This window comes from Oryctolagus cuniculus, chromosome 7 (genome assembly GCF_051225735.1).
Source record: "Oryctolagus cuniculus isolate XC-2025 breed Fujian yellow rabbit chromosome 7, ASM5122573v1, whole genome shotgun sequence".
NCBI lineage: Eukaryota > Metazoa > Chordata > Mammalia > Lagomorpha > Leporidae > Oryctolagus > Oryctolagus cuniculus.
The window spans coordinates 149524856-149594192 of record NC_142873.1 but is presented as its reverse complement, the minus strand read 5'-3'; the positions used below and the strand labels follow the sequence as shown (position 1 = coordinate 149594192).

Sequence of the window (69337 nt, the reverse complement as noted above, 5' to 3'; positions counted from 1 at the left end):
GGGCCTCCCTCTCTGTCTCCCTTCACACTGCGCTGCCCACCTGTCTGTGGTCCAGAAAATACATCTCCACATTGCGTTGCTTGAATTCTTTAACAGGAAATTGTAGGAGTGGGACTGTTTATCCTAGCAGACATGACATTGGAGATCCTGGGTTAGATTCTCAGTTCTGGATCCTCACTAGCCCCTGGCCAGGCAGGAGACCCCGGTTGCAGGAGCGATGGCGCAAATGATAGGGTTCCTGCCACCCATGGGGGAGAGCGGGCTTGGGTTCCTTGATGCTGGCTACAGCCACAGCCCAGCCTCGGTCATGTAGGCGTTTGCAGACACAGCAGTGGATGGGATTTGTGCTTGCTCTCTCTTGCTCTCTCTCTCTCTCTCTCTCTCTCTCTCTGCCTGTACCTCTCAAATTAAAAAGTGTGTTTGTGGAGGTTTAGTGAAGCAGTTAGATATCTCTTGAGGGCCCGGCATTGTGGCACAGCAGGTTAAGCTGCAGCCTGCGGCACCAGCGTCCCACATGGGCACTAGTTCAAGTCCCAGCTGCCTGACTTCTGAACCAGCTCCCTGCTAATGCACCTGGGAAAGCAGCAGAAGATAGTCCAGTTCCCTGGGCCCCTGCCACCCACATAGGAGACCAGATGTGGCTCCAGGCTTCTGGCTTCAGCTCGGTGCAGCCCTGGTATCAGCTCTTTGCATAGTGAACCAGATAATGGAAGGTCTCTCCTCCCCATGTCTATCAAATAAACAAATATTTTTTGAAACATACAGACCCCTGAGTTTCATATTGCAGTGCACGTGGGTCTCAGTAGGCTCCCAGTTCCAGCTCCCTGCTGATGCGCACTCTGGGAGCAGTGGGTGATGGTTCAAGCCCTTGGGTCCACACGGGAGCCCCAGATTAAGGTGCAGTCTTCAGGTCTCAACCTGTTACAGCCTCAGCTGTTGCAGGCATTTGGGGAGTGAACCAGCGTAGGGGAGACCTTTTTGTCTGTTTCTGTCTCCCTGCCTTTCAAATAAATAAACACATTTTAAAAGGGTGTTAAACTTCATACAATTCTCTGGACCATCCTTCCTATTCTCCCTCATCTGTGTTTGTAGGAAATGTCCACACGTCACTGGGACTCACTCTTGGCTGATCCATCTTCCACCACGAACTACACACACGCATCTATTACATTGGTGGACACCTGAGTGGCTTCTAGGTCCTCACTGTTGAAGATCGAGGATGGCGTCTCTGAGGGCACAGGTGCAAGAGCTGCTCACAGGTACAGACGGGGAAGTGCGACTGGGACACCAGCTGTGAGTTCAACACCAGGAACCACCTCTGTGTTGAAGTCAACTCTCTCAACCCCGCCTGGACTACTAAGCTCCAATCTCTCATTATAATAAGACAAACCCAGGCCTCAGGACTTTGTATTTGCCATCCCTTCTACCTGTAGTGTGTTTCATGTGGACTTCCTTTGGCTGGCATTTTTTAAAGATTTTATTTATTTATTTGTCAGATTTACAAACAGTAAGAGAGGGAGAGAGAAAGGTCTTCCTTCATTTGGTTCACACCCCAAATGGCCACCATGGTTGGCGCTGTGCCAATCCAAAGTCAGGAGCCAGGTGCTTCTTCCTGGTCTCCCATGTGGGTGCAGGGCCCAAACACTTGGGCCACCCTCCACTGCCCTCCGGGGCCACAGCAGAGAGCTGGACTGGAAGAGGAACAGCTGGGGCTAGAACCCGGCACCCATATGGGATGCTGGCACCACAGGAGGAGGATTAACCAAGTGAGCCATGGCGCTGGCCCTGGCTGGCATTTTTTAAAAATTTAGTTTCAGGCCAGGGTTGTGGCAAGGCAGATTAAGCCACCGACTGACATCCCAGCATCCAATATTTGAGTGCCAGTACCAGACTGAATGATCAGTTTCCAATCCAGCCGCCTGCTAATGTGCTTGGGAATGCAGTAGAAGATGTCCCAAGTGCTTGGGTACCTGGCCAGGAGACCTGGATGGAATTCCTGGACAAGCCCTGGCCGATGAAGCCATTTTTGGAATGAGCCATCATGGAAGCAGAGAGCTGGGCCTGAAACCAGTACCCATATGGGATGCCGCATTGCTGGCTGCAACTTAAACCACTGCATCACAACAAATAAATCTTTTGAACACTTTTAATTTCAATTTATTGGAAAATCAGAGAGAGAAGGCACTCTTTGATTGACTGGTTCATTCCCCAAATGGCAGCTACAGCTGGGACTCAGCCAGACCAAAAGCCCAAGCCAGGAACTCAGTAGAGTCTGTGGGTAGCAGGGACCCAAGTCCTCCAGCCGTCCTCTGCTGGCTGCTAAGGTGTGCGTTAGCAGGAAGCTGGATCAGGAGCAGAGTTGGGGCCCACACCCAGGCACTCCCGTTTGGAGCAGGGTTGTTGCAAGTGGCACCTTTACTATGCCAAACACCTGCCCCTCCCATAGCTGGCTTTGCCTCTCCTTTAGGACTCAACCAAATCCTGAACCCCCAGCCCCAAGGGCACTTTCCCTTGCCTCCCCTCTGAATGACCACCCACTCCCACCCGGGCTCCCACGCTTCCTCTGCTCCACAGCCCCGCCCTCGGGGTGCCCACAGCCTTTGCAGATCAGGGTTGATCTGAGGTTGTCTCCCCGCGGCACTCGGCCTGCAGAAGGAGGAGGACGGTGCTGTGTCAGCCACAACACTGGAGCAGGGCCTGCTCTGCATACAGCAGGTGCTCAACCAGATCTCGTCCTTGAGGTGGACATGAATACCGACCCCGGGATAGAGTTGGAAAACTGAGCTGCAGAGAAGAGAAGCCAGGTGCCAAGGTCTCAGAGCTGGGAGGTGGCACGGGCAGAGTCGGAATCCAGGTTGAGGGGTTCCAGCACCCGTGTTCCTTCCTGGAGGAGGTGGCTTGTTCTGACGCCAACTTTCCATCCTGGTCCTGTTATCAATCAGCCACCTGGTGTCACCTGTGGAGCCACCTGGTTCAGAAAACCCTGGGTCTTTCCATTGGTTCTCACTCCTCCATCTGCAGGGGGTGGGGGGCTGTGACCTTGGACATGGGAGAGACCTGGTGTCCCACCACCTGTGCTGGGAAGGGGCCCAGTCCAGCCCCCTGCCTGCTTGCACTATATTAGAACGTGGGCTCTGTCGCTCGTCCTCTCTCCCCACACTCACGATGCTCCAGCTGCTGAGCGCCCTCCTGCTGGTGGCCCTTGGTAAGAACCCAGCCCGGTCTGTGCCCTGCGCTGCCTGGGCCAGGAGCCCTGAGATCTGCTCCCCACCCTGGTCCCGGGGTCCCAGGCCCTGCTTCCATAGGAGGGGTCTCAGCACGTACCCAGCGTATGACAGTGGGGGCTTTAGCTTGGTGCTGGGGAGGAGGGGGAGGGGAAGCAGGGGATGGAGCAGCTCAGGAGGACTGGGAGCAGCACCCAAGGGGGTGGTGGGCATCCTTGGTGGGGGCAGTGATCAAACCTAAGTGGAGAAGAGCCTGGCTCTGTGCTCAGACTGCGAGGGATGGCATTCCCACTCCTCTGATGAATGCTCCAATTCTCCATCCATCACTCTCCCCCACCCAGCGCCATGGCCTGTGCCCAGCCTTATCTCTCTGCCTTGTTGCAATGCAGCTCAAGGCCACCTCCTCTGAGCAGCCTCCCCAGACTGACAGTCATGGGAACAGATCACATTTATGGAATCCTTACTAAACGCCAGGCAGAATTCTTAGACATTTCTCTTATACGACATCATGCAATGTTCCTCCCAGCTCCATGAGATCAGTACTATTATTGGCCCCATTTTACTGACCAGCAAAATGACCTAAAAACATTAAAGCAGCTCATCCCAGAGCAAGGGACCATGCTGTGTTCTGAACCCAGGAAGTTCTATTTCAAAGCCTCCACTCTGTTAAAAAAATTTATTACTCATGTATTTTATTGCAGAAGTAGAGAGAGACAGACCAACAATGATTCCCCTTCCTCTGGTTCACTCTCCAAATTCCTAAGTGAAACCAGTAGGCAGTAGCCAGTGGGTGGCAGGGACCCGAGTCCTTGGGCTGTCACCGCTGCCTGCTGGGTGCCCATGAGCAGGGAGTTGGAACTGGCAACGGAGCCAAAACAGAAACCCAGGCCATGGGTGTTCCGTGGAGTTCATTACACAGCACCAGGCCAGCCTCCACTCTCACAGCAGCCATCACCTTGGTGAGGCTCGTGGTCACCAGGCTCTGTTAGAGTCACACCCCGTCCTCCTGTCGACGGAGGTGTGTTTTCATCTCCATCCTGGGGCTCCTGGGGCTCTGGAAGCCCCTGCTCTAGTCCCCGTGCTCGCTGTTCCCAGTGGCTGCTGAGGTCAGAGAGGCACAGTGACTGGCATGGGTCACACAGCCTGTCAGTGGCACAGCCTATTCCCTTGGGGTCCATCTGGCTCAGTGATTGATGCCTGTCCTCTCCTCTCCTCTCCAGCCTCAGCCTCTGGCCAACCTTCCTTCCGCCTGTCCATCCGGGTTGTCAATGGCACCGAGGTAGATCCCCATAGCTGGCCCTGGCAGGTAAGAACAACACGAGCTGCACGGACCCCCGCCCTGGGCTCTGGACGCCGAGTCTGACTGCAAGGCCTCCAGTCCTGACCCCAGGGCTCCCTCTCCAGCCCCCACTTCAGCGTCCCAAGGCCGGGAACCCTGGAACAGTCTGCGTCATGTACAGGTCTTCAGGTCCTACCTACAGCCCTCACTGGGCTAAGAATGAAACTCAATCTGGGGCCAGGGAAGGCTTACTTGAGGGGTGGTGCAGCCTGCAGGGCTGAGGTGCAGAACAGGGAGGGGTCTGAGAGGCCAGAGGGTCTTGGGAGCTCTTGGGGGACAGAAGGATTGGGGAGGCCCTAGAGGACAGAGAACATTGGAGTCTCCAGGAGTTCACAGGGCCTGAGGTGGGGGACTGCAGAGCCACAGTGACCCCAGTGGAGAAGTGACAGGGCCACCAGGAGCAGTGGTGCAGGTCGCACACTGCACATTGAAGAGCCAGCTCCTGTTTCCTGTGTCAATGGCGCCCTCTTGATTGTGCAGTGCACAACCTACACAGCTCACTCGCTGTGAGTCTGGCCCTCTCAGCGTGTTTCTTTCTGGGTCTGCAGGCCATGGTGCTGTATGAGGAGGACGGGAACCTGTACTTCATCTGTGGCGGGACCCTCATCGACCCTGACTGGGTTATGACTGCCGGCCACTGCTTCCCGTGAGTTCCCCTTCTGCCCCCTGCCCTGCCCTGGTCCTCGTCCCTGTGGGAGACCCAGGCAGCCTGCGCCACTTGCTGGCTATGGGAAGTGGGCGTCAGGCACACACTGACCTCCCCTCCCCTGGCAGCTACACCGGGACCTACTGGGTGCTGCTGGGCGCGCATGACATAACTAACCTAGGGGACAAGGAGCAGATCATCCCCGGGGAGGAGATCATCGTGCACCCAGACTATGATGACAACGACGCGTCCAAGGGGTGAGTGAGCTCCCAGCCGGGGCCTGGGCTCCTGTGCTCGTCCCTCCCTGACACCCAGCTGCATCTAGGGGACTCCAGGAACAGCGGAGAGGGTGCGCAGCCCGGGCCCAGCCCCAACACTGAGCAGAGCCTCGGAGACCCTCAGCACAAACCTCCTTCCATGCAGAGGGGGACACCAGGGCCAGGGAGAGGCAGGAAGGCCCCCACCGCTGCTGGGCTCCATGGCTCTGCAGCCCAGAACCCTCAGGCACCACCCCAAGTCCAAGGTTTCCTGTGGTCAGCAGAGGTCCATCCGGCACAGCTGGGTTCCTGGCCCTGGGGATGAAGGAGGAGCACTGGGTGGAGAGTCAGGCCCCGGCAGTCACTCTCTGAGTGGCCTGGGTGTCACGGCTCTGCCTGGGCCTCAGTTTCCCCTTGGTCAGAGGCTGACCTGCAGCAGGGCTTCCTGGTGGTGGTGACGGGCGGGGAGGCCCTGCTCAGCCTCACCTGTGTGCTCACCTGTGTGTCTGGGAGGCTCCGCTTTTTCTGTGAGAGGAGCACAGGAGGGGGCGGAACCCTGGGAACCACAGTGCAGGAGGGAGGGGCCACCGTGATGGAGACCCCGGCCCGTCCTGGCGGGGCTCTCGGGGCCAAGGGAGACCAGGGAGACCCAGGCGAAATGTCCCGAGTGACAGCAGCAGAGCCGTGGTGCCCAAGGTGTGGTCTGAGGGGCAGCGGCACCAGCATCCGCTGGGACCCTGATAGAATGTCAGACCTCAGGCCTCAGACAGACCCTGGACTCAGAAAGCCTCGGGCGGGCCCCGAAATTTGTGTGGTTTTAAAATTTTTTTACTAATTTATTTACTGAAAAGCGAAAGTGGGGGGCGAGAGGGGAAGAGGGAAAAGAAAGAGAGAGATCTTCCATCTATCTACTGGTTCCTTCCCAAATGTCTGCTACAGCTGTGGCTGGGTTAAGCAAACACAGGAGGCTGGAACTCTATTCGTCTCTCCCACGTGGTCGCTGAAATCCAAGCACCTGACCACCACCTGCTAAGCCAGGGTGCACGTGGGCAGGAGGCTGGAATGGAGCCGAGCCTGGATGGGAACCCAGGCACTGTGTGTGGGTGCAGCCGCTTAAGCCCTGTGCCGAGTGCCCGCCCCACACTGTGCTCATGGCCCCCCAGGGTGTCCTGATGCACCTGCAGTGTGAGGGACACAGGTGGACACAGGACAACTATGAAGGGCAAGGGCTGGCGGGGGCCAGGAGGCCTGGGCTGGGAAGTCTACTCTGCCTTGAGATTGGATCTGGGGACAAAGGAGCCTCAGGACCCCAGAGGTGAACCCCTGGAGCAAATGCCAAGGAGGGACTTGGTCCAACTGGAGCGCCAGGCTGTGTGTGACTCCTCCCTCCCACAGCAATGACATCGCTCTCATCAAGCTGTCACGCAGCGCCGAGGTGACAGAGGAAGTCCAGCCCGCCTGCCTTGCCCCCCGTGACTACATCCTGCCCCCCGGGACGGAATGCTACATCACCGGCTGGGGCACCACCTCCAGTACGTGCTGACCGGGACAGGGGCAGAAAGACAGGGTCTGGGTCAAGGCCAGGGCTGTATAGGTGCCCAAATAATGCAGGGCCCTGGAATTGGTGGGAGGACAGTGCCCTTCTGGTCAGGAGAGCAGTGTGCTTCATATGTCCCACCTCTGGGAAAGTAACACTGCCCCCAGCCCCCACTCATTGCTCTCTGTCCCCACAGCTGGAGGGTCAGTCTCAAATGTTCTACTGGAGGGGCTGCTGCCCGTGGTGGACTACGAAAACTGCTCCCAGCCGGACTGGTGGGGCTCCACTGTGAAGGAGATCCATGTGTGTGCCGGCGGTGGCAACGTCGCTGGCTGCAACGTGAGTCAGCCCACACCTGTCCCAGCCCTGGGGCCCCTCTACTATCTCTGTGGAGGTTGGGGGGGAGTCTTATTCCCTGCCTCCAGGCAGGCTCCTGCCCAGGAAGGACATTGGGGAAGTCTGTGCCCCACAGACAGCCCTGACCCTGGCCCCGGCCCCTGGCTCACCTGACCTGGGGCAGCCACCGTCCCTCATGGTGCTCAGGCGGCCCTGGCAGCACAGCAGGGGGCACTGGCCCAGGACCTCCCAAGTCACCCACGCTGTGTTCTGAAGGGACCCTGAGCCCCTGTGTCAGAGGCGCGCGTGAGCATCACGTCCATGAGTGACTGTGCCACTGGCAGTGGGAGCCGGCGTCTCCCGGGGCTTCCTCTCTGCAGTTGTGGGGCTGAGGTCAGCTCTGTCCCAGCTCATCCCAGCAGCTCCTGTGGGACAGACCCTGCTCCCGGCTCAGAGGAGCCCCTGAGGCTCAGAGGTCAACACTGAGGGTGTGGTTTGCAGTCCCCAAGTTCAGGATCCCTTCCTGACCCTCAGACACAGCTCAGCCCCGCCCCCTCTGACTGCTGCAGGGTGACTCTGGGGGACCCCTCGTCTGCCGCATAGGAAAAGGCGTTTGGAAAGTCTATGGCGTGGCCAGCTTTGTCTCCGCTAAAGGCTGTGACACCCCCCAGAAGCCCACGGTGTTCACCCGAGTGTCGGCCTTCATTCCCTGGATTATTGAGGTGAGGATGGGGCAGCAGGGAGGTCTGCAGGGTGGGGGCTGTCCTGAGAGGGGCTGGGGCACAGGGAGGAGGGGCAGATCCTGGAAGGAGCTGTCGGGGTCCTGGGAGGGCAGTGGGGGAGGGGCCTTGGGGACATGGCAGAGGGCAGGGGGATGACCTCTGCTCTGTGTGGCCCCAGGAATCCGCAGGCTCTGGGTGGAGTTTGCACCTCCTGACTCAGGAGGACTTCTCAGGGCTGTGCTCTGGTCAGGTCCTTACTTGTCACAGAGCAAAGAGGGCCACGGCGCCCCCTGCTGGGGGAGAAGGGAAGTGAGCCATAATGGTGAAGGCTGGGAGAGCCAGGGGAAGCTGAGCCCCTTAGTGTCATCTGAGGACAGCTGGTCAGAGAGGGTCAGTGTTGTCCATGGTGACTGCAGTGAGCACCGTATAGACTGGGTAGATGAGCACCAGGACTGGGCTGGGGCCTTGGTTATGGTTGAATCAGGACCCTACAGGGTGAGTGCTGGGATCACCACTCCCATTAGAGAGGGCAAGTCACTCCCCCAGGGCCATATGGAGAGTGAGTGGGGGCTGGGAGCTGTTCCAGTTCCACTGACTCCAGAACCTGTCACCCTCACTCCACTGTTCTGTCCCCTCCCTGTCTTTTTTCAGACCGTTTGTAGCAGCCTCAAGTGCCTGTGCTGACCCCACGTCCTGTGTAAAGAATAAAGAGCTCTCTCAAGTCCCGAGTGGATCTGTGTCCATCAGTGACTTTCCCCTTCCAGGTCCTAAACCTGAGAGCTGATTTGCAGACGAGGCCAGAGCCCCCTCTCCTGGGAGGACCAGGACTGCAGGAGAGATTTTGGAATCCCGGTGGGAGAACAACCCTCTTGTTTGTCCTGGGCTGAGGGTTCTCTCAGTGTGGAAACTGAGGCAGTTCCAGGAAATTGGGACAAGTAGGTCACCCCAGGACAGAGCCCCCAGAGAGCAGTGGCTTCTCCATGCAGACCTAACACAGTGACCCCTGCGGGAGACTGAGCCTGCGCCCTCATGCCTTGTGGTACACTGGAAGGACCAGAGGTTTTCTGCTTCCATTGACTGGGAGGAGAATGAGGCTGTGGTCATTCACTCATTCAGTATCATTCATTCCTTACTTCAGAGGCGGGTTCTGAGAGGGAGGGGCATGTGGATGTTTCTCTAAAGTTGTTGATTATTAAACAGAAGCAAGCAGTCAGGGGCATTCAGTGAACACTGACTGGCTGCCTGGCAATGACAGGCTCAGGGCTGGGTGTCCACGGGGGAGTGGGACCATCCTAGTGAGAGCGCTGGCTGCAGGGCGAGGAGGCACCCACACAGGCACAGGGACGCGGCCCGACAAGCAGTCCTGGAGGTCAGAGCGCCCTCTGCTGAGCAGGCGGAAGAAACACACACGGCCCAGTCCCTGCAGCTCCTGTTCCTCCTGAGCTCCCAGAATGAAGAATGAAGCTCCCCAGCAAGGACACGGTCAGTCCCTGTCAGTGTGAGCGTGTTCCCTTCCTCTAACGGGTACACTCTTGCATCCAGTGTTTGGTGAAGCAGGTTACGCCACGGCTTGCAGCACTGAGCTCCCAAATAGGCACCAGTTTGCATCCTGGCTACTCCGCGTCAGATCCATTTCCCTTTTAATGGGCCTGGGAAACAGGGGTAAATGGCACAGGTCCACGGCCCTGTCAGCCATGTGAGAGACCAGTGTGGAGTGCGAGTCTCCTGGCTTCTGCGCTGGACAGCCCTGGCTGTTGTGGTCTTATGGGGAGGCACTAATGGATGGAATATCTTCTCTCTCTCTCTCTCTGTCTCTCTCTCTCTCTCTCTCCCCCCCCCTCTCCCCTCCTCTGTCACTGTTTTGCAAATCAATAAATTAATCTTTGACAAGAACAACTGTCTATCCCTCTGTAGCTGTATCTATATCTATCTATATGTGTTTATATACTATTTTCAGAGGAGCTGGTGTTTGATCTGGTGAGTAATACACCCGTGTCCTACACTGTAGTTAGTGCCTGGGTTCCGCATCCTGGGGAGAACGTGTGGGGCTTCTGGAACCACAAGACACTGGTCTTTCCGACCGAGGCAGACACACAGGACTGGTGACCAGTAACCTGCAAGCGTGGCCAACCAGAGCAGGGCTGTGTAGGCTCAGGGTCCCCTTCCTCCTGAGGGTCGGAGAAGGGCCGTTGGAGGATTTTCCAAAACAGCTTCAGGATGAAGGGCACGGAGCTGTGGTGGGCAGGGGCGGGCCCTGCAGGGGACCTGGGTGCAGCCTCAGGGGAGGGCGGGGAACTGCTGTGACCCCTTCTCACCACACATGGGCAGCAGAGAGTCAGGAAACCTTGGCCAAAAACTGCCAAGGATTTGACACACATAAGTTTTCCTTTTAAAAATTCTTCAAGGGGCCAGCATTGTGGCATAACAGGTAAAGCTGCTGCCTGCGATGCCTGCATCCTGTATGGGCGCCGGTTCAAGTCCTGGCTGCTCCACTTCCGATCCAGCTCCCTGGAAGCTAGATAGGAAGCAGCAGAAGATGGCCCAGGTCCTTAGTACCTTGCACACACGTGGGAGAACTGGATGAAGCTCCTGGCCCCTAGCTTCCATGTGGCCTGGACCTAGCCATTGTGGCCATTTGGAAGTGAAGCAGCAGATAAAAGATTTCTCACTTTCTTTTTCCTCCCTCTTTCTGTAAGTCTCTCTCTCAAATAAATAAAATAATTTCAATAAAAAAATCTTCAAGTCTCATGAATTCAAATCTTTTAAATAACATCTAGTTAATAACTTAGTTTTCTGGGAAGGGCATTTGGGCACAGTGACTTAAGCCACCTGCTGTGGATCAAGTATCCATTGTTCAAGGTCTCCACTCAGCAGCTGCAGACTCACTAGGAAAACCAATCCGGATCTTGTTCTCTGGTTGAAAACACTACCAGGGCTCCCTGTGGGCCTGGGCGCCTGCCCTTCAGGGTTCTCTGCCCCGTCTCTGCCCCACCTCCACAGAAGCCCCAGCCCTAGGAGTGCCCCTCACTGTGTTGTGCTTGGGCTGGAGCAGGTTGGATTTCCAGGTGCCCAGATCAGCAGGTGTGGGGGGCGGTGAAAGAGGAAGAGGTGAGCCAGAGCGGAGCCGCAGGCCCAGCTTGGGGTTGGGATTGAAGGGGAACAAGCTTCTCTCTATGGATGCACTGTGATTGGGTGTCTGCGACCTCAGCCACACCTGTGTCATCAGTCAGGACCTGGAGGGAACAGACGTCAGCGTGGAGGGGAACTGGGGAATATCTGATAAAATGGGTGCACAGCTGGAGAAAATCACAGGGGATGGGGACCTCTGGGTCTAGCAGCAGCAGAGCTGAGGCCGCCCTCGGCCTGGAGGGACCTCGGAGGAAGCAGTCACAGGAGCCCGGGGGAAGGGCGCTGGGTAGCAGTGAGGCCTGTGGGGGAGGAGCGCACCTGCTGCACACCTGGGGCCTGCAGGGAGGCAGCTGTGGAGCAGGGACCCCGTGTGTGATCCGCAGTGAACGTTGGCTTGTTAAAGCCTCTGAGAAGTCCTGTGGGCAGAAACGATTTGAACTATGTTTGAATTAATGTTTCCCAGTTTCTTCTGACCTTTCATTCTTTTTCTCTTTATAAGATTTTATTTATTTATTTGAGAGGTAGAGCTACAGTGAGAGGGAGAGGTAGAGAAGAAGGTCCTCCGTCTGCCGGCCCACTCCCCAAATGGCCGCAATGGCTGGAGCCAAGCTGATCCAAAGCCAGGAGCCAGGAGTCTGGATCCAGGAGCCAGGAGCCAGGAGCCAGGAGCCAGGAGCCCCTCCAGGTCCCCCACGCGGGTGCAAGCGGCCCAAGGACCTGGCCCATCCTCCACCACTTTCCCAGGCCACAGCAGAGAGCCAGATGGGAAGAGGAGCAGCCAGGTCTACAACTGGCATCCATATGGGATGCCGGCGCCGCAGGCAGAGGATTAACCTACTGGGCCACAACGCCGGGCCCCTGACCTTTGATTCTGTACTGAGAGTCCCCAGTGTCCTGTTCTGGGAGAGGAGGCCCCTGCAGCGGACAGAGCAGACAGAACCCAGCTCAATGGGACGCCCCCTCCTGGGGAACGCTGCTGTCCAGGCCCCACCACAGGCAGTGCTCCTGCTGCTGAGCCTGTCGGGGACACACGGGGCCTCCAGAGTAGGACAGGGAACAGATTTTGAATTCTAGTCGAGTGATCTTACATGTAAACGACTAAACCCATACCTGTAAGATTGGAGCTGCTCCGGAGCCGAAGCGCTGACTCCCTACCCCAGAAGTTTTCTCTGTATTCCCAATCGGGAGAGATGGTTGGTCTGTGATTAGCGAGAGCCTCATTGTACAGAGAGGGAAACCGTGGCTGAGGAAGAGGTGCAGGCCAGAACACAGGTGCAGGAGTGAGGAGGGTGTGCAGGTGGCTCTGGTAGGTAGGGAGAGGGCCAGGGCAAGCAGCCCAGGTTCCGGAACCAACAGGTGAGGATCCTGTAGGAGGATACGGCCCAGCAGTCCAGCAGTGGCACTGTGGACACAAGGCACATCTTCCCTTCCCCAAGGACATCAGCTCTGGGGTAATCACCCAGCAATGGGGCTCTGCAATGTATCCCCTAATCCTGACACCCACCTCACCTGAGAGGCTGGGAGTGAGGACCGGGGGAGGAGCCATAAAGTGCCTCTCCCTAAGGGCCCCTTCCCCTTCAGGGTGAAGAGGACGTGGGTGTAACATCATAGTGGGCTTCTCTTTGCTTCCTCCCCTGGCTGTGCCATTTAACCTTGTGCCCAGCTCCACCGTACAGTGTGTCTTACAGCTTCCGTTCTTCGCCACCAGGCTCCAGTGCCCAGTCACAGTCCAGGGAACTCCTGGGAAGAGGCATACAGGGCTAAGATTTTACCCCCTAGACGAGTAGTGTCGAATCCCCATGGACTGTGACCACTGCTGCCTGGGCCACAAGGTGGGCACTACCTAACAGACCAAGCCCACTGCTTCATCTGGAGACTGCAGAGGGCGCCATGCAGGTCTGGCCCCTCCAGGCAGAAGCCAGCCAGCCCTCACTTTTTCTGCCTTCAAGGGTAGAAAACAGTGCAACCTCGGGGTGAGTGCTGACTCAGCTGCAGGCCAAGCTCCTAAAGAATCCCAGTGCTCGCTTCATCTCTGCCCTGGTTGCGGTTGTGCAAACTGCGGCTCAGAAATGAAAAAGCCCAGGCCGTCCCCAAAGCTCTGAACAGTCAGAAGGACCGAAGACTGGGACAGCCAAAGCACCACCAGGCTGAGAACCTGCGGCTCACCTGGTCACCCTGTGGTGTGTTTGGTACAGCCTGGAGTCTGACAACCGGAACAGAGAGAAGCTTTGATCTTCACACCTGGCGTGGGTGCTGCTGTCCCTTAGGGTCATCTGCAGGAGCAAAGAAAGCACTAGGTGCACAGAGAGGGTTCCAAGGTGGGTGCGCTCTCTCCCAGCACGCCATTGTACATCCCACCCTCTGCTCAGGACCACTGATGCTTAGCCAAGGGTGTGCACCAAAATCAGGCAAGTCCTGTGCCCCACGGTTCTCCTCTTTTTATTATCTATGTAGCACTCATGCAAAAAAAAAAAATTCTCCCTGAAGCAGCACTGTCAAATCTGAGCAGCAATCCACATCTCCATCTGCCTCTCTCTGGGGAAAACCCCAACTCCAAGGAGGCAACATCCTGTGGACAGTCCAACACAACAGCATTCCACAAGCAGCTGCCTCACTGTCTAACCACTACCCGACCTCAATACAACAAACTGTACATGAATATTAAAAAAAAAAAGCTATCAGAAAACCGGTATCCAAGAACCATTTTTGGAGTCTGTTTGTAATCTGATTGAAGTGTCTTTAGAGAGGAGTGTAAAATGATGGGTGTCAGAAGACCTTACATCGCCATGGTTACAATTGTAACCCCTTTCCTAGAATATTTCTTAACTTAGAGTTTAGCCTCATTTTGCATCCAGACAATATATAATATAATACAATATAATAGCCCAGTTAGTTACTATCTCTAGAAAATGGGAGACATGTCCTTTGACATTTCCAAGGTGCCAGCAGGAAATATGAAGATCTGAAAAATTTAGGGCACCGGTTTTCAAAAAGCCTGTCAAGGGCCAGCACTGTGGTGTAGCAGGTAAAGCTGCCGCCTGCGAAGCTGGCATCCCGTATGGTTTCTGGATCAAGTGCTGGCTAATCCACTTCCTATCCAGATCACTGCTAATGTGCTTGGGAAAGTAGCAGAAGATGGCCCAAGTCCTTGTGCCCTTGAACCCACATTGGAGACCCGGAGTTAGCTCCTGGCTCCTGTCTTCAGATCAGCGCAGCTCTGGCCATTGCAGCTAATTGCAGAGTGAACCAATGAATGGAAGACCTCTCTCTCTCTTTCTGCCTCTCTTTCTCTCTGTGTAACTTTGCTTTTCAAATAAATAAACAAATCTCATGAGCACAGGTCATCCCGAGGTCACGAGTGGTCACCCTGGCTGGAAGAGGAGCAGCAGTGGCGTGGGCAGTCCGGGGCGGAGCCTTGCACATGGGCTTTCCGGCGTACCTGCCCGCTCACGGCTGTGCTCCTCACGCAGCTTTCCCGTGGTTTCATTAGGCTAATCCTCTGCCTGCGGCGCCGGCACCCTGGGTTCTAGTCCCGGTCAGGGCGCCAGATTCTGTCCCGGTTGCCCCTCTTCCAGGCCAGCTCTCTGCTGTGGCCAGGGAGTGCAGTGGAGGATGGCCCAAGTGCTTGGGCCCTGCACCCACATGGGAGACCAGGAGAAGCACCTGGCTCCTGGCTTCGGATCGGCCGCAGCGCACCGGCCGTAGGGGCCATTTGGGTGGTGAACCAACAGAAAAAGGAAGACCTTTCTCTCTGTCTCTCTCTGTGTGTCTAACTCTGCCTGTCAAAAAATAAAATAAATTAAATTAAAAAAAAAAAAGATTATCTAGGGTGCCTTCAGGGACCACCATGAATTTTTGGAGTTTTCTCCTGATGTCTGGAGTGCACTGTTTCAGCGATATCTCCTTTAAAAGATTGGCCATCCCATGGAATCCGGGTCTAATGGGGTGTATCTCGTGAAATACCTAGCTGAAAAATCACATTATAATTAACACCGCCCACTAGAGGCCAACTTTCTCCATCCTCTGCCTTGCGTCCAGGCCAGGCAGCGGTGCAGAACAAGACGCTGTGTTTTCTCTTTATCTCTGGGAGCCGAAGGAGCCCAGTGGAGGCAGAGAGTCGGAGTTCCGGCAGTTCAGCTCAGCACTGGCTGAGAGCCCCGCCCGGACGACTGCAGTCAAGCCACTCTGTGTGTTGGTCACTGGCCCGGTAATAATGCGCAGGATGGAGCACAGTGCGGCGCTTCAGCACGTGCATACGGTGTGTGACGACCAGGCCAGGGCGCGTGGCATATCTGTTACCTCAAATATCTCCCTTTGTTGGGAACATTAAAATTAAAATTTAAAAGTGTTACCTATTTTGAAATACACTCAGGTCTGTGGCCCAGCCCTTCCTCTGTGATGAAAGCTCTGGTCTCTTCTCTTCTCTCTCCCCAGCCTCTCGGGACCACGGCTTCCCGAGGCTGCTTGGGGGCTGTTGCTTCTTCTTCGTTGCCTTACACAGTGGCTCTTCTTCTCAGCATTCTCTTGGTCCACTTTCCCTGCTGCTGTTGCTTGTTAAGGCACAGGCCTTTGTGACTTAAAACTTGGCCAATGAACTGCTCATAAACAATCTTGGTTGTCCTGTATATCGTAGCCCGCCGAAGAAATGTCACACTGATGAAGTCTTTTAAAAAATTATTCATTCATTCATTTGAAAGGCAAACAGAGAGATGCAGAGAAGGACACAAGATTTTATTATTCATTTGAGAGGTAGAGTGAGACAGTGAGAGCGAGAGACAGAGAGAGAAGTCTTCCATCCACTGGTTCACTCCCCAAATGGCCGCAACGATCGGAGCTGTGCCGATCCAATGCCAGGAGCCTGGAGAGCTGGATCGGAAGAGTAGCAGCCGGGACACAAACCAGTGTCCATATGGGATGCCGGGCCACAGGCAGACTCTTAGCCTACAGCACCACAGCGCCTGCACTACACAGATTCTATTTTTCATCTGTTGGTTCACTCCCCCAACTGACCACAATGTCCTGGAGGCTGGATCCAAACCATTGTGTGCCTCTCTGATGATCTCGATAACAAGCCTGCTGGACCGAGTGAAATCTTAGTGGTCAACTACAGCCGGCCTCCTGAGTTGAAGTCCCAGCCCTGCTGTTGACAGATACCGCGATCATGGGCAAGTCCCTTAAGCAATTTGAACTTCAGGCATCAACAAATGAGGAACCGGGTGAGTAATAGTCCTTAACTCATAGGGTGGCTGAGCATTAAGTCAGCTACTACTACAGGCAAAGCTTCAGCACCAGGCCTACAGCAGATCCTCAAAGTGTCATGCATAAACAACACAAAAGAAAGCATGCCTATCGATCTACTAGAATCACGCCTCTGCCTTGGTGGGTCAGTAAGGGAATCCTTCCTGAGATCAGCGATGTTTCTCCAGCACTGGGGGACATCTGAGAATAACCGAGGAGCGCCCAGAAGGGAGCAGAGGAGCAGGTGCGGTGACAGCAGGATGGCCCAGGGCAGCGGCAACACCTGAGGGCTGCGAGCCACCCACAGGTCTGGGCGAGAGGGGCAAGCAGGAGACGCAAGGCCCGTGGTGGGGAGGGAGTCTCGGAGGCACGGGGAGGCCCAGGAAGCTGCAGCAGGGACACCGCGGTGTAGACAGAGTAAAGCAGCTTGCAGCTCCGTGACCCAGGCTGGCAGGGTGACCTCGCGCAGGCCCTCGTGGAGAAGCTTCCGTGTTCGCGAAACAGGGAGACCAAGGAATCCTAGCGGAAGCGCTCTGCTCACTGCAGCTCGCGTCATCACCGCCAGAGAAACCACGCGAAAGCCGCATGCAGAGCACAGCCCTGAGCTGGCGGGCACGAAGGACTGCGCGTGTGCAAGGCGTGGGCGGTGCCGGAGGCGAACAGGCTCCGCCCCGGACCGCCCACGTCTCTGCTCCCGCCCCTCCCACTCCCTCAGGGGCCCAACCGGGCGTCCCTGCGCGCTGACGTCAGGTGCGTGCCCCTGTGGACCGCCGTGGGAGCCCGCGCGGTGATGGCGCGCGCTTGCCCGGTCCCGGTGGGAAAGCTGAGGTGAGTGAGGCGCCCGGGACGGTTCCGGACCGCTGCGTTCCCGCCTCTCTCAGCCCTCGGGAACGGCCCGTTCTGGTGTCCGGGCAGCCTCGGCGCGTGGGGCAGTGGCGCCCCGGGCCGGGTTCTGTGAGGGGCCGCGGGAAGGGGGTCGCGGCGGGCAGAGCAGGGGTCGCGCGGCCCGGGGCGGGTCTGACCGGCCTCCGCCGCCCTCCCGGTGCCCCCGAGCCGCCGTCGCCCTCTCCCCCGCCGTCGCGGCCTCCCTTGCGGACCGGTCCCGGAGCGCCGCGCGGAGCCGTCCTGGGGCCGCCTGCGGGGTCCTCTGACCGGGGCGGGGGGGGGGGGGTTTCTTGTTCGTTTGTTTTTTTCCTCCCCTTGAAGTCCGGGGGAACGCGGTGTGGACGATGACGTCATCGCCGTCGGAGGGGCGAGCACTTTCACTCCTCCAAGCCGGGGCCCCGCGGAGGGCGGCGGCGCGCGGGGCCTCGGGCGGTCCCGGGTGGGTGCCCCCGGCCGCCCTGCCACGCTCCCGCGCGGAGGTGCTGGTGGGCTCCGGCCGCCGCCCGGAAAGGGAGGTTTAAGGTCTCGGGAGCACCTGCCCCGCCGCGCGGACCGCGCTGTGCTGGAGCGGGCCAGGCCCGGGGGATCCTTTGCCCCAGGCTCTGTGACCCCCCCACCGCCCCCCATGGCGGACTTCCTGGGGGCGGAGGACCCGCCCACCTGGACAGAGGTGTGGTTCGTTGGGTTGTTGTTTTTTATTTTTTGTGGCAAAGGTGTGTTGAGAAGACAATCAGTCTGTTTTTACAGTCTGTTTTTGCTTGCCGGACACTTCCGTTTTGTCCATGAAAACGAATTTCGGATTTTTAACAACAACAACAAAAACCCAGTGTTTCCCGACTTTGTGGTTGACAGCGTTGTTCCCTGAGTTGTTAAGTTCGTCCTAAATTTTATCTTTCCTTGACCCCAGAGCACAGTAGCACCGGAAAAAGGTTCACTTTCTATAGCAAAAGCGATCCAGTGTGTAGTGCACTGCTTTGAGGGTACTTCCTGTTCTACAAGTGCTTTCCCATTGTCTCATGTGTTGAGAGGTCGGATTGCTTGTTAAGGACCCCCTAAAGGGAATGGTAGGGGGCTGGCGTGGTCGGGCAGCAGGGTAAGCCGCCCCTCATAGGCACTGGTTTGAGTCCTGGCTGCTCGCTCCGATCCAGCTCCCTGCTAGTGCACTTGGAAGGTAGCAGAAGACGGATCAGGTACCTGGGCCCCTGCCACCCGGGAGCAAGAACTGGGTTGCATTCCAGCTTTGGCCCTAGCTCTGCACTGGCCATTGGCAGCCGGGGAGTGAACCAGCAGTGGGAGCTCTCTCTGTCTGTCTCCTTCTGCCTCTCAAATAAATAAATAATTTGAAAAACCCGTAGACTGGAAGGAGACTGGGCTCAAATCTTGGCTCTGCCACTTATTCGCCATGGGTAGTCTGGATGTTGTCACTATGGTTTACTTCTTGTAAGATTAAGGTACTAACAGTGCTCACCTCAGTGTTGTTACAAGGCGAAATCAGTTAATACTCTTAGATGGCTTCAAATTTTATTTTGTAGCCAAAAATAATAATTATAATTAAAAATGACAGTGGGGTGTAGAGGGAGATAACTTATACCTGCTGGTTCACTCCCCAAATGCCCACAGCAACCCACACATGAACATGTTAAAAACCATTGTTTCCCGGCGCCGTGGCTAATTAGGCTAATCCGCTGCCTTGCGGCGCTGGCACACCGGGTTCTAGTCCCTGTTGGGGCGCAGGATTCTGTCCCAGTTGCCCCTCTTCCAGGCCAGCTCTCTGCTGTGGCCTGGTAGTGCAGTGGAGGATAGCCCAAGTGCTTGGGCCCTGCACCCCATGGGAGACCAGGATAAGTACCTGGCTCCTGCCTTCGGATCAGCGCGATGCGCCGGCCGCGGCGGCCATTGGAGGGTGAACCAACGGCAAAAGGAAGACCTTCCTCTCTGTCTCTCTCTCACTGTCCACTCTGCCTGTCAAAAAAAACAAACAAACAAACAAAAAAAAAACCATTGTTTCCCAGACCAATCTCATGAATCTGTAAATTAAGTCTTAAAGTACTTTCACTTCTTTTTATTTTTTTTAATTATGTTTATTTTCATCTACTTGACAAGCAGAGCAATAGAGAGAGAGCTTCCATTGCTGGCTGACTCCCCAGCTGGCTTCAACAACCAAGGCTGGACTGGGCCAAAGCCAGGAGTCCTGAACTCCATCAGTGTCCCACATGGTGGGCAGGGGCCTAAGCCCTTGAGCCATTGTCTGCTGCCCCTGGAGCGCTAGCAGGAAGCTGGATTGGAAGCAGAGTAGCAGGGCCACCAGCCAGCACTCTCATGCAGGATGCTGGAGCCCCAGGTGGCAGCTGGACCTGCTGCAAGGCCTGCCTCTGGGATGGTCATATGAAAATGAATCTGAAATCTCTTTGTCTTTTAAAGGGGCAGGGCAGGGGTATCTGTGGCACAGCAAGCTGAACTGCCTGTGATGCTGACATCCCACATCTGAGCGCCAGTTCCAGCCCCCACTGTTCTGATCTAGCTCCCTGCGAACATGCCTGGGAAAGCAGCAGAATGTGGCCCAGGTAGTTGAACCCCTCCCACCCATGTGGGAGACCCAGGTGAAGTTCCAGACTGCTGGTTCTGGCCCGGCCCAGCCCTGGCCTTTGCAGCCATTTGGGGCTGAACCAGCAGTGGATGATCTCTCCTCCCTCTCCCCTCCCCAGCCTGTTTCTCCCTTCTCTGTAACTCTCCACTTCAAATAAGTAAATAAATCTTTTTTTAATAAAAGGAATTAGGGTTTCTTGCCTATTGTGAGCAATTACCTCAAGTCTATGCATTTTATCAGGACCTACTGTAGTTATTAAAGTGCCATTGCTCATTTAGTAATTAAATGATCTTAAAGGCTAGTGTAGTGGCTGAATAATACATTCTAACTTAAATAATAATGTATTGGCTGGCACCGTGGCTCACTAGGCTAATCCTCTGCCTGCGGTGCCGGCACACCGGGTTCTAGTCCCGGTCGGGGTGCTGGATTCTGTCCTGGTTGCCCCTCTTCCAGGCCAGCTCTCTGCTGTGGCCCGGGAGTGCAGTGGAGGATGGCCCAGGTGCTTGGGCCTTATACCCCATGGGAGACCAGGAGAAGCACCTGGCTCCTTCTTTCAGATCAGCGCGATGTGCCGGCTGCGGCGGCCATTGGAGGGTGAACCAACGGCAAAAGGAAGACCTTCTTCTCTATCTCACTGTCCACTCTGCCTGTCAAAAAAAAAAAAAAAAAAAAAAAAAGTATTGTCAGCTAATTGCCATGAGGAGGTCTGGGCCAGCCTGAAGGAAAGCCAGGAGCACCATCCTGGTTTCCCACGTAGGTGGCAGGGGCTCAAGTGCCTGGGCCATCTTCTGAACATAAGATGAGGCTAATTCATATTTGTTATGAAAACTTAATGAAATGCAGAGTCGTCATTTAGGGGGTCAGGTATAAAATTTTCTGCTTTCTTTACTAAAATAAACTGTTATCTCCAGTCTCCAGACAAAAGTGTCGCTCACCTAAAGTCCTTTTTAGCTACCATCCTGAAAACATCATTGCTATGTATCAAGGACAAGATGGAATTTATTTCTCCAAACGTGTTTCCTTTTTCCCAAGTTCTTTGATGTAGAAGTTCAGCGGCTGTGTCCTGTGCAGTACATCATCCCGAGATGCTTCCAGCCCTTCTGCGTCAGCGCACCTGTAGAAAAGTATTTATGTCACCTGGGACAAGGGACAGATGGCTGCTGGTTATAGAGCTGCTGCAGCCCCCAGCTGGGAGAAGAGCTGGGGAGCAATGTGCCGGGCACACCTGTGTCCAGTCTCTTAAGTGGCGCTCTGAAGCCATCTGCTGCTGGATGCAAAGCCACAGTCATCACTAAAATGTGTGTGTGTGTATTTAAGAAAGAGATACATGGAGATAGGCATGTCTGTCACCTGCTGGTTTACTTTCCAGAAGCCTGCACCAGCTGAAGGTGGGCCAGGCTGAATCCAGAGCAGGAACCTAATCCAGGTCTCACATAGGGTGCTAGGGACTCAGCCACTGAAGCCATCCCCAGTGCATGTGAGCAGGACGCTGAAATTAGGAGTGGAGCTGGACTTGAACCCAGGCACTCTGATAACAGGATTTGAGCAACCGAAGTGATGTCTTAACTGGGGGGTCTAAATGCTTCTTGCCTTATTTTTAAGTTTTGCTTTATTACATTTGGAAGCAGGGATGAGGTGAGGCTGGGAAACAGAGACATAGACAAAAATCTCCCATCTTCTGTTTCGCTTCCCAAATGCATGCTTCAGCCAGGGCTTGACCAGGTTGAAGGCAGGAACGTGGGAGTGACTTTAGTTCTTCCGTGTGGATGGGAGAGACCCAGGTCACGTGCTGTCTCCCAAGGTGCACGTTAGCAGAAGCTGGATTTGGAAGCAGAGCTGAGTCTGAAATTCAGGCAGTTCATTATTGGGTGCAGAATCGTGGGTGTTCCAAGTGGCTTCCTAACTGCTGCACCAAAGTGACTATATGTGTTTTTTAGTTGACACACAGTACATAGTGATGGAGTACACTGGAGTGTGGCATTTCAGTACATGTGTGTAGCGTGTGATGTTCAGATCAGGGTATATGGCATATCTGTTACCTCAAATATTTCCTTTTTTTGGAGGGGGCATTAAAAATTCTGTTAGCTATTTTGGAATACTCAGTTAAATACTGTCAGCCATAGTTATCCAACTGTGCTGTAGAACACTAGCAGTGACTCTTCTCATAGAGCTGAACCCCCGAACCATTCTGTCTGCTTCCTCCGTCATCCTTTCAGTTGAGGGATTATCATTCCCGGAAAGAGATGCGCTGAGAACAGTTTTGAACAAGGAACAGATGAACCCAGAGGGAGAGGTGGGATGAAGGAAGTGCTGAGAAGTGTTAAGGAGCGTGGAAGGGGGTAAATTTAGTAGGAGAAAACATAAGCAAAATTCCGGGTACAGACTATTTGCATTGTTGGCTGGTAGTTTAGGAATATTTGTAATACTGGGTTTGTTTTTCAGTCTATTTAAGAGGATATAGAGTGGGAATTAAATGAAATTTCTTAAAGAATTATTATCTCTGGTTTGAGAGAGTCATAATACAGTCTTTTTTAGCTACTAATATTTGTTTCACAAGCTGATGTGAGATGAGCTCAATTTTAGATCTCTTCTAAAATTGGAATTAGGAGACAGCACTGTGGCGTAGCGGGTAAAGCTGCTGCCTATAGTGCCGGCATCCCATATGGGCACCAGTTGGAGTACTGGCTGCTTCTCTTCTGATCCAGCTCTCTGCTATATCTTGAGAAAGCAGTAGAAGATGGCCCAAGGCCTTGGGCCCCTGCACCCAGTGGGAGGCCTGGAAGAAGCTCCTGGCTCCTGGCTTTGGGTCGGCCCAGCTCTGGCCTTTGAGCCATGTGGGGAGTGAACTAGCAGATGGAAGACTTTCTCTCTGCCTCTGCCTCTGCCTCTTTCTAACTCTGTCTTTCAAATAAATAAATAAATCTTTAAAATAAAATAAAATTGGAATTAAATATGGAATTAAACCACTCATAAGTAATTTCCCTGAAAACCATGTTTTTATTGTAGGTTTAAGATTGACAATAGGCCGGCACTGCGGCTCAATAGGCTAATCCTCCACCTGCGGCGCCAGCATTCTGGGTTCTAGTCCCCATCGGGGCACCCGATTCTGTCCCAGTTGCTCCTCTTCCAGTCCAGCTCTCTGCTGTGGCCAGGGAGTGCAGTGGAGGATGGCCCAAGTGCTTGGGCCCTGCACCCGCATGGGAGACCAGGAGAAGTACCTGGCTCCTGGCTTCGGATCAGTGCGGTTCGCCAGCCACAGCGGCCATTGGGGGGTGAACCAATGGTAAAAAGGAAGACCTTTCTCTCTGTCTCTCTCTCTTTCACTGTCCACTCTGCCTGTCAAAAAGAAAATCTAAAAAAAAAAAAAAAAAAAAAAAAGATTGACAATAAATTTTTAAAAATTTGTTTTTTTTAAAGGTTTATATATTTATTTGAAAGGCAGAGATACAGAGGGAAAAGAAGAGAGAGAGATATGTGACATCCACTGATTCACTCCCCAAATGGCTGCAACAGCCAGGACTGGGGCAGGCCAGAGCCAGGAGCCAGGAGCTTCTTCTGGGTCTCCCACATGAGTGTAAGGCCTCAAGTACTTGGTTCATCTTCTGCTGCTTTCCCATGCACTTTAGGGAGGTGGATTGGAAGTGGAGCACCTGTGTCTTGCAGTAACGCCTGTGCCCCAAATGGCTACTTAACCCCTATGCCACAACACTGGCCCCAGCAATAAATTGTAATTAAAATATTTACATTAAAAAATATAAATTTTAACTTATCAGATAACTTGTAAAAATAATTCCTATGACTGTGAGTTCAGTGCTGAGTTTTAAATCACCGTATGATCTCATTTGTTTCAGAAAGTATAAGTACAAGTGTTTCTAAAATATAGACTAAATGCTTGAATTACTTTAGGTCATTTTATTTCGTTGCTTTGCTTACCATAGCACAAAGGAAATGTTAGAGCATTATAATAACTGATAAACCAGTCCAGGTGGTACAAGAGATAATTTTAGTTTTTAGAATAATGCCTATGTTTCAGAATCCCTGAAAGATGTTTCCATGGGGTTCGGTGTCACATAAATTATATCCCCATCTTAGAAATTCATGATGTGTATAAGTTTATTCAAGGATCAGAGAAATTAGGTCATTATAAAACAAGTTGGTATTTTCTTTAACTTGTTTGGTGGAGTTCTCCCCTACCCATGAAATACCCTTTAAGTTTTTGCAAAATGGACTGAAAGACACTGGTGTTTGCTGACCTAGTAATCTCTGTTTGGCTCATGGGCTGTTGGTGTGGCCAAATCATGTTTGCTGTGGTAAGAAATGGGAAAGATTCCCTTAGATTCCTGAGGCAGGTGAATGGTGGAGACTTCAGCAGAGGTGCCGATTTGATTCATTCCTGCTGAAGACCTGTGGCACAGCTGCCCTAGTTTGCACTTTCCTGGGGTGGGGCTGATCATGATGTATACAAAAGACATCTTTGGGGTATCCACGGGCCAGTAGTTCCATCTCCATTTAAAATTGGGCAAGGTTTTGGAAGGGGCAAGCAGGCCAGCATGAGGACTGAAGAAGTGACTGTCCCTGGCTGCAGGGGAAGCCTCTGAGATGGAGTCACTCTGGGAATTCCTAGGAACTCTGTACCAGGAGCAGGGGACAGGGACCAAGTGTTTATTACTAATACAGCAAATTACCAAAAATTGACTTGCCTTTTATTCACATTGTTTATACTTTTTTAAGAAAAATTATTCATTTTTATTTGAAAGGCAGAGTTAGAGGGAGAGGCAGAGAGATCTTCTATCCCCTGGTTCACTCCCCCAAACAACTGCAACAGCCAGGGCTGGGCCAGTCCAAAGCCAGAAAAGCCAGGCGCTTCATCCAGACCTCGCACATGGGTGCAGGGGCCCAAGCACTCTGGCCATTTTCTGCTGCTTTCGCATGCGTATTAGCAGGGAGCTGGATTGGTAGTGGAGCAGCTGGGACTCAAACCAGCTGCCATATGGGATGCCAACACTGCAGGCAGCAGCTTAACCCACTGCACCACAGCACTGGCCCCCTGCCTAGTACTCTTTAGAAGGATTGATTTATTTATTTGAAAAACAGAGCAAAATACAGAGAAGAGAGAAAAGAGCTAGAGTTAGGGAGAAAGACACCTTCTGATTCATTCCCCAAATGCCAGCAACAGCCAGGGCTGAGCCAGGCTGAAGCCAGGAGCCAGGAACTCCATCCGGGTCTCTCATATGGATGGCAGGAATCCACATATTTGAGCCTTTGCCTCCCAGAGTCTGCATTAGCAGGAAGCTGGAGTCAGGAGCTGAAGCCAGAGCCAGGGACTCCAATATGGGACTTGGTGGTGAGGGTTCATGTACTGGATTAGAAAAACAGTTGCTAGGAAGCACATTAGAGGAACACTTAGTAAAATCTGAAGGTGGAATGTATAATAAATAATAGCACTGGACTGACTTTAAACTTTTGGATTTGGCATTCAGTGCAGCAATTAAATGGCTGCTAGGGATGCCCGTGCCCCGTGTCTGAGGGCCTGGTTTGAGGCCCAGCTCATCCATTTCTGACTAGGTTTCCAGCTAATGGACAGTCAGCATACACCTGCTGTGGTGATGTGACGTGCCCTTTGTTAACTCGTCTGGAATGTGGAGAGCGGATTGTTAGCCAGTGGCAGCTTGTAATCATCTGTGGTGTATTTACACCACAAGAACTGGTGTGTGAGACAAATCAAGAGTTCTTTTTGTCTTATGTGTTTTATTTTATTTTGCTTTTTTTCCCCAGCACACCACGGGAGCTGAATGATGCCAGATGTTGACCTTTTGAACCTGTTTGCTCTTCCATGAAGGTATCATAATGCATGTAGAGTGCTAAGTGTATCCTAGGTGCCGTGCATGAACTCATTTACTGATTCCAACCTTAGTAGATGTTATTAGCAGCCCCATTTTTCAGATCAGACACTAAAAGGCACAGGTGAAGTCACTTGCCTGTCGTACAAGTTTCAGCATCTAACAGGTGCACCCCTAAACCCTCCAGCCTTCTGGGGTCACTGTTTAAGTCTTCATCCTGTGTACTGTGAGATGTTCCAGATTTCCTGATGTTTCTTAAAAAAAAAAACTTATTTGAAAAGATACGGGGGGGTGGGGATGAAGAGAAAGAGTAACCTTCCATCCGCTGGGTCACTCTTCAAATGGCCGCAACAGATGGGACTGTGCCAGGCTGAAGCCTGGTGCTTTTTCCAGGTCTCCCACATGGGTACAAAGGCGCAAGCACCTGGGCCATCTTTACTGCTTTCCCAGACACATTAGCAGATAGCTGGATCAGAAGTGGAGCAGCTGGGGCTCGAACCAACACCTGTATGGGATGCCGGCCTCACAGGCAGTAGCTTTGCCCACTACACCACAACATTGGCCTCTTCCTCTGTTATTTCTAAGCCCTGAGGACTGCTGTGTCCTCTGGCCACTCCTCACTCTGAATCCCTGCTTCTGGGCTAGTTCTCGGCCCATCTTGTTCCTCCTCCAGTGATTTCCCTTTCTCAGCATAGTTGCGTCCCTACTGTGGCCACTCGTTACTCGTCCATGCGCCAAAACATCACAGAAATGCAAATATTCTGACAGTTTGTGGGTTTCTCTTTTTTCTCTTTTTTTGCTGTTAGACACAGTCATTGTATATACAATGAGTCTTCCTCAAGAAGTTCGTGGGACATGGTTCTGGTTCTGTCGCTGAGACACGTGAAGGTCGGAGACTTGGTGTGGAGGCTGGCTCGGCGCTGGTGGACGCTGGGATGGATTCGTCCTCGTCCGCGGCGGGCTTGGGCGCGGTGGACCCGCAGTTGCAGCACTTCATCCAGGTGGAGACCCAGAAGCAGCGCTTCCAGCAGCTGGTGCACCAGATGACCGAGCTCTGTTGGGAGAAGTGTGTGGACAAGCCTGGGCCGAGGTTGGACAGTCGGGCTGAGGCCTGTTTCGTGAACTGCGTCGAGCGCTTCATTGATACGAGCCAGTTTATCTTGAATCGACTGGAGCAGACCCAGAAATCCAAGCCAGTCTTCTCCGAAAGCCTTTCTGACTGACCACAGCATTATGTCTTTGGAAAAGGAAGGTATTGAGGACATGCAGAGTGATTGGTGGGATGGTGGCAGAAATACCCAGGGGAGATGGTTTTCCTGTTTTGTCACACCTGCAACAAAGTCCTGTGATCGAAAATGAACGATCATTTTGTGTGCGGGGTCTGTGGGTCATGTGGATCTAGTTGCTGGGTATTTGTGTGCCAGGTCTGTAGGTCGTGTGTGGATTTGGTTGCTGGGTATTTGTGTGCTGGGTCTGTAGGTCGTGTGGATCTGGTTGTGTTTGACTCTAGTTGGGTGAACATAATGCACGGGTGTGTGGGAGGCTCAGTTAGATGTGTGTCTGTATTGGGACTATGCTTTTCTCAGTGTCCCCTTTAAGTACTCCTTATAATTTGACAATGGAACTGCTTTCTATAATTTGATAGTAAAGTGAAATCTCGTTTGTGTGGATTCATTTCATATTTCTGGGGAGATATTTGTGTCCAAAAAGGCAGCAGTGAGGGGGAGAGTAACCTGGCACAGAGCTGCAGGCCTCCTTACGGAGCATCTGACTGCTAGTGCTGGGAAAACATGAGTGCAGTGTGCAGGACGTTGGCATTTCTAGATTACCTCCCCGCCCTGCACTGTGATTTGCCCAAATATCTATATTAAAATATGGTCTCAGGACAGTACAGGCAGCCCGAGTCTGGAGGCCTCTAGTTAGTCAGGACTCAAGCCAAGAACAGAATTCATCCGCTGGTTCACTCCCCAATTGGCCGCAACAGCTGGAGCTGAGCCCATCAGGATCCAGGAGCTTCTTCCAGGTCTCCCACACGGGTGCAGGGGCCCAGCAGGGAGCTGGATCAGAAGTAGAGTAGCCGGGACTCGAATTGGCACCCATGTGGGATGCTGGTGCTGCAGGCGGTGGCTTTACCCACTATGCCAGCCCCATGCTTCGTTCTTTTGATCATTTAAATAAAAGCTTCTACAAGATTGAAAAATGTTCATGGGAAAAGCCCATTAACTTTAAATTCTATTTTTCCATGAGTTTTTTTTTTGAAGCCACCTCATATTTACAAGGGATTAAGTGGCATTGCAATACATGTATACAATGCATAGTGATAAGATCATGAGAAGCATATCTCACCTCAGACATTTACAGTATCTCTGTGTTGGGAACAAAGTCCTGTCTTAATTGAATAATTGCTAAGCATGGTTCCCCTACAGCTCTGTAGAACGTTAGTAGTTACGCCTCTTACCCATCTGCACCCCTGCACTCACCTGTTAACCATCCTCTCTCGCTTGCAAACCTTCCCAGCCTCTTGAGGCCAGTAGTCTACTCTGCTCCTACATTCAACTCGTTTAACTCCCACATGTAAGGGAGGACGTGCGTCTGTGTGTCTGACTCCACTGAGCAGTGTCCTCCAGGCTCTGCTGTGTCGCTGCAAGTGGCAGGCTTTCCTGAAGACTGGCGTGATGAGAGTTGATGACACCACAGCACAGGAAAGAGCGCGGAAGTGCCGACTCAGTTCTTCCTGTCTTGGCCTCTCCTCAGACCAAGGCCGCCCCCCATTCAGGCTGTGGGAGACTCTTCCCCGTGGTACCTGCCTCCCCGTTCTGGGGCTTCTACACCCGCAGCCAATAAGTTGCTGAGCCTGGAAAATTGAGCAGCTTCAGACTGGTGAGCAGAAAGGCCAGCATTTCTGGGTCTTGTGCTCAGCCAAGTAGCTCCTCACTCTTGATTATCCCCTGGGGTGGGATAATCTTTCTCTCCCTCTGTGTTATTCTTCTTTCAAATAAATAAATAATAAACAGAAAAGGTAGGAGTGGGATGCAGTAGAAAGGTTCCTGGGTTGACTCAAGTTCCAGGTTCTACTTTGAGTTGTGCCCTTGAACTACTCAGTGCCCTGGAACAAGCCACAGCCCTTCTCAGGGCTGTGTGGGGTTAGATGGCCGCCTTCCAGTGCTAGAGTGTTTTTTTTTTAACAGGCAGAGTGGACAGTGAGAGAGAGAGAAAGGTCTTCTTTTTGCCGTTGGTTCACCCTTCAATGGCCACCGCTGCTTGCGCGCTGCAGCCGGCGCACTGCGCTGATCTGATGCCAGGAGCCAGGTGCTAATCCTCCGCCTTGCGGCGCCGGCACGCCGGGTTCTAGTCCCGGTCGGGGCGCCGGATTCTGTCCTGGTTGCCCCTCTTCCAGGCCAGCTCTCTGCTGTGGCCAGGGAGTGCAGTGGAGGATGGCCCAGGTGCTTGGGCCCTGCACCCCATGGGAGACCAGGAGAAGCACCTGGCTCCTGGCTCCTGCCATCAGATCAGCGCGGTGCGCTGGCCGCGGCGGCCATTGGAGGGTGAACCAACGGCAAAGGAAGACCTTTCTCTCTGTCTCTCTCTCACTGTCCACTCTGCCTGTCAAAAAATAAAAAAATAAAAATAAAAATAATAAAAATAAAAAGAAACAAACAAAGAGGGCCGAATAGGAGAGAAGTTGTGGACATTCTGGAAGAAGAGGGATGCCATGGAGCAGCATGGTAAGTGCGACACATGGCAGCAAGCGGCGACAGCACCCATGACATCGGCAGCCAGGGGGTTGGCGGACACCAGCTTCTGAGAGCGTGATGAGAGCTGGCGGCGGCAGCCTCTGCCACTGATGACGTTGCCTGGGGGAGAACCCTGCGGGACACACATCCATACAGATTAGGAGACTTTGTCTCTGGCCTGGAGCCCTGGCAAGGGGCAGGATACCCACCTGCTCCAGGGAGGAGAGAGCACATTTCCTTCTCCCAGTCCCCACAAGGGCGCCCAGTGACTGGCGGGGAGAAGGTAGTAGAGGCTGGCGGCAAGAGCATGTGCAACAGGGGATTTGCCCGAGGGAGACATCCGTGTTCTCTACTGACTGAGTTTGCTGGGAGGGTTGGCAGGGAGCTGGGCACCGCCTTAGGACTGTGAGGTGCTGCCATCCCCTCAACCTATCACAAGCTCGAGCACTCAGACTGCCAAGGCAGCGCTCACAAAGGCAGCTGGTTCTGGGGATGCCTCTGCTCTCTCCGTGGATGGGGCGGGCTCAGGGGACTGCGAGTGTACCTTCTGCACCCCATGACTGTGGGGGCCTTGCACGCTGTGACTGTGAGAATTCTGTGACTGCATGATAGGGCATGGGGTGGGTCATTGCAGACGGTTCCATGCTCACACTGAGGACCACAAGATCCTTTGTTTCATGCACCTACATGGGTGGGGTTGTACCCAAAGTGGACTAACCCAGGGCATTGATGACCTTGGAAGAGAAGAGGTGAGGTTGTGATTACTCCAGGAGGCATGATCATGCCCTCTTGCCTGCTGTTAGAGATCTACTAAGCCGAACAGCGTCAGCCTGAATTCATGCCCCAGCCCTGAACACTGACCAGAGCTCCCTGGCCCCACCAAGCACACGCTGTGGATATCCACTGAAGGAGCACACTTGGCTCAGCCACAGAGGAGAAAGCCAACAAGTGTTGCCACAAATGCCTGAAGATAGACACAGAAATACAAGAAAAAGGAACAGGCAGACAGCATGACTTCCCAAAAGGAACACAACACTTCAATATTAGAATGTGAACACAAAGAATTTGATAAAATGCCCGAAAATGAATGCAAAAGAATGATCATAAAATTGCTCAGAAACACAGAGAAACAAATTCACAACATAAAGAAATCCATACACAAATGAAGGAAACGTTTTGCCAGAGATTGAGCTATTGAAGAGAAATCAAGCTGAAATATTAGGAATGAAGAATTCAATATGTCAAATAGAAAATGCAGTGGAAAACCTCAACAACAGACCTGGTGAGGCAGAAGAAGGAATATGCGAACTAGAAGACAAATCCTTGGAAACTGCCAGATATAAAAAGAAAAGAATCTCTAGAAAATATGCTCCTGAATGAACAGTGGGTCACAGAAGAAATCAAAGGGGAAATCGAAATATTCCAGGAGACAAATGAAGATGGCAACACAACATGTAAAAGCCTGTGGGATGCAACAAAAGCAGTGTTGAGAGAAGTTTATAGCGATTGGTGCCTACCTGAAGAAGCTGGAAAGGCATAAAATCATGATCTTCCAGTGCATCACAAGGATCTAGAAAAATAAACCAAACACAAAACTAGTAGGAGGAAAGAAATAATTAAAACTGGAGAAGAAATAAACAGAATTGAAACAAAAAAGTGACTATTGGGACTCAAAAAAGAGTTTAGTAAAGTTGCAGGATATAAAAGTAACACAAAAATCAATAGCCTGTGTATACACAGACAACGCAATGGCTGAGAAAAAAAACTTATAAGTTCAGTCCCATTCACAGTAGCTACAAACTAAATTAAATACCTTAGAATAAATTTAACCAAGGAGGTGAAAGATCTCTACAATGAAAATTACAAGACATTAAAGAAAGATACAGAAGAAAACATGGAAAAATCTTCCAAGTTCGTGGATTGGAAAAATTAATATCATCAAAATGTCTATACTACTGAAGCAATCTTATACAATAGAAACAAAGGTGAAGGCATCACAATATCATATTTTAAATCATACTACAAGGCAGTTATAATGAAAACAGCCTAGTACTGGCACAAAAATAGATGTCAAAGTACAGAAGTCACATAGAAATCCTTATAGATATGATCAGGAAAGATCATAACCATGACACATTGTAGTTAAATTTTCAACAATAAAACATAAAGAATGGGTTGGCCCTGTGGCATAGTGAATTAAGCCTCCACCTGCAGTGCCAGCATCCCATATAAGCATCGGTTTGAATCCCAGCTGCTCCACTTCTTATCAGCTCTCTGCTAATATGCCTGGGAAAGCAGTGGAAGATGGCCAAGTGCTTATGCCCCTGCACTCATGTGGGAGACCCGGGACAAGTTCCTGTCTCTTGGCTTCGGGTCAGATCAACTCCTGCAATGCAGCCATTTGGGAAATGAACCAGTGGATGAAAGACCTCTCTCTGTGTTCTCTCCCTTGCTCTATTACTCTGCCTCTCAAATCAATCAATAATTATTTTTAAAAAATACTCTAAAAAGAGAATGAGAGAAACACCCGATTATTCTCAAAGGATCTTCAACTAGACTCAGCCGATTTCTCACCAGAAACCATGCAGGATAAGAGAGAACAGAGAGCAAGTCCAAGTCTTACAAGAAAAAAACCTGTCAACCCAGAATACTGTATCCTGAAAAGCTGTCATTTGTGAATGAAGGTGAAATAAAAGCCTTCCACAACAAACAGAGATTGAAAGACTTTTTTAGCACTCGTCCAGCGTTATGGAAGATGCTTACGGATGTGTTACACTCAGAAACACAGAAAGATAGGCTCCATCACTGAAAGAATGTGAAGGCAGTAAATCTGCCAGTAAAAGTACAAAGGAAATCAAAGCAGGAATATTTATGGGAAAACGGGAGGGCCATATCATTACTTATCAACAGTAATCTTGAATATAAATGGCCTACATTCTCCAATTAAAAGATACTGGTAGGGGCCAGCGCCACAGCTCACTAGGCTAATCCTCCGCCTTGCGGCGCCAGCACACCAGGTTCTAGTCCCTGTCGGGGCACCGGATTCTGTCCCGGTTGCCCCTCTTCCAGGCCAGCTCTCTGCTGTGGCCAGGGAGTGCAGTGGAGGATGGCCCAAGTGCTTGGGCTCTGCACCCCATGGGAGACCAGGATAAGCACCTGGCTCCTGCCATCAGATCAGCGCGGTGCGCCGGCCACGTGAACCAACGTGAAAGGAGCGTGAACCAACGGCAAAGGAAGACCTTTCTCTCTGTCTCTCTCTCACTGTCCACTCTGCCTGTCAAAAAAAAAAAAAAAAAGATACTGGTACGGCCGGTGCTGTGGTATAGCAGGTCAAGCTGCCACCTGCAGTGCTGGCATCCCATATGGGCACCGGTTCAAGTCCTGACTGCTCCACTTCCCATCCAGCTCTCTGCTATGGCTTGGGAAAGTGGTAGAAGGTGGCCCAAGTCTTTGGGCCCCTGTAACGGTGTGGGAAGACCCAGAGGAAGCTCCTGGTTCCTGACTTTGGATTGGCACAACTCTGGTCATTGTGGCCATCTGGGGAGTGAACCAGTGGATGGAAGACCTCTCTCTCTCTCTCTCTCTCTCTCTCTCTCTCTCTTTCTCTGGCTTTCCTTCTCTCTCTGTGTAACTGACTTTCAAATAAATAAATCTTTAAAAAATACACTGGCTGGCTGCATGGATTAAAAAACAAGACCCATCTCTTTGCTCCCTACAAGAAACACCTCAACAAAATTACATGCAGAGTGAAAGTGACAGGATGGAAAAAGATATTCCATGTTGACAGAAAGCAAAAAGAAGTAGGTATGGCTATCCTAATATCAGATAAAATATACTTTAACACAAAAATTGTTAAAAGAAACAAAGAAGGGCATGATGTAAGGATTAAGGGATCAATTAACTGGCAGATTTGACTATAATAAATGTGTATGTGCCCAATGCCAGGGTGCCTAGTTATTTAAAGCGAATGTTAATGGTCCTAAAGGAAGGCATAGACCCCAGTACAATAGTAATGGGGGATTTCAACAACCCCACTTTCATCAATGGACAGATGAACTAGACAGAAAACAAAGAACGCACAGAGCTCATTGACACTATGGACCAAAGGGACCTAACCGATATCTGCAGACCCTTTCGTCCCACAGTGGCAGAATACACAATCTTTCCATCAGTGCATGCAACTTGCTCTAGGACAGACCATATGCTAAGCCAAAAAAAAAAGTCTCATCAATTAAAAATCTAAATCATGCCATGCATCTTTTCTGACCATAATGGAGTGAATGAAGCTGGAAACTAACAACTCAAGGATCTCTAGAATATCTGCGAACACATGGAGACTGAACTACATGCTCCTGAATCAACAGTGGGTCATAGAATAAATCAAAAATTTCTGGAAATGAATTAAGAGGACAATAAAACATATAAAAACTTACGGGATACAGCAAAAGCAGTGTTAAGGGGCCGGCACTGTGGCATAGCGGGTTAAGCCACCATCTGCAGTGCTGGCATCCCATATGGGCGCTTGTTTGAGTCCCAGAGGCTCCACTTCTGATCCAGCTCTCTGCTATGGCCTGGGAAAGAAGTAGAAGATGGTCCAGGTCCTTGGACCACTGCACCCACGTGGGAGAACTAGAAGTTGTTCCTGGCTCCTGGCTTTGGATCAACACAACTCTGTCCGTTGCAGCCAACTGGCAAGTGAACCAGCAGGTGGAAGACCCCTCTCTCTCTCTCCCTCCCTCCCTCTCTCTCTCTCTCTCTCTCTCTGCTTCTCCTTCTCTCTGTGTGTAACTCTGACTTTCAAGTAAATGAATAAATCTTTTAAAAAAAAAAAAGCAGTGTTAAGAGGGAAGTTTGAAGCAAGAAATTGGAAAGGTACCAAATGAATGATTTATCAGTGCATCTCGAAGACCTAGAAAGACAATAAGTCAAACACAAAATTAGTAGGAGAAAAGAAATAATTAAAATTAGAGAAAACATAAAATTGAAACAAAAAAATATTAAAGATCAATGAAATAAAGAGCTGGTTTTTTGAAAAAATAAAATTGATACACCATTGACCCAACCAACCAAAAAGGAGGGGGAAGAGCCAAATCAACAGAATCAGAGATGTAAAAGGCAATGTAACAACAGATACCACAGAAATAAAAAGAATCATCAGGAATTGCTACAAAGAGCTACATGCCAACAAATTGGCAAATCTAGAAGGAATAAATTCCTGGACACATAAAATTTACTAAAATTGAGTCATGAAGGCATAGAATACCTAGACAGACCAATAAACAAGACAGAGATTGAATCAATAATAAAGACCCTCCCAACAAAGAAAAGCCCAGGACTGGATTACTTCACTGCTGAATTCTATCAGACATTTAAAGAAGAATTAACTCCACTTCTCAAATTATACAAAACAATTTAAAGGATAGAATCCCCCCAAACTCCATCTGTGAATCCAGTATCACCTTAGTTCCTAAGCCAGAAAAAGAAACAACAGAGAAAGAGAATTATAGACCAATATCCCTGATGAACATAGATGCAAAAATCTTCAATAAGATACTAGCTAATCGAATCCAACAAAACCTCAGAAAGATCATTCACCCGGACCAAGTGGGGTTTATCCCTGATATGCAGGTATGGTTCAATATTAGCAAATCAATAAATGTGACACATCACATTAACCAAATGATTATCTCAATAGATGCAGAGAAAGTATTTGATAAAACAAAACATCCTTTCATTATTAAAAAAAAAAAAACTTAAACAAATTGGGCATAGGAGGAACATTCCTCAACACAAACAAAGTCAGTTTATGACAAATCTGTGGCCAGCATCTTACTGAATGGGGAAAAATTGGAAGCTTTTCCACTACAATCAAACAATATTTGATAAATGAGCTAAAATCAATCCCTGGAAAAAGGACAGTCTCTTCAACAAATGGTGCTGGGAAAATTGGATTTCTGAATGCAGAAATATGAAACAAGACCTTTGCCTTACACCTTACACAACAAGCAACTCAAAATGGATCAAAGATCTTAATCTGTGACCTGATACCATCAAATTTCTAGAGGAGAACATTGAGGAACTCTGCAAGACCTTGGCATAGGAAAAACTTCTTGAAAAAGATGCCAGAAGCACAGGCGGTCAAAGCCAAAATAGACAGATGGGATTGCATCAAGCTGAGAAGCTTCTACACTTCACAGGAAACACTCAGCACAGTGAAAAGGCAACTGACAAAATTGCAGAGAATATTCAAAAACGATGAAACTGATTAAGGATTAATATCCAGAATCTATAAAGAGCTCAAGAAACTCAACAGCCACAAAACAAACAATCCAGTTGAGAAATGGGTTAAGGACTGTGGAAGACACCATGGAGATACCTGAGAACTCTGAATATAGAGCTACCATATGACCCAGCCATCCCACTCCTGGGAATTTACCCAAAGGAAATGAAATCAGCATATGAAAGAGTTACCTGTACCCACATGTCGTTCCCCGTCTTGGTGGAGGAATGACACAGGACCCTGCGCTGTTCTTTCGTCTGCTCAGCCCTCCCCGGGTTTGCTGCTGGTTCTTCCCGGGTTGGCTACCATCCCTCCACCTCCGTGGAGGGGCGGGCCCCCTGCCACTTTCCCCACTTCCGCAGGGGAGCGGCACACCGCCGGCCGGCTCTCTCGGGGGCTGCACAGGTGTTCCTTCAGATAGATGTTCCCCTTAGATGTTCCTGGTGCATGTTGTCTCTCTCCTCCTTTATAGTCCTCTTCCACCAATCCCAACTCTGCTGCCCACACGCCGAGTACGCTGCTCTCCTCCAATCAGGAGCAGCTCCTGCAGCTTGTCAAGTTGGTGAGAGGCATCTGTGTAGAAGCTGTTTCCTCCTCTCCCAGCGCCATATTGTGGGAGAGCAGATGCATAGAATAAGTCTTAATTCCAGTAACTTAGTCTAGTCCGAGTTGCTCCCCACACCCACATGTTTATTACAGCTCAATTCACAATAGCTAAGAAATGGAATTAACCCAGATGTAGAGTTATGGTATCTGCACACCATGGAATACTACACAGTGAAAAAAAGAAATCCTTCCATTTGCAACTAAATGGATGCAACTGAAAAACTTTATGCATAGTGAAATAAGCCAGTCCCAAAAAGACAAATACTATATGTTCTCCCTGATCTGTGTTAACTAATAGAGTACCAAAAGGTAATCTATAGAAAAGGTAATTCATAATACCTAAAAAGTAAATATCTTTTTTCAAAAGAAGAAATTCAATGGCCAACAGATACATGAGAAAATGCATAGGATCATTAGCCATCAGAGAAATGCAAATCAAAACCACAATGATTTTTCATCTCACCCTAGTTAGAATGGCTCTCTTACAGAAATCAACAAACAATAAATGCTGGTGAAGATATGGGGGGAAAGGCACCCTAATCTACTGTTAGTGAGAATGTAAACCAGCACAGCCATTTGGAAGACAGTATGGAGATACCTTAGAAAGTTGAAAATAGATATACCATATGACCCAGCAATCCCACTCCTGAGAATTTACCCAAACAAGATGAAATCAGCATATGAAAGAGTTATCTGTACCTCATGCTTATTGTAGCTCAACTCACAATAGCTAAGATATAAAATCAACCCAGATGTCCATCAACTGATGACCAGATAAAGAAATTGTGCCATACACACACACACACACACACACACACACACACACACATATATATTCACACACACACAATGGAATTCTACTCAGCTGTAAAAAAGAATCAGATCCTCTTTTGCAACAAAATGGATGTAACTGGAAACCAATATACTTAGTGAAATAAGCCAGTCCCAAAAAGACAAATATCATTTGTTTTCCCTGACCTGTGGTGACTAATAGAGTGAAAAATGTATAGGAGTGAAATTCACACTTTGAGACTCATTGATTTTTTTTTTTATTTTTTTGACAGGTAGAGTGGACAGTGAGAGAGAGAGACAGAGAGAAAGGTCTTCCTTTTTGCCGTTGGTTCACCCTCCAATGGCCGCTGCGGCCGGCGCACCGCGCTGATCCGATGGCAGGAGCCAGGAGCCAGGTGCTTTTCCTGGTCTCCCATGGGGTGCAGGGCCCAAGCACCTGGGCCATCCTCCACTGCACTCCCTGGCCACAGCAGAGAGCTGGCCTGGAAGAGGGGCAACCGGGACAGAATCTGGCGCCCTGACCGGGACTAGAACCCGGTGTGCCGGCGCCGCAAGGCGGAGGATTAGCCTAGTGAGCCGCGGCGCCGGCCGAGACTCATTGATTTTTACAGCCCTTATATGTACTGTTGAAGAATAGTGTTTTTTTCTTCTTACTATTTGTTGAAGTCTTTACTTACTGTAGGGTTAATCTTATGAGTACAAAGTAAACAAAGTAGATCATTGTAGGAATTAAGAGAGGGAATAAGAATAAGAAGGGAGGGTGGGCAGGAGGAATGGTAGGGTGGGAAACATCACTATGTTCCTAAATCTGTATGTATTACATGAAAAATTATGAATTACATGAAAAAGAATAAAGTATTTCTTGAAAAAAAAAAAACCGTTGAGGATCATGGTGACTCTCCTGCGCCGCCTGCTGGTAGCTTGGGAAAGTGTATCAGGGGCTTGAGAATCCCAGAGATGCTGTGGGAAGGGGCTGTTGGGGCTGTCCTCTTCACTCCTGCACTGCATCTTAGGCTGGCAATCCCACTTGGGGGCCTTTGGTCAAAGATACGTTATGTCCTGACATTTGCCAGGCCTTGGTCACAGGCTGCAGTCAGAAGCAATGACAGGAGTTTATGGCATGGGGTTGGGAGGGTCGCTGCTCTGTGATGTGGATGAGTGTGTGTGCGCCCTGGGGTTGCAGGTGTGAGGAATGTGTGCTGGGGCATCAGCGTGTGAGTTCCGGGTGTGTACTTGTGCTTGGTGCTCTGGGCGTGGGAGAGAGGACGAAGGCAGTGAGCCTCACCTGGACCCACCAGGTGTTCACAGGGGAGTGACAGGGGATGGGGTGGCTCGGAGGCTCCCAGAGTGTCCTGGTGAGATGGCCCACTGTCCATGACGCACCCTGTCTTGGCTGCCTTTCCCTGCGATCTCACTTCCACTCTCCCCGTCTCAGTTTCTCAGGGTCACCGTCCAGACACCCTGCCTGCACTCAACTCCAGCAGCTCCTGGGACAACGAGAGGAAACCCCAGCACGCTGAGGCCAGCAGAGCACAAACATGGCGAGAGCCCGCATCGGTGGTGCCAGTGCCGCGCGGCTGAACCAAGCAAGCAGGGGCTCCGCCTTCCAGCTCGGTGAGAAAACCCATAGCGGTTAGGGCTGTTGGAATGGGGTTATCTATTCCTGTGGCTGAAAACTTTCTAAAAAATACAACACTGTACAAGGACAGAGTCCATGGGAAGGGCAGGGTGGCAGCCACATGTGTAAGTGTGTGCACAGGCGCTGCCACGTGCCAGCCCTGCACTGTGGATCTGCAGTGTGTCTTTGTGCCCATCCCACTCAGCTCCCTTGTCCAACCCCTTCTCCCAGCCTGCCTACCTGATGCCCACCTCCCCTCCCCTGGCCGACCAGCCATCTTTGTAGACTCCCCCCTGGGCAGCCCCCTTGAGTGCTTGCTCAGGAAGCCGCATGTGGCGGCTTAGCTCACTATGCCATAGTGCCGGCCCTCTCTTCTCCTTTCCTTCCATGGTGAGAGGATTTCCGCTGTGCACGGGGCTGTGTAGACTGGAAACCACATCTCCCTGCCTCCCAGGCAGCCCAGTGAGGCCAGGTGCGGAAGAGGTGGTGCAGATCCCATGTCCCACCTGAGGGGTCGGGAGCTGGCAGGCCACGGGGAAGTCCCACAGGCAGGACTCGTTTGGACCATGTTTTACTTGTATCTCCCACTCCTGCCTGATCTCACATTACTGAGGACTCCAGGCTCTGTCCAGAACACTGAGGCCCTTGCAGGGGGCGGAGTGGACAGACGTCTGCTGGAGGGCTCCCTTCCAGTGGTCATTCATCCCAGGACGCCCTGTCCTAGAGAACGCTGCTGTCCAGGCCCCACCCTCAGCAGCAGGGACACACGAGGCCTCCAGAGCAGCCTGTGTGAGCGCCAAGGCCAAGTGCACACACACACACACACACACACACACCCTGGCAGGAAGATGAGGACGTCTGAGGCCCATCAGCTTCATTCATTCATGGTCGCCTCTTTTTTACGTATGGTTGTTGACCCCTGCTGTGTGCCAGGCTCCCTTCTGGACTCTGGGAATTTGAACATGAATGAGAAAGGTTTGGGCTCCCTGGTAGGAGTTAAAACTGATGGCAACTCCATCCCTCCCCAAGAAGTCCCTGAACTTCCTACACTCCCCTTGCTGACCTCGACACTCTCTCCTGATCCCTCACTGAACTCCCGCCTTCCATCCGGGAAGCCGCTTGCTTTGCTTCAGACTGAGACTTGTGGAGGTCTAATCCCTCCATCTTCCCAGCCAGACCGCCCAGGGCAGGGCTCCTCCTCAGGGATTTTGCTCACGCTGCTTCTGCACAAGAAAACCCCTAGAGGGTGTGGTTGTGGTACAGCGGGTTCAGCTCTCACACAATGCCAGCCTCCTATATTGGAGCATCGCTTTGAGCCCTGCTGCTCCTCTCCTATCCCAGCTTCCTGCTAATGCACCTGGGAAGTCGACGGTTGATTGCCAGGTCCTGGGCCTCTGACACCCATGTCAGAAATCAGAATGGAGTTTCCGGCTCTGGCTTCAGCTTTGCTCAGACCTGACTATTGTGAGCATTTGTGCAGTGAACCAGCACATGGAAGATTCATTCATTCTTATTATCTCTCTTTCCCCCCTCCACTATGCCCTTCATAGAAAGACATAAATCCTTAAAGATAAGAAAAAACTCCCAGAAGGTCAGTCAGCAGCACAGTTGTCTGTCTCTCCCTCTTTCACTCTATGGCTCTGACTTTCAAAATAAATGACTAAATCTCAATAAAAGAAAAGAAAATGCATTTGTTTTAAGAGAAAAGAAAGGCCCAACCTCACATCATATGACCTGCCCAGGGGTCTTCTAGGGCCCAGCCCTCTCCTCTCTCCCATTGGAGCTCTCTTTATTTTTTAAAAGAGTTTATTTATTTATTTGAAAGTTTATTTACTTAACAGTTACAGAGAGAGGGGGAGAGAAATCTTCCATCTGCTGGTTCACTAGAAATGATTGCAGTGACCAGGGCTGGGCCAGGCCAAAGCCAGGAGCCAGGGGCTTCACTGGGGTCTCCCACAGGGTGGCAGGGGCCCAAGGACTTGGGCCTCTGCTGCTGCTTTCCGCAGGCCATTAGCAGGGAGCTGGATTGGCGCAGGAGCAGCCTGGGATGAAAGCGGCCCTCTTACAGGATGCCAGCATCCCCGCAGTAGCTTTACCTGCTACGCCACAACGCCGGCCCTTTTGCTGCCTTTAAATTCTCATTTCAGGTAGCAGGACTGGGTTAGCCACAGTCTTCATCCGCTGACCCCGTCTCATCCTCAGCACCTGAACTGGTATCATTTAGTTTACTCCTGGCCAATGCTACCGAGAATCATAGTGGTTTTCAGTAATGCCATCGGAACCTTCCAGACCACGTGTCATACAAGGACAGGGATGGATCTCAGAAGCGTTGTCCTCAATGAGAAATGCCCCAAAACAAAAAGTTCCTACTGTGTGGTTCCAGCCTGGGAGAGGCAGGACCCTCCCTGGAGCTGGCCAGGGCCAGGAGTGGGAATCAGACGGAGACAAGGCAGGAGGGGGAGTCTGGAGAATGCTGATGTCTGTAGCCTGGTTATGGTGGTGGTGAATTTTAAAACTTATCTGAGTTTTTAACTGAATGCAGGTCAATTTTTGTTCTATGTAAGTTAACCTTCAAAAAAGACAAACAGGGGCCAGCACTGTGGTGTAGCGGGTAAAGCTGCTGCCTGCAGTGCCGGCATCCCATATGGGCACTGGTTCGAGTCCTTGGCTTCTCCACTTGCAGTCTAGCTCTCTGCTGATGGCCTGCGAAAGCAGTAGAAGTTGGTGCAAGTCCTTGGGCCCCTGCACCCGTGTGGGAGACCCAGAAGAAGCTCCTGGCTCCTGGTTTCGGATCAGCACAGTTCCAGCCATTGCGGCCAAATGGGGAGTCAACCAATGGATAGAAGACCTCTCTCTCTCTCTCTCTCTCTCTGCATCTCCTTCTCTCTCTGTGTAACTCTGACTTTCAAATAAATAAATCTTAAAAAAAAAAAAAAAAAAAAAAAAGAGCAAAGCGAGAGCCTCTGGCAACACGTAATCTACCCCGTCCCAGACTTGCACCAACCATCATCCGGGTCATATGCTAATCAGGGTAATCTACCCCGTCCCAGACTTGCGCCAACTCCACCTGCTTCATATGCTAATTAGGCCTTTGCGTTCCTTTTCATGCAGTGCTGTCTGCCCATGTATAGTCCTTAACAAGTAAACCTTAACATTTCCATCATTTTAAATTCTTAAAAATGACGTTATGACAGCGGATGGCGGCTGTCTGACCCAATCACCATACACCCGAACGCCTGGACCTCGTCCTCAGATCAGGTCCCCGACGCCAGCTCCCAGCCAATGCAGAGCCTGGGAGGCTGTGTGGACGGCTCAGGTGATGGGGTCCCTGTAGCCCATGCAGGAGACCTGAGTGGATTCCGGGCTGCAGTCCCCCCCACCAGCCTCAGTCCTACGGGCGTCTGGGGATCAAACAGTGGACGGAAGCTTTCTCTGTCCCCCTCTGCCCTCTGCCCTCTGCCCTCTGCCCTCAAGTTAAACAGGGCGAGTGTGTGAACACTGGCCACAGCAGCCGCCTCTGGGGACGCCTGCAGCCCGCATCAGAGTGCCAGAGCCCAAGTCCCAGCTTGGCTTCCAGTCCCAGACTCCTGCCTCTGGGAGGTGGCGAGTGACGGCTTGAGTCCCTCCACCCCGCATGGGAGACCCCAGTCAAGTCCAGGCTCCAAGCTTCCTCCTCACTCAGCATCAGCACTTAACTGGCATTCGGGGAGTTCTTTGTGTCTGTGTCTCTCGGCCTTTCAAATAAATAACCCCATTTTTTCTAAGGTATTAAATTGCATATACTCTTCTGGACCCTACCTTTTCTGTTTACGTCCTAGGAAGTGACTCCAGAGGGCACAGCAGCTGAGTCACCTCCTACCGTGTGAGCGTCCTGCACATGCACATCCACTCACTGCGGTGGGTGTCTGGGTTGCTCCCTCTCCCGGCTAGTCCGGACTTGGGGGGGTGTGTGTGCTCTGAACGGTCCTCTGTGTTCCTTCAGGCGCAGGTACAAGAGCTGTGACCGAGGAGGGGCCTGTGGCGTCAGCCTGAGTCCAGCTCCAGGAGTGACCTCTGCTTTGGCCTCAGCCCCCTCCTAAGCCCCGAGCGCCCTGGGCTCCTTCTCTTGAGCAGACCAAGCGCATCCCAGCCTCCGGAGCTTTGCCCTTGCCTCCCCTTCCCCCTGGAGGGCTTCCTGCACGGCTTCCCTTGGCTGGCATTTCTCAAACACTTGTTTCCATTTTATTTGAAAGGCAAAGAGAACGGGATAGAGCGAGAGAGAACTCTTCCATGCACTGGTTCAGTTGCCCAACTGCATGCAACAGACCCAAGTATGTAAGCCATCATCTGCTCTCTCTCGAGGTGCCCATTAGCAGGAAAGAGGACTCAGGAGCCAAGCGAGAACTTGACCCCAGGCCTTCCAGTCTGGGGTGCAGGTGTCACAAGTGGTGTCTTAGCCACTGTGCGAACCCTGCCCCCCACCCCCGCTGACTTTTATCTTTAACTTTTGGACTCAGTCAAGTGCTGCTGCCCCTTCAGTCCAACAAGAGTCCCTCCCATCCCCACCAGTCACCCCAGACCGAACACAGCCTTGTTGACTTGGTTGATTTTTCATTATCTCCCCACTAGACTGAAACTCCGAGAGGGTGGGGGCCACGTATTGTGCTTAGCTGTGGCCCCTGGAGCAGTGCCTGGGGCTCCATGGAGCAGGTGCTCAATAAGATCTCTGGACAGAGGTGGATACGGATATATATATTTATATATATATGTATAGATATATACACACATATGTATATATAGGCACATTGCTCAAGACTTATGACCTATTTATGCTTTTTCTTTTTTACTTTAATATTTTATTATTTTTGAGGTGACATTTTTAATTTGTATTCTATTCAAAGGCAAATGCTCAACTCAATAAAGAATTAAGCAAATAAAAAGTTAAAAACATCTTATTTCAGCAGGAAACTAAATAAGTGCTAATAATAATAATAATATAATAATAATTAAACAAAATGATGCTCAATGAGTATGAATATTCGTCCCACATCAGCCATGGGGAGCCTGAGACTCAGAGGTGAATGCACGCGCTCAAGGCCTGGAGGCGGCCCGGGCAGGGTGGGAATCCAGGGCTGATGGCTCCCGTGCCCGTGTTCTTTCCTGAAGGAGGTGGCGAGTTCTGACGCCAACTTTCCATCCTGCAGTGGGCGGGGCTGTGGCCTTGGGCCCTGTGAGGCCTGGTGTTCCACCACCTGTGCCGGGCCTGGGGCCCAGTCCAGCCCCTGCTGCCCACCTCTGCCCTATATTAGAGCCCAGGCTCTGTGTCCGCACCTGTCAAGACGAGACGAAATGCTCCGGCTGCTGAGCGCCCTCCTGCTGGTGGCCCTTGGTAAGAACGCAGCCCGGTCTGTGCCCTGCACTGCCTGGGCCAGGAGCCCTGAGATCTGCTCCCCACCCTGGTGCCGGGGTCCCAGCCCCTGTCCCCATAGGAGGGGTCTCAGCTCGTCCCTGGGGCATGACAGCGCTGGTTTTCAGCTGGTGCTGGGAAGCAGAGAGGAGGGAAGCAGGAGAGAGACCAGCTCAGGAGAAGGGCCAGGAGCAGCACCAAGGGACAAGGAGGGCATCCATGGTGGGGCAGCAGACACAGCTGAGTGGTGAGGAGTCTGGCTCTGCACTTAGCCCGCGTGGGGTGGGATTTCCACTCCCTGCTGAACACTCCGGTTCCCCACTCACACTCCCCCCACCCAGCTCCCGTAGCCTGTGGCCCAGCCTTGTCCTGGCCTCTCTGGCACTTTACCTTGCAGCTCAGGGCCACCTCCTCTGAGCAGCCTCCCCTGACTGACAGTGATGGGAACAAACAACATTTACCCAGTGCTTACTGTATACCAGGCAGAATGTCAACGTTTTTGTTTTTGTTTTTGTTTTAATTTTTTTTTTTGACAGGCAAAGTGGACAGTGAGAGAAAGAGAGAGAAAGGTCTTCCTTTTCTGTTGGTTCACCCCGTAATGGCCGCTGCGGCCAGCGCACCGCACTGATCTGAAGCCAGGAGCCAGGTGCTTCTCCTGGTCTCCCATGCGGGTGCAGGGCCCGAGGACTTGGGCCACAGCAGAGAGCTGGACTGGAAGAGGAGCAACTGGGACAGAATCTGGTGCCCCGACTGGGACTAGAACCCGGGGTGCCGGTGCCAAGGCGGAGGATTAGCCTAGTGAGCCGCGGCGCCGGCCAATGTTTTTTTCCTTATATGATCTCATGTAATTCTCATGACGGCTCGTGATGTCAGCTCTGTTATTATTCAATTTTACGCATGGGGAAACTGACCCTCAGAGAAGTACAATGGCTCATCCCAGAACAAGGGGTCCAAACGGTCTTACTCCAAAGCCTCCTCTCCTTTCAAAAACCTTTATTCACATCTTTTCCTTAAAAGGTAGAGACAGACACGGACCGACTGATACGGATGCCTCCCATCCTCCCATCCCATCCCCAAATGCCTCCAGCAGCCAGGAGCCATTGGATGGAGGGACCCAGGAACTTGGGCCATCCCCATAGCCTCCTGGGGTGCACATTAACAGGAAGTTGGAATCTGGAATGGAGCCTCAACTCAAGCCCAGGGACCTCAGTGTGGGGTGTGGGTATCGGCGTCCTACGGGGCACCCATGCCCACTGCGAGCCTCCGCTCGGCGACAGCAGCCCGCAGCCCAGGAGGGCTCGCTGGGGTCAGGCACTGTTTAGGCATCTGCCTCCTTGGTCCTCCCACTGATGGACGTGGCTTTGTCATCTCCGTCTGTGGACTCCTGGGGCTCTGGGAAGCCCTGCGGTAGTCCCAGTGCTCACTGTTCATAGGCGGCTACCGAGGGTCAGAGAGGGAAAGGGGCTTGCACGGCTCACACAGCCCGTTTGTGGCAGAGCCAGGGCTGGGACCTGCCCCCCTTTCCTGCTGGGGACCCTGGGTGACTGATGCCCCTCTGTGGGGAGCAACCCGGACTAGACTAAGTTACTGGAATTAAGACTTATTCTATGCATCTGCTCTCCCACAATATGGCGCTGAGAAGGGAGAAACAGCTTCTACACAGCTGCCTCCAGTTCAACCAATAAACAGCAGGACCTGCTCCTGATTGGAGGAGAGCAGCGTACTCGGCGTGTGGGTAGCAGAGTTGGGATTGGTGGAAGAGGACTATAAAGGAGGAGAGAGACAACATGCACCAGGAACATCTAAGGGGAACACCTGTGCAGCCCCCGAGAGAGCCGGCCGGCGGTGTGCCGCTCCCCCGCGGAAGTGGGGAAAGTGGCCAGGGGGAACCGCCCTTCCACGGAGGTGGAAGGGTCGGCAGCCAACCCGGGAAGAACCAGCAGCAAACCCGGGGAGGGCCGAGCAGATGAAAGAACAGCGCAGGGTCCTGTGTCGTTCCTCCACGAAGAGGGGGAGCGACACCCCTCCTCTCCTCTCTCTCCTCTCCAGCCTTGGGCTCTGGCCAACCTTCCCCCCCCTCCAGCCGCGTGGTCAACGGTGAGGACGCGGTCCCCTACAGCTAGCTGGCCCTGGCAGCTAGGAGGATTAGCCTAGTGAGCCGCGGTGAGAGCGGTGCCAGCGGCTCTGATTCCCACGCTGGGCGCTGGATGCCAGGTTCTGACCGCAAGGCCTCCGGCCTTGACCCCACGGCCCCCTTCCTGTCCCCACTGCAGCTGCCCAGGGCCAGGAGCCCTGGAACTGCCCACTTCCCACGGAGGTTTTTCCGGTCCCAACTACAAAATGCCAAAGAGAAGCAGGCGCTGGGGACATGGAAGGGCGGAACTCAAGGGGCTGGTGCATTTAGAAATTCAGGTGCTGTGTTTAGGAAGGCAGAGTTTGAGGGCCTCATTTTTGCATTCAGTGAGTTGCACAACAGGACCTAGGATGGGGAGACAGGGTAACCACGTGTGATTCCATAGGAAAAGTAGTGCAGCGCCATGAACAGTGGTCTAGGTTGTGCACTGCCCGATTGAGAAGGGGCTGTCCTTTTCTGTGTGAATGGCGCCCTCTCAAGTTGTGCAGTGCACAGTCTACACCACAACCTCACTGTGGGCTGGACCTCTCAACCTGTTTCTTTCTGGGCACCAGGTCTCCCTGCAGTACGAGGTGAGTGGGGCCTGGTACCACACCTGTGGCGGGACCCTCATCAGCCCTGACTGGGTTATCACTGCCAGCCACTGCATCTCGTGAGTCCTCTACTGCCCCCATCCCTGCCCCGGTCACTGTCCCCGTGTGAGACCCGGGCAGCTCAGGCCAGCCGGAGGCTACGGAGGTTGAAGTCAGGCCCCGAGTGACCTCTCGTCTGCCGGCAGGAGCTCCCAGACATACCGGGTGGTGCTGGGCGAGTACGACCGGGCAGTCACGGAGGGACCTGAGCAGGTGATCCCCATCAATGCTGGGGACATCTTCGTGCACCCGCGATGGAAGTCCTACTGTGCACCCTGCGGGTGAGTGAGCCCCCAGCCGGGCCCGGGCTCCTGTGCTCATCCCTCCATGAATCCCAGGGGACTCCCAGGGACAGCGGGGAGGGTGAGCAGCCTGAGCCCAGCCCCCACACACTTGTCAGAGCCTCAGAGACCCTCAGCACCAACCTCCCTCCCTGCAGAGGGGACAGCAGCACCAGGGAGAGCCCCCACAGCTGCTGGGCTCCGTGGCTCTGCAGCCCAGGACCCCTCGGGCACCTGCCCCAAGTCCAAGGTTTCCTGTGGTCAGCAGAGGTCCATCCGGCACAGCTGGGTTCCCGGCCATGGGGATGAAGGAGGAGCACGGGGCGGAGAAGTCAGCCCCAGCAGTCACTCCCTGAGTGGCCTGGGCCTCAGTTTCCCCTTGGTCAGAGGGTGACCTGCAGCAGGGCTTCCTGGTGGTGGTGACGGGCAGGGAGGCCCCCCGCTCAGCCTCACTGTGTGCTCACCTGTGTGTCCGCGAGGCTCCGCCTTTTCTGAGAGAGGAGCACAGGAGGGGGTGGAACCCTGGGAACCACAGTGCAGGAGGGAGGGGCCACCGTGATGGAGACCCCGGCCCGTCCTGGCAGGGCTCCTGGGGCCTTAGGGAGACCAGGGAGACCCAGGCGAAATGTCCCGGGTGACAGCAGCAGAGCCGTGGTGCCCAAGGTGTGGTCTGAGGGGCAGCGGCAGCAGCATCCCCTGGGACCCTGTTAGAACGTCAGACCTCGGGCCTCAGACAGAACACGGCCTTAGAAAGCCTCAGCAAGCTCTCTACTCTGTGTTTGTTTCAAACATTTTTTTACTTACCTGTTTTTATTGACTAAAGAAAGAGAGAGGGAGAGATCACTCATCTGGTTCCCTCCCCAAAAGCCTTCATCCAGCCAAAGCCAGGGGGCCAGAGCTCAGTCTGGATCTCCCAAGTCAGGGGCTGACCCTGGCACTTGACCCCGTCACTGTCACTCAATACCCCAGCAGGCACGGGGGCAGGAGCCAGGATGGGCCGTGATGCCCTGCCTGGGTGTGGGATGCAGCCCTAAGCATGGTGCCAAACGCCCGCCCTCCTACTGCGGTCACAGCCCCCCAGGGAGCTGCAGTGCGAGGGCCACAGGGGACACAGGACAACCAGGAAGGTCAAGGGCTGGCAGGGTTGAACGGGACAGGAAGCACCTCAGGGTGCAGAGGAGCAGTGGGGGTCTCCCAGAGAGAAACTCCCGGACAGAGGACTGGCGTGGCACCTGGTGCACCTGGAGGCCCAGGCTCGCGTGACTCCTCCCTCCCCACAGCAATGACATCACCCTCATCAAGCTGTCGCGCAGCGCACAGCTGACAGCCAAAGTGCAGCCCGCCCAGCTCCCTCCTGCTGGGGACATCCTGGCCCATGGGACGGAATGCTACGTCACCGGCTGGGGCACCACCTCCAGTATGTACTGAGGGGCGAGGGAGCAGGTCCTGGGGGCCGGGGACACATGGCCACGCCAGGCCTGGGCTTTGGTCCTTTCTCCTTGCCAGCCTCTCAAGCGCGGTGTGTCCGAGTGAGCGTCGTGCAGGGGCCTGGGATGTAGAGGTGCACAGGGTATGAGGGCGGGGGAACTGCTGGGAGCAGAGACCCCACCAGGCCGGGAGCGCCCCAGCTCCCCCTCTCCATCGCTGCAGCCGGCGGGTCACTCCCGAACAAGCTACAGCAGGCGCCTCTGCCCGTGGTGGACCACGCACACTGCGCACGGCTGACCTGGTGGGGTTTACTCGTGAGGAGGAGCATGGTGTGCGCCGGCGGAGGCGACGTCTCTGCCTGCAACGTGAGTAGGCTCTCACCTGCCCCGGGTGGGCGAGGCCATGGGACCCCCACAGCCGGCACGTGGAGGTGGAGGGGCTGTCTCCATCCAGGCAGGGCATGGGGGAAGTCAGCACCATGCAGACAGCCCTGACCATGACCCCGGCTCCAGGCTCACCTGACCTGGGGCAGCCGCCATCCCTCCTGAGGCCCCAGCAGCACAGCAGGGGGCACTGGTACCAGGACCTCCCACGTCACCCACACTGTGTTCTGAAGGGACCCTGAGCCCCTGTGTCAGAGGCACGCATGAGCGTCACATCCATGAGTGACTGCGCCACCGGCAGTGGGAGCCGGCGTCTCCCGGGGCTTCCTCCCAACTAGGTTCGCCCTCCCCACAGTTTCTTTGTTATTCACAGGGTGACTCTGGAGGACCCCTCAACTGCCCCGCGGCAGATGGCTCCTGGCAGGTGCACGGCGTGACCAGCTTCGCCTCCTCCCGCGGCTGCAACACTGAGAGGAAGCCCACGGTGTTCACCCGAGTGTCGGCCTTCATTGACTGGATCGAGGAGGTGAGGACAGGGCAGCCAGGAGGGCTGCAGGGTGGGGGATGTCCTGAGAGGGCTGGGGCACAGGGAGGAGGGGCACATCCTGGGAGGGGCTGCAGGGGTCCTGGGAGGGCAGGGGGTGGGGCCTTGGGGACATGGCAGAGGACAGGGGGATGCCCTCTGCTCTGCGTGGCCCCAGGAATCCGCAGGCTCTGGGTGGAGTTTGCACCTCCTGACTCAGGAGGGCTTCTCAGGGGTGTGCTCTGGTCGGGTCCTTACTTGTCACAGAGCACAGAGGGCCACGGCGCCCCCTGCTGGGGGAGACGGGAAGTGAGCAATAATGGTGAAGGCGAGCCGGCGCCGTGGCTCAATAGGCTAATCCTCCACCTTGCGGCGCCGGCACACCGGGTTCTAGTCCCGGTTGGGGCGCCGGATTCTGTCCCGGTTGCCCCTCTTCCAGGCCAGCTCTCTGCTATGGCCAGGGAGTGCAGTGGAGGATGGCCCAGGTGCTTGGGCCCTGCACCCCATGGGAGACCAGGAAAAGCACCTGGCTCCTGGCTCCTGCCAGGATCAGCGCGGTGCGCCGGCTGCAGCGGCGGCCATTGGAGGGTGAACCAACGGCAAAGGAAGACCTTTCTCTCTCTCTCTCTCTCACTGTCCACTCTGCCTGTCACAAAAAAAAAAAAAAAAAATAATGGTGAAGGCTGGGAGAGCCAGGGGAAGCTGAGCCCCTTAGTGTCATCTGGGGACAGCTGGTCAGAGAGGGTCAGGGTTGTCCATGGTGACCGCAGTGAGCACCGTATAGACTGGGCAGATGAGCACCAGGACTGGGATGGGGCCTTGGTTATGGTTTAATCAGGACCCTACAGGCTGAGTGCTGGGATCACCACTCCCATTGGAGAGGGCAAGTGACTCCCCCAGGGCCACATGGAGAGTGAGTGGGGGCTGGGAGCTGCCCCAGTTCCACTGACTCCAGAACCTGTGACCCTCACTCCACTGTTCTGTCTTTTCCCAGACCATTGCAAGCCACTAGAACCAAGGCCCGGCTACCCGTGCTGACCCCACGTCCTGTGTAAAGAATAAAGAGCTCTCTCAAGTCTCAAGTGGATCTGTGTCCATCAGTGACTTCCCCCCGGCCAGGTCCTGGTGAGAGCTGATTTGCAGACGAGACCAGAGCCCCCTCTCCTGGGAGCACCAGGACAACACGCGGCCCTAGGAGAAGAAGGAGTGTGATGGGGAGACTGACCCTCTTGGTGTGCCTGGGGCTGGGGGTTCAGGCCCTGGACTTCCAGTGTGGAAACTGAGGCAGAACCAGGAAATCTGGGACAAGTAGGTCACCCTGGGGTAGAGCCCCACAGAGAGCAGCGGCATCTCCATGCAGACCTAACACAGTGAGTGACACCTGCAGTGGCTGAGCCTCTCTCGGAGGCTCACGGGACAGTGGGAAGGATCAGGTGTTCCTGCCTCCACTGACTGGCAGGAGGAGGGCTGTGGTCATTTGTTCACTCAGTATCATTCATTCCTTACTTCAGAGGGGGCTCTGAGAGAGAGGGCAGGTGGGTCTGGCTCGGAAGTGGTTCATTGTTTAGAGAGAAGTGAGCATGGTGGAGGCATCCAGCGAACACGGACGGGTGCCTCCCCATGGCAGGCTCCAGGCTGGGAGTCCAGAGGTGAGAGGTGACAGGGAGACCCTGGGCTGCAGGGCGTGGGGCCACGCACAGGAACAGGGACGCGGGCAGGGCTGCACACAGCCCGGCCTGGCCAGCGCTCATGGAGGCCAGAGCGCCCTCTGCTGTGCGGGCGGAAGAAACACACACGGCCCCGTCCCAGTCACTGTCAGAATTAGTGGGTTCCACTGTTCCTTTAAACAGTGCAATGCTGGAGCCGGATTCTGGTGCAGTGGGTCGAGTCAGGGAGTGCGCCACCCGCATCCCATGTCTGAGTGCCAGCTTGTCCCAGCTGCACTGCTTTGAATCCCGCTCACTGCAAGACTGCCCAAGCACTCGGACCTCTGCAACTCCCAGGTGGAGTTTCTGGCTCCTGGCTTCGTCCTGGCCCAGCTGTGGCAGGCGTTTGGAGGTTTAGCCAGCAGATCGAAGATCTGTGTGTGCGTGTGTTTGTCTTTTCCTGTCATTCTACCTTTCATAAGTAAATAAATGCATAAAAATTTAAAAAGCAAGCTTTCAGGAGAGCAGGTGTTTAGTCTAGTGATTAATAAACCCGCGTCTACACCTGAGTACCTGGGTTTCAGTGCCAGCTCTGGCTCCTGACCCCAGTTTCCTGCAAATGCAGACCCTAGGAGTGACAACACTGGGGCAGAAATTGAGTTTCTGCCGCCTGCCTGGGAGACCTGGGTTGTACCCCTGGCTCCCGGCCGAGCCCCAGCCGCTGTGGGTATTTGAGGAGTGAACCAGTGGATAGGGGCTTTCCTCTGTCTCTCGCCCTTACAAGTAAACTTAATAAAAAATCGGAATGAAAATCACTCTGTTGAAAGAGACAACGTGGAAAATTATAGCATATACTTAGGTAGGCATCTGCCCTTCAAAATTAGCAAATTTTACACTTTGGTTTCATATTTTTAAAAGGCTAAAGATTTATTCCGTCTGAGGAGAAACTGGGGTAGAGGTTTCATATTTTTTATTTTATTTATTTATTTATTTATTTATTTTTGACAGGCAGAGTTAGACAGTGAGAGAGACAGAGAGATAGGTCTTCCTTCCGGTGGTTCAACCCCCAAATGGCTGCTACAGCTGGTGCTGCGCCGATCCGAAGCCAGGAGCCAGGTGCTTCCTCCTGGTCTCCCATGCGGGTGCAAGGCCCAAGCACTTGGGCCATCCTCCACTGCCTTCCTAGGCCACAGCAGAGAGCTGGACTGGAAGAGGAGCAACTGGGACTAGACTCGGCTCCCATATGGGATGCCAGCGCCGCAAGGTGGAGGATTAACCAAGTGAGCCACGGTGCCGGCCCAAGGTTTCATATTTGACAATAACAGTTACAGTGGAGTCTCCGTGTGCTCTTTCCAGGGGGCCTCACCACAGGGGACAGGACTGCACTTCTACTTGTAGGCGTCTATTGGCTAGCTCCTGCCCGCCCCCTACACATGGGTGTGGAGTTGGCTTGGAGAGACAGGCCAGTCTGCAAGCCCTCGTTCTCTCTGCCGTGGCATCTGCCGGCTGCTGAGCAGGCTGGCCCCAGTGAGGAGAGCAGAGCAGCCCAGCCAAGACACAGGACACAGACTCCGCTGTTACCACCGTGGAGACATTAGGAGCGGTGTGCCACGGTGGCGTGGACCTACGCTAGCCTCATGGGTGGGACGGGTTTGGAGTTGGTCCTTCCCCTCCACACCGCTGCCTGTTGACCACATGTGCAAACACCCACTAACGAAACACTGGGCTGTTCTAGTTTGAAAAACCGAGCCTGGCTTCACGCGGAGTGGGTTGTCCCGCAACCTGCGTCTTCCCTGTCTCTTAGGCATCCGGGGTCTCTCCCTGTCCCTGGCCCATGGCTGCAGGTTTGTGCCCCTTGTAGGACACTACCAGTTCTCTCTCCTCCCCCTGAGAGCAGGGCTCATCTCCTGTGGTTAGACAGTGCTTCCACCGTGTCCTTGGACGCGCGTCCAGTGCACCTGTGCGAGAGCCCCTCTAGGGAACAGTCCGAGAAGTGTGACGGCTCCCTCTCACCTGCACCAGTGGCCACATCGCTCTCCAAGGGGACTGCGAACAAACCCCATTTTCTCTTTTCTCACTCACTACCCCCGCATCTGACAGATCGCCCCCTGTTCTCCTATAGTCTCTCCCAGCATCTCAATGGCCCCCTACAAATCCCTCTTCCAGCCATCACCCCCAACTCCAAAAAACCCCAGGGCTGGTCGGGTGGGTCCAGCGTGAGGGCAGGGCAGGAACAGACGCAGCAGGGACAGAGCCCTGGGCATCGTGGGGAGGGTGGCAGGAGCCTGGAACTACACCGACATTGTCCTCTGACCCAGGCAGACACACGGGACTGGTGACAAGCAAGCCGCTGGGTGGCCATGGCACAGCAGGGTTGTAGAGGTTGTGTCTACTTCCTGCTGAGGGTCAGTGGAGGGCCCAGGAGAATTTTCTAAAAGTAGTTTCAGGTTGAAGGGTGGTGAGATGCGGTGGGCAGGCAGTGGGCCCCCAGGCAGGGGTCCTGCCCCCAACCCCAGCAGGGAGCCAGGAACTGCTGTGACCCCTTCTCACCACAGAAGGGCAGCTGAGGGTCAGGAAATCTTGGCAAAAGCCACCCCCAGTTTGATCAGCAATTCAATTTTATTTTATTTAAATCTTCAAGTCTCAACAATTGAAATCTTTTCAATAACATATAACCAATAAGTAGATTTTCAACTAATGTCACGGCCAGAAAGGTTTTTCATTTGCTTTCCAAACAGTGCATAACAATTGTCAAATTTATTTTTTTATATATTTATTCATGTGTTTGAAAGAGTTACAGAGAGAGGGCAAGATGCAGAGAGAAAGATCCACTGGTTTACTCCCCAAATGGCCTCAATGGCCAGGGCTCAGGCAGACGGAAGCCAGGATCCTGGAATTGTATCCAGGTTTCCTACCTGGGTGCAGGGGCCCAGGCACATTAGCAGGGAACTGGGTTAGAAGTGGAGCAGCCAGGACACAAACTGACACACAGAGGGGATGCCAGCGCCCCATGTGTGGCTGACCCACCGGCACACAACACTGGCCCCGACAGTTGGGTTTTGAAACAACATCGTGTGAGTCCTTCAATTCCCTTTGAAAAACGGTGTGTATCAGCCCCATGGTGCTCTTATTTTAATCACATAATGTCAACAAGAGAGAGAGATCTTCCAATATGCTGGTTCTGTCCCCAATGCCCACCATACACAATGTAAATATGGTGAAAAATAATCCTTCCACCAGACCAATCTCAAGAATTTATTAAAAATTTTACCAAAAAACACATCTTTTTTTTTAAAAAAAAGTATGTTTATTTTCATGTTCTTGAAAGGCCAAGCAATAGAGAATCAGAGATAAGAGGGGCATGGTTGGGCCACTGGTCACTCCCAGGAGAGCTCCCCCGTCCACTGGTCACTCCCGGGAGAGCTCCCCCATCCACTGGATCACCCCCAGGAGAGCTCCCCCGTACACTGGTCACTCCCAGGAGAGCTCCCCTGTCCACTGGTCACTCCCCAGATGACCACAGAAGCGAGGAGTCTCCCACGTGGGTAGCGGGGCCCAAGCACTGGAGCCATCGTCTGCGGCCTCCCAGGAACACTAGCAGGAAGCTGGACTGGAAGCCATGCAGCACGGACACAACCTGCACTCCCATGCGGGACTCGGAGGGCCCAGGGCAATGCCTGACTACCATGTCACACAGCCTGCTCCAGGGATGGCAGTCTGAAACCGAATCTGAAACTTACTTGTGTTTCAAGGAGTTGAGCTTCCTTGCCTGTTGTGAGGGGTTGCCCATGTCTGCACACAGAGCAAATCTACTGTTTAGAGTTACGAAAGTGCCATTGCCCATTTAGTAGTAATGAAATCATCTTAAATTCTAATTCAGCCTATGAATTATACATTTGCATTTAAATTTTTCTATTGAAAACTGATTTCTATGAAGAGGAGCGGTCTGAACATGTGATCGGGCTGAGTCAGACTGGTTCTGAGAACACACATCAAACGCAGGGGCGGCAGGTACTCTCCAGTCTTTTTTTTTTTTTTTTTTTTTTTGAAGGCAGAGTGGACAGTGAGAGAGAGAGACAGAGAGAAAGGTCTTCCTTTGCCATTGGTTCACCCTCCAATGGCCGCCGCGGCTGGCGCGCTGCAGCCGGCGCACCGCGCTGATCCGATGGCAGGAGCCAGGTACTTATCCTGGTCTCCCATGAGGTGCAGGGCCCAAGCACTTGGGCCATCCTCCACTGCACTCCCTGGCCACAGCAGAGAGCTGGCCTGGAAGAGGGGCAACCGGGGCAGAATCCAGCGCCCTGACCGGGACTAGAACCCGGTGTGCCGGCGCCGCAAGGCGGAGGATTAGCCTATTGAGCCGTGGCGCCGGCTATCTCCAGTCTTAAGGCAAAAACGTTACTAACAAAAATGGAGTCCTTTTTAGCTGCCATCCTAAAAAAAAAAATGCTGTTTTTCAAAGACTACATTGAATTTATTTCTGTGATGTGTTTGGTTTTTCCCGAGCTCTTTGGTGCAGGAGTGGCTCAGCAGCTCCAGCCCTACACACTACGTGCTCGAGAGTGAGGCTTCCCAAGACATCCGTGGAAAAGTGCGTGTGTGGCACCCGTGGGCGACGGAGAGGTGCTCTGGGCTGGCAGAGCTGCTGCAACCCCAGATGCCAGGGGAGCGGGGGGGGCGCTGTGTCAGGCACACCTGTGTCCGACCTGCTACGTGGCGCTCAGAGGCCATCTGCTGCTGGATAGTAAACCAGTCGTTACTAAATGTATATACAGATATATATATATATATGCACACACACATGTGTACATTAAACATGGAAAGAGGGGAAGAGGTTGACAGAGGAATCTCTCACCTGCTGGTTCACTTCCCAAATGCCTGCAACTGCTGAGGCTTGGCCATGCTGAAGCCAGGAGCCACGAACGGCCCTGGGGTTTCTCACGTGGATGCCAGGGATACAGCGGCTTAACCCAGAGCCTGCTGCCTCCTGGGGCTCACATCAGCAGGACACTGGAACAGGAGCTGAGCCGGGACTTGACTCCAGGCTCGCAGATATGGGCTTGGGCATCCCAGAGTATCCTAAGCGCTAGTCTAAACACCTGCCTCATGCTTCTTTTTTAATTTTGTATATATTTTCATTCTATTTGAAAGAGGCAGGTCGGGGCAGAGACATAGACCGGAATCTTCCATCTCCTGGTTCATTTCCCAAATGCCTGCAACAGCCAGGACTCTGCCAGGTGGGAGCCAGGAGCTGGAAGCTGCCTGGGTCTCCAGCGTGAGTGATAGAGATCGGAGTACTGAGCCGCCACCTGCTGCCTCCCAGGGTGCACCTCAGCAAGAGGCTGGCATTGAAGGAGAGCCTGCACTGACGTTCGGGCACTGGGCGATCCGTGCAGGGATCTGGGTGTCTGACGCAGCACCCTGACTGCTCTGCCGAGGGCCGCCACTATATGGAATTTTAATTGATGCCCACTGATAGCACAGATTTAGGGAGTACGGGATGGCATTGCAGTACATGTATGTGGTGTATAAGGATCACATGGGGGGTTGGCGTACCTGTTTCCTCAGATACACCTCTTTGTGGGGAACACTGAAAATCCTCTCAGCTAATCTGAAGTACTCAGTTAAACACTGTCAGCCACGGTCATGCTCTGGTGCTACAGAATGTCAGCAGTCACCCCCCCCCACCTTCCCTCGCTCCCCCACGCCATCCTTTTGGTTGGAAGACCGGCACCGGCACCGGCACCGGCACCAATACCACCCCTGGAATTGGAAGAGCTGCCTGAAGGGGGGGTGGGCGAAGGGGAGGGGGGGGAGGGCGTGGGGGTGAGCGAAGGGGAGGGGAATGAAAGGGAGGGAGGGGGTGGGTGAGGGAGAGGGGGTGGGGTGGGCGAAGGGGAGGGAGGGGGGGTGAGTGAAGGGGAGGGGGTGGGTGGGCGAGGGAGGACTGTGCGGGGCAGTGTTCCGTCCGGACTTCGGAAGAGGTGGCTGGTTCCGTGGGAGAGGAGCGAGGTCCGGGCTGCAGCCGGCCGCTGTGGGCAGCGTGGGAACGTCTGTAGCGCTTCTGGTTGGCTTTCAGTGCGGCTGGAGCAGATGCAGAGCTGCGGGAAGCAGACGGATGACGGGTGACACTTCTGAAAGGGTCGTCGTGGTTCCTGGCTTCAGGGTCCTTACACCACAGCCCCTCTTAGCCGCTAGAATTTGTTTCGCCAACTGTTCTGAGAGGGGCTCCGATTCACATCTCTTTTAAAATGGAATTTAACACCCACATCACTTACTCATTTCCGGGCTGACCACATTTTTATTGTGGGATTTAAGATGAACATAACAATGTTTTTGAAGATTTTATTTGAGAGGCAGAGTTACACAGAGAGAGGAGAGGCAGAGAGAGAAAGAGAGAGAGAGAGAGAGAGAGAGAGAGGTCTTCCATCCACTGGTTCACTTCCCAATTGGCCGCAATGGCCGGAACTGCGCCTATCCAAAGCCAGGAGCCAGGAGCTTCTTCCGGGTCTCCCACGGGGGTGCAGGGGTCCAAAGACTTGACCTTCTACTGCTGTCCCAGGCCACAGCAGAGAGCTGGATGAGAAGTGAAACAGCCAGGACTCGATCTGGCGCCCATATAGGATGCCGGCACTGCAGGCCAGGGCTTTAACCCACTACACCACAGCGCCAGCCTCAGCATCATGATTTTAATGACATCATTAGTTTTAAAATACAAGCTTTCATTTATCAGATAGCTTGGAAAAAATCATTGCTATAAATGTCAGTTCAGTGCTGAGTTACACACTTACTTTCTGAACTCCTCATTTGTTTCAGAAACCATACAGATAGTATTCCAAGAATATAAGTTAGCCGTGTTTGAATTATGGTAGCTCATGTGACGTTTTTGCTTTGCTCCTCATAGGGCCAAATACGCAGAGCATTTGCGTAGCTCATAAACCATGAAAGGTAGTGCAGGGGATAACTGTAGTTTTCAGAATGATGCCCGTGTTTTGTGTGTTTCAGAGTATTTGAAAGATATGTCCACGGGCTTGAGTGTCAAATAAATTATGTCCCCATCTTGTAAGTTCATAATGTGTAGAAGTCTTGTTAAACACTTAGAGAAATTAAGTCATCAGAGAGTCTGATTAATCTTTGATGGAGTTCTGCCCCGCCCCAAGTCCCCACCATGAAATACCTATTAAGTTTTTGCAAAACACGAACTGGGAGACACTAGTGTTTGGTGAGTCAGTAATCTCCATACAGCTCGTAGCTGTTGGTGTGGCCAAATGTTTGCTGTGGGTACAAAAATGGGAAAAGTTTCCTTTAGGTTTCTGAGGCAGGTGAGTGGTGGAGACTCCAGGAGAGGCGTGGATTTGATTTATTCCTGCTGTGGCCTAAACTCCACTGGAGAACGGTGGTCCAGCTATGCTCATTTGGACCCTCCTAGGGGTGGGACTGCCCATGATGTATACGAGAGGCATCTTTGGGGTATCTGTGGGCAGTAGTTCCATCTCCACTTAAAATCAGGCACAGGTTTTGGGGGGGAAGCAGGCCAGCATGAGGACAGAAGTGACTGTCCCTGGCTGCAGGGGAAGCCTGTGAGATGGAGCCACAGTGTCCAGTTTCCTCTGTTCTTGGGTCGGTGACACCAGTGTGAGTATTTGACTCTTGTCAGGTCTTCTGAAAAGCTCGCAGTCATTTCAAAGCCAAGATTCTGCTACTCTGCAGCTCACGTCATTACCCGTTCTGTTTCTGATCCAGAGACTTTCAGGTAGCTTTATGTGACTGCTATGAGAGTTTGTCTTAATCTGTGTTCACATGGACCAAAACTGGGGAGGGAGGGAGCTTGTGATAGTGATCTGTGCAGGCTTTGTGTCTGATAATTTAGCATAGAATTTTGCACACATACTGCGCCAGCTGCCCTCACTCCACCCGGAGAACTCACATCTTATCTTTTAGATCGATCCCGCCCCCCCGCCAGCCCCTGCACGTCTTACGTGGAGGTGAAGGTCACTGTCCTTACAGCTTGTCCCTGGTTCTAGATAAGTCAGAGGCAAGAACAGAACAATCATTCCACAAACGCGGGCTCTCCGGGAGTTCCCCGAGAATGTGTATTATGCAAGAGCTATACCTGGATTTCAGTTTTTATGCCAAGATGTGAACTTTCCCATGAACTTTCTGAAGGACCTTTGGATACGAACATTCGTAGCCTAACAGTTCTGAGTCTGTCTTCTTCTCTCTGCCCCAGCGTGCCTTCTGATTTCGGAAACTGTCAGAGGTCCTCGTAATTGGCTCCTCCTGCGGCACAGCCTCCCCCTAGAACTGGTGCTGAGTGTGTCAGTACCCTTCTTGGACCCCTAGGGGACGCTCCTGATGCTTATCTTCCCCTTCAGAGAGAGCCTGCAGTGAGATCCATGGCCCTCGCCCGCCCCCTGCTGGTCATTTGGGACATGACACTTTGGGCTGGAGCGTACTGGTACCACTGCAGGAAGGGTTCCCCCCGGGGCTGTCCCCGTGGCTCCTGCTCTACAATGTAGGCTGGAAATTCCATGTGGGGGCCTCTAGGTTGGGGTATTGTCAGAAACGTTAATGTCCGGGCATTTTCCAGGCCCTGGTCACAGGCTGGAGTAAGAAGCAAGTAGAGAGGTTTTGTTTTTGGCAGTGGGGGAGTCACGTGCCCCGTAACGTGGTCCTGCATCCTGTTTGTGTGTGCCCCTGGGTTCCAGGTGTGAGGAGTCTGTGCAAGGGTGCGGATTCTAGGTGTGTGCTTGTGCGTGGTGCTCTGGGCTTGGGGACAGGAGCAAAGCATAAGCCTCGCCTGGACCCAGCAGGTGTACCCAGCTGGAGGTGCGGGAAGGTGAGCAGCAGCCTACTCCCACTTGGACAGGGTAGCTCTGCAGCTCCCAGAGTGCCCTGGCAGGACGGGGCCCTCGTCTCGACAGCTTTTCCTTCCCAGTCTCGCTTCACTAGTCCCAGTCTCGTTTCTCAGGGTCACCTTTCAGACAGACTGCCTGCACTTGACTCCTGCCGCCCTCTGCTCCTTGGACAGTGGAGGATGCAAGAAGAGAGGCAGCTCACCGAGGCCAACGGAACACAAAGAAGGCGGGAGCCTGGGTCTGCAGCGGCGGCGCGGTGCAGCGGAACTAGCCCACCAGGGGCTGCCAACCTTCCAGCTCATCGAGAGCCCCTAGCGTTCAGGGCTGTTGATTGGGGCCATCTGTTCCTTGTGGCCGAAAGCTTTCTAAGAATATAGCGCTCTCTAAGGATGGATTCCGTGGGAAGGGCAGGTGGGTGGCCAAGTGTGGCTGAGCTGTGGTGGACACAACACTGCCGAGTGTGTGTGAGTGTGCATGTGTGCACGCGGGCATGGACGCCCGCTCTGGGCCAGCCCTGCTGAGTGGCTGTGTATCCAGGACATGAGTTGGTCGTATCCTACTCAGCGCCTCTGTCAGTCCCAGGCTTTGTCTGCCACCCCTCCCACATCGCAGCCCACCAGTTGCTCACTGCCCTGTCTGAGCGCCCGGCTCGTCTCTGCAGAACCCCACCACCCCACCTGGGCTGCTCCGGGGGGTTCTCACTCCTCTTCAGCCTCTTCTCCACTGAGCAGCCAGAGAGCCGCTAGGAAAACCCAAGTTGAATCTGTTGTTCTCTTGTTGGAAACCCTTCCAGGTCTCCCTGTGGGCCTGGGGCGCCTGCCCTGCAGGGGTCTCTGCCCCACCCCCAGAAGCCCCAGCCCTAGGTGTGCCCCTCACTGTGTTACGGTTGGGCAGGAGCAGGTTGGATTTGCAGGTACCTGGAACAGCAGGTGTGGGTGAGATGGGAGGGCGGGGGAGGATGACCAGGGCAATTCTCTGTCTACACCTCCCTCTGGTCCTCACCAGAAAGGCCGGGGCTGGCCTCGCTTCCGCTGGCGGCAGCTCTTGGACTCCGGCTACTGGCGTCTGCCCGTCTCTGTCCTCTCCGTCCTTCCTGGGAGGCGGCTTCTTAGCATTGCGTTCACCTGGGTTTCCAGTTGGGTTTGGAATTGCATTCACAGGCCACCGTGGGGTTGGGGTTGAAGGGGAACAAGCTTCTCTCTATGGATGCACTGTGATTGGGTGTCTGCGACCTCAGCCACACCTGCGTCATCAGTCAGGGCCTGGAGGGAACAGATGTCAGCGCGGAGGTGACTGAGGAATATCTGATAAAATGGGGACACAGCTGGAGAACTCACAAAGGGTGGTGACCTCTGGGTCCAGCAGCAGCAGAGCTGGGGCTGCCCCTCGGCCTGGAGGGACCTCAGAGGGAGCAGTCACGGGAGCCCAGGGGAAGGGCGCTGGGTGGCAGTGAGGGCCTGTGGGGGAGGGATGCACCTGCTGCACACCTGGGGCCTGGGGGGAGGCAGCCGGGGAACAGGGGCCCTGACTGCACCCCCTTCCTGTCCTGAGTCTCTGGCTGGCACCTGCCACTGACAGAACCAAGATTGTCCACGGTGTCCTCCTGTCAGCCAGGAGGGACTCGAGCAGCGGCGGGGAGCGGGGGTGGGGAGGGACAGGCAGGTGGGGAATGCGTGCCCTCTGCACTGTGCCTGCGCCCCTCCCCCACCCCGAGATGTGAGCCCCCGGGGGCTCAGGGGACTAGGAGAGTGCCCAGGGTTGGGTCAGTGTTCAACCAATGTTTGTTGCAAGTGTCTTGGTCCTGACGGCTGTAAAATAAGGTGATTAAGGTGGGACTCCCGCAGCCACCACCCACCACACCGCACAGTGGGCTGGAGGGCTTCTCCCACCCCAGCCAGCGCAGCCCCGGCCCCAGGGCCTGGGCAGAAAGGCACTTGTCCCCTTCCCCCGGGGCCATTGCCCAACGCCCCACTCAGGAGCCCACTGAAGCGCTGTTTTCCTGGGAACAAGAGTGGTCTGCACACAGCCCAGCCCTGGGTCCCTTCTGGGGCATCCTCCTGCCACACCCAGGGCACCCTCACACCCCTGGGTCTCCTCCCCTCCCTGAGGCTGGGCTGCACCGCCTGGGGAAGGGGCCGGTAGCAGGGGCGCTGGAGGCCCCTGGGGCATCAGAGAGTCCTGGCCGTGAGACCACCATGTGTGACCCCCAGTGAATGCTGGCTCCTTAAAGCCTCTGAGAGCCTGCACCTGAGAATCTGAGATGCCCCCAGTGCTCTGTCCAGGCCCCACCACAGGCAGTGCCACTGCCGCTGAGCCTGTCGGGGACACACGGGGCCTCCAGAGCGGCAGTGTGGGCGCCAAGGCCGACCGCACCTCCAGGGTGGAGGACAAGGACGTCAGGTCCTGCAGCTTCATCATTCACTCATTCACTCATTCATTCATTGCCTTTTTAATAAATGTTGTTGTCAACCCTCTGCTCTGTGCTCCTTCTAGACCCTGGGAATTTGACCGTGAATGAACGTTTGGGCCTCCCTGGAGCTTCCCACCCAGTAGGGGCTAAACATTACGGAACCCGCTCCCTCCCCAAGAATTAGGTCCCCCAGCTCCCCCACACACCCTGCTCCTGCTCAGACCTGGCTGCTAACCCCCCATCTTTAGGTTTTTGTTTGTGTGTTTTTAAGTCTTACTTGTTTGTGAGGCAAAGCCCCAAAGAGAGCAATTTTCCATCAGCTGGTTTACTTCCTACATGACTGCGTGAGCCAGGGCTGGGCTTGGTCGAAGCCAGGAGCCTGGAGCTCTGTCTCCATCTCCCATGGGGGTGGCAGGGGCCCGAGCTCCCCAGCTGTCCTCTGCTTCCCCAGGAGCATCCGCAGGGTGATGCAAATCCCCCGCCTGAACCTTGACCTCCCTTCCAGAAGCAGTTTGCTTTGCTTCAGGCTGAGGCCGCAACAGACCCAACACCTTGACCTTCCCTGGCCTGCTCCTTATCTCCAGGGAAGGGGAGGGAGTTCATCCGTAGGGACTTGACTTCCGCTGTTCCTGGGCCAATTGCAATGGATTAAGCTTCCGCTCATGACGCCAGCACCCCAACCCACCCTGCAGGTTCAAGGCCAGGCTGTTTCACTTCCCTTCCAGCCCCTGCCGATGTCCTGGGGCAGCAGTGGAGGGTGGCCCCAGTACTTGGACTCCTGATGTCCATGTGGGAAACCAGTATGGAGGGCCTGATCCAGCTCTGGCTGTTGGGGTTTAGTTGGGGAATGAACCAGCAGATGGAAGGTCTGTCTGTCTGTCACTCAGTCTTCTGAATAAATAAATAACGAAATCTTTTAAAAAAAAATCCACAGAATGTTTATCAGCGGGTCGCCTGACAATGCCTGCCTACCAGACCTAGAAGCTGAGACTGACCGCACGGGGAATGTGACAGGGCAGTGGCTTCAGCGTCAAGACCAAGCAGAGGGCCAGGCAGCCAGGAATGAGACGGGTCAAGGCCACGTGCATAAAGCTGGGCCGCTTCCCTTTGGGGTTGGGGGGGCAATTTGAACCTCCCTGTGACCTTAATTACCCCTTCCAGCCCAGACAGCAACAAACCCAAGGGCCCTGAGCCAGTCCTGGGTTATCTCCAGGCCACAGTGCGGCCACAAATCCCCTTGAATCGAATAGCCTGAGGCTCTCTCTGATCCAGATGTCCCATGGTGGATTCCAGAGTCCCACCTGCCCCCTGCCCCTGAGCTGCTCCTGGGCCCCTCCCACTCTGTTCCGCAGCCCAGGGTCTGGGGAGGAACTGCAGTGCAACGTCCAGGCCCGGAAGGGATGGGGCAGGGAGGGCAGGGCTATTTACAGCAGGGTGTGGAGGGTTTCACGGCTGCTCGGCCTGTGACCACACGCTGTCTGCAGGCCCAGGCAGACCCTGTCTGGTGGAGCGGATGTTGCTGGCCACTCTAAGCTCGTGACGCAGAGGAGCCCCAGGGAAGGCTGTGCACGGCCAGGGACACTCGCGGGAAGGAGCCTGGCACTCAGAGCAGGGTGGGGAGGGCAGGGATCTCCCAGGGAGGTCTCGGCGGCTGCCCGCCTCGTGCAGAACCAGTCCCCGAGCCCCTCCAACTCCGGGCCAGGCGCTGTCCCCAGCAGCAGCCAGGGAGGAGCCGAGTCTGATCTACGAATCCATCAGAATCACCCTCACTGCATTTCCACTGCACAGGGACACAGAACTTACTGTTCTGGTTGCAAATACACTGATCCTGCTGTGTCTGAGTTTCCACGCGCACAGACCCAAGCGTCACCCCCATGACTAACTCAGCTGGCACTGCTCACTGTCACCCCCCACCCCAGCACCAAGGAAGAGAGCTTTCAAAGCTGCCATTGAGACCCCAGGGCCTTCTCTGTTGAATCACCCCCACCCCCGCTTGCTCACCTGCCTGGACCCCCGGGCAGGTGTCTGGCACAGTGGTTGAGGTCCCATTTGGGATGCCCGCATCTTACATTGCAGCACATAATTGAGTCCTGGATCCCCACTGTAACAAGAAGAAAGAACCAACTTGGCATCCCTCTGACTTGCACAGGGGGGCTTCTAAAGTCTGGACCTCACCTCTCTCATTTGCAAACACTCTCTCTTTAAACCTGGATTTCAGGAAGCAGAATGGGTGAATTGCAATCTTCATGCCGTGTGCTACTGTCATCACCAACACTTGACACGGAATAGCTTAGTCCACTCACGGCCGCTGTTAGTTAGGACCGGAGAGATTTTCAGTACCGTGGTTAGCACCTGCCAGACCACATGGACTGCAAGCATGGGGATGGGTCTCAGAAGCGCTGTGCTCAGCGAGAGGTGTCCAGAAACAGAGGTTCCCGCGTGTGGTTCCGTCTGTGCACAGATTCTGGGAAGGCAGGGCTCTCACAGCAGAAGCAGATGGCTGGGTACCAGGGGCCAGGTGTGGGGGACAGGAGAGAGCGCCACGTACAGTAGTGGGATGTATGATGATTGTGTGGTGGTGGCAGATGTTTGTCAAATCTCTCTAACTTCTGAAACCCACCTAAGTTTTTAAGTGAAGTCAGGTTGATTTTATCACATGTCAAGCAACCTTCAATAAAGGCGGAACAAAGCCAGAACCTCCAGCAGTACCTAATCTATCCCCTGTTGCAGACCTGAGCCAACCATCACGCAGGTCCTGTGTTCATCAGGCCTTTGCCTGCCTTGTTATACAGTGTTGTCCACCTATTTGTAGTCCTTAAAAAATGCATCTTAGGGGCTAGCACTGTGGCATGGTGGGTAAAGCTGCCACCTGCAGTGCTCCACTTCCTATCCAGCTCTCTGCTATGGCCTGAGAAAGCAGTGGAAGATGGCCCAAGTGCTTGGGCCCCTGCACCCATGTGGGAGACTCAGAAGAAGCTCCTGGCTCCTGGCTTCGGATCGGCGCAGCTCCGGCCATTGCAGCCATCTGGAGAGTGAACCAGCAGATGGAAGACCTCTCTCTGTCTACCTCTCACTGTAACTCTTTCAAATAAATAAAATAAATCTTTTTTTAAAAAGGGGGGGTGTGTGGAGCCGGCACTGTGGCATAGTGGGTAAAGCTGCCACCAGCAGTGCTGGCATCCCATATGGGTGCTGCTTCGAGTCCTGACTGCTCCACTTCCGATCCAGCTCTCTGCTATGGCCTGAGAAAGCAGTAGAAGACGGCCCAAGTGCTTGGGCCCCTGCACCCATGTGGGAGACTCAGAAGAAGCTCCTGGCTCCTGGCTTCAGATCCGCCCAGCTCTGGCCAATGCAGCCATTTGGGGAGTGAACCAGCAGATGGAAGATTCTCTCTCTCTCTCTCTCTCTCTCTCTCTCTCTGCCTCTGCCTCTCTGTAACTCTGCCTTTCAAATAAATAAATCTTTTAAGTGCATTTTAATACTTCAGTTGTTTTTTAATTCTTTAAACATGATGTTATGAGAGTGGGCGTTTAGCCCAATGGGTAAGACATTCGTTCTTGGCTGCTGTTCCTGGCCTAACTGCCAGCTAGCACGGATGCTAGGAGGCTGTGATGATGGCTCAGACAACTGAGTTCCTGCTTCCTATGTAGGGGACCTGAATTACGATCCTGGTTCCTGGCTCCAGCCTCAGTTCTGTCTGCACTTGGGGAGCAAACCAGTGGATGGGAGCACTTTCACTTTCTTGCTCTCTGCCTCTCAAACAAACAAAAAACTTGTGCATGTGAGTATTTGGCACAGCACTGACACCTCTTGGGATACCTGCATCTCACTTAAGAGTGCCTGGGTTCAAGTCCCAGCTGTGCTGACTCCGGCTTCCTGCTAATGTACCTCCTGGGAGGCAGCGGGGATGGCTCAAGTACCCGGGTCCCTGCCACCCACATGGGAGACGGGAGTTCCAGGCTTCTACCTGGTTCACAGCAGCTGTTGTAGGCATTTGGCTTTTTCTCTGAGTCTGCCTATCTGGCCTAGTATCCGCCCTTCTAATAAACAGCCACATTTTTAAAAAGCGTATTTAGCTGCATGTAATCCCTGGAACCTACTTTTCCTTCTCCTTTGTTTATATCCCTAGCAGGTGTCCACATGTGGTCTGTCACCACGATTCACTTTCTGTCTGGTGATTCGTGTGCCAAGTGAATGACCTCCACACGTGCATCCACTCACCTCAGCCGAGGAAGCTGGACTTGGGAGCAGAGCCAGCCACAGAGCCCAGGCAATGCACTGTGCAATGTGGGAATCCTAGGTGATGACCAATGTGCCCAACTCCCACACGGCCTTAGCTGCTTTCTGTTTTTCCTTTAGTACTCGACCAAACACTGTCCCCTCGGCTCAGATGTCACTCCCCAGCCTCCCCTAAGTGAGTCATTGCCACTCCCACCCCAGCGTTCTCACTCTCCGGGGCACCTGCCCCCGTGGGCGGGTGCTGCCTTTGCTGATTTCTGTTGGTTTGTCGTCATCTCCCCCACTGGACTCAATTTCCTGGATGGTGGGGACCACATATGATGCCCAGCGGCAGCCCCTAGAGCAGTGCCCGCTACACCAAGAGCAGGCGCTCTGCAGCCCTCTTGATTGAGATGGATGTGAATAGTGATCCCCTGTTAGTGACGGGAAACCTGAGACCAGGAGGAGTCGAGCCTCGGCGGGTGGCGGCACAGGCAGGGTGTGACTCCAGGTGACACAGGGCTCCAGCACCTGTGTTCTTCCTGGCAGGAGGTGGTGGGTTCTGACACCAGCTTTCCACCCTGGTCCCCTGTTACACAGGTGGCACCAGGTAGACACATGGTGCAGGGAACCCTGGGTACTTCCATTGGCTGGCGCTCCTCCACTTGCAGTGGGTGGGGGCTGTGGCCTTGGACATGGGAGAGACCTGGTGTCCCACCACCTGTGCTGGGAATGGGCCCAGTCCAGCCCCCTGCCTGCTTGCCCTATATTAGAACGTGGGCTCTGTCGCTCGTCCTCTCTCTCCAAACTCGCGATGCTCCGGCTGCTGAGCGCCCTCCTGCTGGTGGCCCTTGGTAAGAACCCAGCCCGCGTCTGTGCCCTGCGCTGCCTGGGCCAGGAGCCCTGAGATCTGCTCCCCACACTGGGCCCGTGGTCCCAGACCCTGCCCCCACAGGAGGGGTCTCAGCTCACACCTGGGGCACAGCAGTGGGGGCTTTAGCTTGGTGCTGGGGAGGAGGGGAGGGCGGATCAGGGGATGGAGCAGCTCAGGAGGACTGGGAGCAGCACCCAGGGCTGGGGCGGGCGACATGGTGGGGGCAGTGAACGCAGCCGGGTGGTGAAGAGTCGGGCTCTGTGCTCAGACTGCGTGGGGTGGGATTTCCACTCCCTGCTGGACGCTTCAGTTCTCCAATTCCCCACTCACACACCCCCACCCGCCCCATGGCCTGTGGCCCAGCCTTTCCTGGTCTCTCTGCTGCATGACATTGGAGCTCAGGGCCACCTCCTCTAGCAGCCTCCCTGACTGGCAGTCATGGGAACAGACATCTGCTGGGTGCTTACTGTATGCCAGGCAGAAGGCTCAGCATAGTTTCTTATGTGATCTCATGTAATTCTCATCCCAGCTCCACGGGGTCAGTACCATTGTCCCCATTTTACAGATGGTGAGACTGACCCTCAGAGAAGGAAAGCAGCTGATCCTGGAACGAGGAGTCACCTGGCAGTCCTACTTCCCACGCCCACTCCACGTTAAACATTGCTTTTGTTTATTTTTTGAAGGTAGAGAGACACAGACTGACAGAGACAGGTCTCCCATCTTCCCTTCTACTCCACAAAGGCCTCCAACAGCCAGGGCTGGGCCAGGCTGAAACAAAGATCCAGTGGAAGCCAACGACCCAAGTACTTGGCCACACCCCTGCCTCCTAGCAAGTGCACCATCAGGAAGTTGGCTCCGGAGCAGGGCCGGAACTCAAGCCCAGGCACGCTGACATGGGAAGTAGGGGTTCCACGGGTGTCTCAACCACAGCACCAAACGCGCACCCAGGGCCTCCACTCTCGGTGACAACAGCCATCACCCAGAGGACGCGCTGGGTGGGGGGCACTGGTTTAAGTCACAGCCTCTTCCGTCCGCCCATTGACGGAGCTGCATTTTCATGTCCATTATTGGGCTTCTGGGACTCCGGAAAGTCCTGCTGCAGCCCCAGGGCTCTCTGGGCATGGGTGGCTGCTGAGCCAGAGGGAGGGTGGTTGGCACTGGCTCAAGCAGTCCGTTTGTGGCACAGCTAGGACTGGAGCCATGCACGTCTGGCTGATGGACACCTCTCCTGTCCTCTCTCATCTCGGGCTGTGGACACCCTGGAGCAAGAGAGTGGAGAGTTTTACCAGGGCAGTCGTGAGGCCGAGGCCTGCTGTGCTGTGGGGCAGATAGCCATCGGCCACACGGGGCTGTTTAAGTGAATTAAATAATGCCAAGCACTCAGTTTCCCCATGCCTGCCACATTCCAAGTGTTCCGGAGCCACCTGGGGCCAGTGGTTCCGACCGTGGACAGCAGAGAGGAGAACCGCTCCATAGCCCAGAATGTTCCGTGGGCAGGATCAGCAGGCGTGTTCTGTGAGGGGGCAGAGAGCAGGTGCTGCAGCCGCGTTGGCCACGTGGTTTCTCCAGCAGGGACTCAGCCCCGCCATCGCAGCAGGAAAGCAGCCAGAGATGGTCTGTGTGTGCGCTACGGCCTGTGTGCGTGAACGCTTACGTCCAGCACAGACCATGGGCGCCCTGGGCTGGGGGCCATAGCTGTCAACCTCGGTCTCCAGGGAGATTGTGAAACCCTGAATGTGCAGCGGGGCCGGCACCGTGGCTCACTTTGTTAATCCTCCACCTTCGGCGCCGGAA

General features: G+C 53.6%; 3 protein-coding genes across 3 annotated transcripts; all 3 read left to right on the top strand.

Annotated features, from left to right (window-relative positions):
• Positions 1-3146: 3146 nt before the first annotated feature.
• On the top strand, positions 3147-10780 carry LOC103350299 (chymotrypsin-like elastase family member 3B). The gene is made up of 8 exons (XM_089299209.1): positions 3147-3205; positions 4445-4530; positions 5112-5209; positions 5338-5466; positions 6862-6998; positions 7200-7342; positions 7909-8061; positions 8713-10780. The coding sequence occupies exons 1-8, from the start codon at positions 3166-3168 to the stop codon at positions 8743-8745; spliced, it is 819 nt and encodes a 272-aa protein (XP_089155335.1). The 5' UTR covers positions 3147-3165; the 3' UTR covers positions 8746-10780.
• Positions 10781-17190: 6410 nt separating this feature from the next.
• On the top strand, positions 17191-27410 carry LOC100348662 (mitochondrial import inner membrane translocase subunit Tim8 A). Its single transcript, XM_051856716.3, has 3 exons — positions 17191-17256; positions 25676-25739; positions 26547-27410. The coding sequence occupies exon 3, from the start codon at positions 26676-26678 to the stop codon at positions 26961-26963; it is 288 nt and encodes a 95-aa protein (XP_051712676.3). The 5' UTR covers positions 17191-17256; positions 25676-25739; positions 26547-26675; the 3' UTR covers positions 26964-27410.
• Positions 27411-43997: 16587 nt separating this feature from the next.
• On the top strand, positions 43998-50619 carry LOC100348247 (chymotrypsin-like elastase family member 3B). The gene is made up of 8 exons (XM_089299211.1): positions 43998-44138; positions 46206-46278; positions 46835-46942; positions 47069-47203; positions 48484-48620; positions 48854-48996; positions 49388-49540; positions 50532-50619. The coding sequence occupies exons 1-8, from the start codon at positions 44099-44101 to the stop codon at positions 50547-50549; spliced, it is 807 nt and encodes a 268-aa protein (XP_089155337.1). The 5' UTR covers positions 43998-44098; the 3' UTR covers positions 50550-50619.
• Positions 50620-69337: the final 18718 nt, after the last annotated feature.

What these genes read in the sequence shown, in the direction of transcription:
- LOC103350299 (XM_089299209.1), top strand. Translation starts at nt 3,166, where the DNA reads ATGCTCCAGCTGCTGAGCGCCCTCCTGCTGGTGGCCCTTG. An exon ending in CCTCCTGCTGGTGGCCCTTG is followed by an intron (nt 3,206 to 4,444) that starts GTAAGAACCCAG and finishes TCTCCTCTCCAG; the next exon opens with CCTCAGCCTCTGGCCAACCT. An exon ending in GACAACGACGCGTCCAAGGG is followed by an intron (nt 5,467 to 6,861) that starts GTGAGTGAGCTC and finishes TCCCTCCCACAG; the next exon opens with CAATGACATCGCTCTCATCA.
- LOC100348662 (XM_051856716.3), top strand. Translation starts at nt 26,676, where the DNA reads ATGGATTCGTCCTCGTCCGCGGCGGGCTTGGGCGCGGTGGACCCGCAG.
- LOC100348247 (XM_089299211.1), top strand. Translation starts at nt 44,099, where the DNA reads ATGCTCCGGCTGCTGAGCGCCCTCCTGCTGGTGGCCCTTG. An exon ending in CCTCCTGCTGGTGGCCCTTG is followed by an intron (nt 44,139 to 46,205) that starts GTAAGAACGCAG and finishes TCTCCTCTCCAG; the next exon opens with CCTTGGGCTCTGGCCAACCT. An exon ending in ACTGCCAGCCACTGCATCTC is followed by an intron (nt 46,943 to 47,068) that starts GTGAGTCCTCTA and finishes GTCTGCCGGCAG; the next exon opens with GAGCTCCCAGACATACCGGG.